The 72,089-nt window shown below is 38.1% G+C and overlaps 1 protein-coding gene and 2 long non-coding RNA genes across 3 annotated transcripts; all 3 read left to right on the forward strand.

Annotated features, from left to right (window-relative positions):
• The first annotated feature begins 12,881 nt into the window (after nt 1-12,881).
• Nucleotides 12,882-51,985, forward strand: LOC129360801 (ankyrin repeat domain-containing protein 50-like). The gene is given in 6 exon segments (XM_055031219.1): nt 12,882-13,088; nt 14,706-15,780; nt 31,361-31,593; nt 45,722-47,042; nt 47,044-49,246; nt 50,464-51,985. Coding segments are annotated over 4 exon segments (4,260 nt in total). The 5' UTR covers nt 12,882-13,088; nt 14,706-15,274; the 3' UTR covers nt 49,244-49,246; nt 50,464-51,985.
• Nucleotides 15,789-18,525, forward strand: LOC129360803 (uncharacterized). Its single transcript, XR_008606094.1, has 4 exons — nt 15,789-17,313; nt 17,895-18,012; nt 18,126-18,382; nt 18,477-18,525. It is a non-coding gene; the product is annotated as an uncharacterized LOC129360803 (long non-coding RNA).
• Nucleotides 18,736-19,415, forward strand: LOC129360802 (uncharacterized). The gene is made up of 2 exons (XR_008606093.1): nt 18,736-18,952; nt 19,109-19,415. It is a non-coding gene; the product is annotated as an uncharacterized LOC129360802 (long non-coding RNA).
• Nucleotides 51,986-72,089: the final 20,104 nt, after the last annotated feature.

Raw genomic sequence — 72,089 nt, forward strand, 5'->3', positions numbered from 1 at the left:
CACAGCCGGGTAAAAGTCCACAACGGCATACAGGAGAAGAGTTAATCTCAATATACCCCCACTTTACAGCATTCCTGCTAAACACACAGTTTCCAGCACCTGGTGCAGCACCAGAGCCCACTTTAGGCAATAATTGCATATTGGTTGTGGAGGGGGTGGAAGTGGCACGCTGTGAAACTGCACCTTTAAAGAGGTTGACGGAGCAATCTTATTTGAAATGCATCTGAGGAGCGCTGAGGCACGCTCACAGAGAAAAAGGAGGTGGAGAGAGGATGAGATGGAAGTAAGAGACAGGAACAGCTTGCAAATGTTGAAGGTGATTTGTATATTTCATCTTTATAATTTGCTTCCAGGTTGCAGTTTAAAACTATTTCAAATGATTTTTATTTACTGGAACCATGATACACGCTGCTTTCATTTGAACTACATCTTAACCACTCACTCAGAAAAATTGAAAAACCGTGATTTCAATTGATTAAAGTTAGAAATTCTGGTGCCTTCTGCAATGAAATTAATGTATAATAAATAGTAAGAATGGCAGAGTTGGTGAATGAATCATCCGTCAACTACAATCATGCAATGTCTTTCCTCTGAAAGAAGCAGTAGTGTTGATATAAAAAAGGTAGATTAGGCATCAGGCTTTGATGTGGATAAAAAAAATCAGGTTTTTTATAGTTGGATTGACAATTGAAGTGAAGATTGCCTTTAGGCACACAGGATTTCTGTGGTAAATTGTTGATTATAAAAGGCTGAGTAACTTTTTTCATCCTAAATCCCATAAAAATATCCAGGATGGACCTTTTAGATAAGTCCTAGTAAAAATTCCCACAGATCTCCTCAATTCTCAACCTCAAAGTGTTATATTCAAAGAGTCTGTTAATGTGTTTAAGTTCTACTTTAGGAATCTTATTGTGTTGATTTAAAAACTCAGAAAGTTTTTCAAATAATTTCTATTGGTTACTTTTAAACATTGATTACCGTTAAATCTACAACAAACAGGAGGAGCAAGTTTCATCTGCTCATTTGGTTCGCACACTGTTAAACTTTTTCTTCAAACTCCTAAGAGACAAAACTGATCTGATATTACTATTCTGATATGCAAATATCATATTCTGATGTTCAAAATATTCCTTATTAGCTTTTGATGTACACTGTAGAGTCAGAGTTATCTTCTTTGTTTTATCTTTTTGTTACATTTAATTAATTTATGAGGAAATAGATCTTTAGTTTGATAGTGAAGTGGAAATATCTTACTGCTAAATGAGTCATAAACCTGAGAATTTCTGATGACATTTGACTCATCCTTTAGATAATTTTCAATGTTTTGATAGCTTGTAAGATTAATTATGATATTACATATTTACATTTATGTAATTTGACATGTTGCATTGGACATGCAGTGACTGATTTAAATTTTTTTTAAGGACTCAAAATGTAATTCTCCAAAATCTTGAGAAGGAGTAATAATACTGGTGACCCAGCACAATTCTGTATATCTTCAATTTTCCCAGGGCCAAGTGTAAATACCCATTAAGTGTTCAGACTGGATTTATTTTTTCTGCATACATTTTTGGTGCAGCAATGATGATTGTCCTGCTATGTCAATACTCCCAGATTATTTTACATTTATACACAGAGAAATTTTTTTCAAAAGTTGAACACAGCAGTATGGGGGTTTCAGATGTGCTTTTTAATGAGACATTTAGTTCATAATTAATTTTTTTTCCTCTAACCTACTGGCAACTATTCAAAAACTCCAACAGCTCTTTTTGCTCACTGGTTCGTTGCATCACTGATTAAAAACATAAAATTGTTCATAGTTTAAGCTCTAACTTCTGCTCTGCGAGGAACTGGAAGAAAATTTATCTTATTTTATCACTTTTATGTCTTCTTTATGATGCATTCTCAACTTACTGCATTTTTTCTAATATAAATTTCTTCCTTTGCTTTGTTTTATGTTCGCATTTAACATTTGGAGGACTTTCCGAAATAACTCCATTACTGACATTATCATGAATAATCAGTGATTTAAAAAATGCAGCTATAAAAGTTAGAAAAATAATGCACAAGATAAAAAAAAAACACTTCAGGGCAAACTAAAAATGATCAAAGAGCTGTGAAAAAGAGAGCTGAAGGGAGACACTTCAGACTTGGGATGTGCTTTAAACAGAAACGATTTTTTACTGTGTGATAACTTAAGGCGAAATAAGATTCTGTCTTTTTTGTGCAAAATGAAACCCATAAAGATGTTATTGTTTTATTCAACTTAACTGCAAGTTTATGATGCATTTCATTACTTAAAAGTTTTCCTTCTTATGACCTCTGCTGCCCCTTCTATAATTTTTAGCAGGTTCCCTCCCTCTGCAAGCCACTGATCATTAAGTCACTAAATCAGTCAGTGTGTGACATGAAAAGTCAGGAGCATCTGCTCAGAGTGCAGCGACCTCTGAACTCCTTGGTCAGTGCACAGCAGAGTGAGTGTGACTGAGTGTGACAGCGTGGGGTTAACAAGAGAATGCATGAAGTCTGCTGGTAGCCCGGATAATTAAGCCATTTGTCGCAAGGTCACCGCAGAACAACCCCCTTCACCCCTCCAGATTAGACGTCCCAGACCAAAGCAGCACTCGGGTTGTAGGCTGTGAGAAATTGTTTTCTGTAGGTATTTTCCAACTAAAGTTAGACTGTAAAACAACACAAATCTGATCAAAAACAAGGAAGGTATGGCATTATACTTTTTGGCATTTTAATAAACTACTGCCTGTATTAATACATAAAACAAACAGAAGAAAAAAAAAACATAGATCAAACAAAATCATTTAATCCTTAAACCTTTAATCCTATTTCTTTTTCCTTGTTTTAAAGTAGGAATACATAATCTATGGACTATCTTTGCTATCAGTTCAAAAAAACATTAATTTCCTTAACTTTGTAGACATGATGTTGTAAATTAACTTAATAATATGTTAAAATAATTTATTGCTAAGAAAATGACCATACCAAACTCTGTTTGATAGAATGTGCAGGGTGTGAACACCAAAGCAGGGTAACACCTTGCGGTAAATGTATTTATGACCTTGTTAAGCACAAAAAGCCATTTCAGCCATTGTGAGTGTGTACCCTTTAAACAACAAGCATCATGGTCGTAAAACTCATGCAGCGCAGCACCTCTCTAAACATGGGGAGTGGAGATAAACAAATCACTTTTATTTGTTTAATCATACAGAAAAGCCCATATGCACATCCTACACACTGCCTGGGTTAACAACAAAGCAGTCAGCTTTTACGCTTATTACGAGGTTAATTTTTGCTCACCAAGTATTGGGTGAAATATGGACCAATCAAGCCATGAATAAAATTAATACAACAGTATTGGCGTACTCCAGTATATGTTTACTTTTGTGAACTAACATGTAAGATGTTTTGCTTTGTGACTTGGAAATAGGAAAACTCTGGGCATTCCTGACAGGGACAGAGAAGGAAACAGCCCGGAGGAACATAGAGAAACTCCTTTACTTTAATGTAGAGGGCACGGTAGCTCAGTTGCTGTGTTGTGCTACTTCTCCACTGAGACTGACATACACATTCTCTCTGGGGACATAAATATTTCAGAGCATTGTTGTTAGTTTCAGTCTGTTGAGCTGGACAAGGCCGCAGGATAAGAGCAAGCACAGTTTCAAGAATAAAGGGACACAAGTTCATGATCCAGAATCAGTAGATAAAATAGAGTCAATATGAGAAATTTGGTTTAACATTTTTAATGCTTAATAAGCCTTGGTGGAAGACATAGGGAACTCTTGAGAAAACATTTTTCTCATTGTCTCCAGTCTCTTCAGTCTGGCCACTGTTAAGTAGATAGCCTATTACCTTAAAAAAGATCTTTCAAAGTTTGAAAATTAGATAAAGTTGAGTAACTTCTTGCACAACCATCCCACAATTTAAACTGACATACATCAGCACATAATTGATGGATGGAAGAAAGGCTTTTTTGCATTGTAATTTGTCAGTCATGAAGTATTAAAAAGCTTATTACGAGACTCAAAATGACATTTTAATTTTAATTCTTTGCAGACACGTCGTAATTTCCTCCACAATGTGCTTCCCAGCCACTGTCACATTTATCACCACCTCTTTCAGATGTGAAGGAAGCTGTGCTCTGAATCCTAAAAATTTTTTTCTGCTTTCAAAAATGTGCAGCTCTGTAACCTTGAAACTACAAGACATGCTCTCTCCCATCAGGAATGGACACTTGTTTGAATCAGACTTTGACTGTCAGCTATTCATCCAAGAGCCTGAGGACTCTGAGCTGAGTACACTTGTCCTAAGTGCTGAAAACAGACAATCTCCATTTGCCCTGAACAACTTAGGCTGCAGTTGTAGGAATGCAACATGCACTACTCACAAAAAGTTAGGGATATTTGGCTTTCAGGTGAAATATATGGAAAATATCAAACGTTTACACTGTGACATTGTTGTCAAGCTGTATTTGATGCTCAAGATCACATGATAGATTGAGATATCTGTATTTTTTTAGTTAAATTTTGCTTCAATACTTTGACTTGACAAAATGTCCCCTGAATATTTCTACTTAAATGCCTAATTTTCAGGATGTAACATCACTGTGGCATGGCGTCCACAAGTCAACTTATTGCATGCTGAAGAATGGAATCCCGCACTTCTTGCAGATCGGTCCTCCTTACGTTACATGAAGACTCCGAGAATTGCTTTTCAACAATTCTTGTAGATACTTCTGGGTTTTCTTAGATGGTTTATTCTCTGGTGACTAGATTCTGTTCTCCATTGTTAAGTGTCACTCTAGACAGAGACACTGGTTGGGTTTTCAGCAAACCCAACCAGTGCAGTCAGTGGACAGTGTGTTTCTTACTTTATGGGATGAATATTGGCAGGAATGTGGGCAGGCCATAAGCATGCAGGAGCTGTGGTCAATATTCTTAAGGTGATGTCATTTTGAGCCTTTGCCCAGGGGCAGCCAGTTTCTCTAAAATCTCCTGATGTATTTGTTTGATGCAGATTTCTCCATCCAGTTGATGTTGCATGTGCTCTTTGACCACAATTGAGAAAAATGTTTGATCATTGAGTTTTCGGTGTGCAGCTTGCCATATCACCAACTACTATGGTTTTGTCATGGATTGATTAAAATTTTGTTCGAGGAGGAATCCACAGGTCAATTGAATCAGTGAACAAAATGCAACCCAATCCAATCAAATCGCTTGTGTGCATTGCCGAGTCGGGTCCGGTTTGGACCACACTTCAAGTGGTTCCAAGAACAGGGAGGAACTGCAAATGAAGATGCATCTCTGATCTGATTAATTGGGGATGAAGTGCTTAAAACCACTCCCATGAAGAACGGTAGGGGTTGTTCTTTCACCTCATATTTCTACTACAGGTTATAAAAAAATTAAAGAAGTCAAGAATTAAAATGCAGTCATTCTAAATGAATGCACACAAATTTTCAGTACCAAATTATATTTTTCCAGTAAAATATGTATTTACTTTAAGCCTTTTTTAAACCTGGCCAGTATTTGTGGTTAGTGGTGTAATTCATTGTATATTTAAATGATTTCGTCTATATAGCTTTCTGTGTGGTCACTGTGCTTCTGCTTGTAAATAAATTATCTTTTAACAAAAAAGTCTGTCAGCCTGTCAGCATCTGCAGCTCAATCATGCAGAGTGATGTGGTCTGACATAATGGTGCTCGTCTTTTATTATGATTTATTGAGTCTATTATGGTTAAAATCCTGGGAATCCAGCTGCACAACATTGGAGTGACAAATTAAGTTGCTGTACAGCTGCATGTTTTAGGGGAATGCTAAATTTTATTTGATTGAAAAGTGAAAATAAAGTATGAAAAACTTTAAGGTCTGCTTGGAGGATGTGCACCATGATCTATCTAGATAATTATTATTTCTGCTCTTTTTTAAACTCAATATTTTTCTGCGATGAATTTTAAAGGTTTGTGTTAAAGTGAGTCTGAGCTTTGGGTTTTGAATGCTCTGTGTGCCGCCATAATTCTTTTTAATAAAATGACATCTGATAAATAAGCGGACACAGTAATTGGACGTGCTTGCTACCAAGATACATGGAGGGCTTAATCTGCTTTTGCATAGCTTATTATCACTCACAAAATTATTTCTATTCTTTGTGACTCATGAACTAATATATGAGGAACCACTGAAACCTCTCAGAGTGCCAGCACTACCCCGTCCTGTGATTGCAAATTAGAGCTTTCGGGCCTGTGGTTTTAGGATCCATGATTGCCAATTATGTTTTACTCAACCTTTATTCAGAAAGACTCCAAGGTGTTATTGCACAAGTCACTGCTGTCCTCACTGTCCATTATTCACACATTATCATTCTTTGTGGTGAAATATAAATTTTTGCACGTAGCTGTGGAGGGATCATACCCCTTATAGCAGGTATTTGCTCTAAGAGTGCGTGTGTGGACATCTCGAGCAGTGATACCTGAATTTATAAAGATGATCCCCTCCCTCCAAGCAATGATGCCTGCTCTTCTCCTTGTGTCTTCAGCTATGTCACAGAGATATATGGATTTTTTAGAAAATGCATTGTCATAAAATAGTCATTTCTTTTTCAGTTTTTGCTTTTTTGTCAGAATGAAATGTTTCTGATCACCACAATTTTGCATGTTAGAGTTGTTTTGCTTTTATGTGACAAAACACTTCCAACAACAGCTACAGTTTTGGTCATGTCTGTTGAAATTTTTTGTTGAATTATTCTGAGGCATCTCCTGCAGAGTTGACTGATTCTGGTGTTTTTTTCTAAGGACAATAATACATGTAAAAGTAAACTGTGCTATATTTTCTGTGAACTGTTGGTTTGGAATACAACACTCGACTGTTGAATTTTTAATTCTGCTTCTGCCACATGGTGGATATTGTAGTTGGTGGAAAACCTCTAAATGGAGCCGTATAAGAGGTTCACACACCTAAACCACTTCAACTGACACCTATTGATGAGGACAAGAGCATCTATTTTTCCAGCTCCTGGGTTTATCTATGAAGCACAATCCAGCCATCCTTCATATAAAACTAACTTTAATCCCTTGTGTTTATGATCTTGTTCTTTTGCTTAGGGAAAGGAGATGAACTTAAAAATCAAGAGCTTTGGTTTCTGTTCTTTTTCCAGTTTTTCACTGATTGCAGCAGCATCACTCTATATGTGTGCAGTTTAAGAAAAATGAAATATATGTTTAGACAAATTAAATTACACATTAACTTGGTTTGTTTGAAAACTCAGCAGTTTTCAGAACAATGTATAACATTTTACCAGAAATAATTTTTTGATACACTTTTTGCTTTAGGGGTAAAACATCGCCAACTCAGAAAGAACATTTCCAAACATAAAGATGAAGGCCATACTATATCACTTACAGTTTTTTTCATATTAACACTAAACTGACACCACAGCATCTGGACTTAAAGGGTTTCATTATTGAGTGGTTTCACTTACAGAACAAAAAATGAGCAAAGAACTTAGGAGACAGTGTGACTTTCTGAGTTTTCAAGCCAAACCCCAATCACCGAATGTGCGTCATCATGTCCATAATAACAAGGTGTAGTGTGTTTCAGCATATTCACAAAACGGGGAACAAACATGGCAGCTCAAGCTGATCCAGTCTCCCGAGGACAAAGACTTGGACGTGCTTGGTGTTTCATCGACACAAAGGCAGAAAAATTGTTGTAATTGTGTGAATTTGGCAGATTGCTGGGAGTGGATCTGCACATCAAACTCAGTGTGAGAAGAATGAATAGCTGCAGAAACATGCGTCTTTGCAGTTTTCCTGCGGGGAGGAGCGAACTTGTAAGCTGGCTCCTGCTGATCCTGGAATGGCAGGCAGATTGGAGAGCATTTCACTGAGGACTCTCAGAGAGTTAGCACAAGAAGTCTGTGTGCATAATGTGGCCTAAAAATATGCTGTTAGCGCTGTAAGGCACTGTGCTGGGAGCCAAATCTCAAACTTGTCTCAAAGACCACTATTTCTGGTCCAACCAAAATAATCACATTTGTTTGAAGATTTCAATAACCTGCTGTGGTTGTTGACCTTTGCTGAACGAGGTCATTCATTAGTTAATGGAAGGTGAGAATAATTTTTTGAGCAGTGTTATATAAAATTACACATCCTGTGGTGTCAAATAAACAGCTCCATTTTTCTTCCTCTTGTTTATTCGCTGATGGGCATCCAACCATGTATAGTAAATCAGTACTTATGTTTTTTTCTGGAAAGCAGGTCAATATATGGATTAGTTTAAGTCTTCCCCAAATCCACCAGGGACACTTTGACATTTCCTGCTCACCAGCAGGTTACACATCTAAACTGGTACAGCTGGTAAACATAAGACGAGCTTGCTTGCTGTTGGGTTACATTCTTCTCCATTACAGCTGTTTTGTAAATGTGTTTTTCATTGTCAGAAGCATGTTTTTGTAGGTTGAGAAACTTCTTACAACGCCTAAACACAAAACAGCTCCAACACCAAAAATAAACCAGTAAAGCAAGTTGGCAATTCTTCTTATTCTCATGGCTGCTCCTCTCAGGAGTCTTGGTTCGTCTGCCTCCATCTTCCCCTTTCCGTAGCCTCCTCCTCTGTATGTATAACCTTCTGTATATCCACATGCCTCCTCTGCATCAGCTTCATTTTTAATATCTTTTTTCCACTTTATATCCATCATGTTTCCTTTGTACAAACTATTTTAGCGTTAGTTATTTACTGCCGATAACCTATTAGCATAACTCCGCTTCAAAACATCTCATCTATTCCTTTGCAGCCAAGACCTGACAGACGCATCTTCCATCTGTTGTAGGCCTGTGCCAAAGTTACAGAAATGACCTTGCTGAATGAAAACACCTATTTGTAGTTTTTAAAATCGTATCTTTGAAATTTTCCTTGATTGCAATCAATAAAAAAATTATGTTTTTGAACAGGCTGAACACTTAAAGCCTTTAAGAAATTCTGGAGATACAGTATTGTTAAAAAGTATTCACCTCCTTTCATCGACCTTGAGCTACAAGCTAGAGCTCCTTTGGGAAGTGACCTTCCTGCTGCTTTGCTTTTATGCTCATGTTACTTTGTTGCTATAGTGATTACCTTTATTCCAACTTAGTTTCTGGAGGTCCTTTTCTGAACTAAACATTCAATTCAAACAAATACAAACCAGATTTTGATGTTTTGCATTTGTCCTTTTTTCTAAAGTAACTTCTTGCTGTTAGATGTTTTTAGTTTGATTAATCTTTTCCTTGTAGCATCTTAGCACATTTGGAATGCTGGAAACAGGCTTGTAGAAAGACGTCTTGTGGAATATCTTCCTCTGCCAACAAAGCTGCACAAGCTAATTGTAAGATGAGTCATTACCACAAAGAACTATCAGTCAAACTCCCCTCTTACTTATAGTTTTTTTCACAATTGAACTCATGTCTGGGTTTAGTGGGAGGCCTTTTTTTCTTATCAAGCATCAACTGTTACAAATGGCTAAGAACAGAAGTGGAAATATATGTACTTGTAATTTTGACATGGTTGCATTGCTAGCTGCTACAGGAAGCTAGAATAGTTAAATCACCATTTCAAACATTCATGAATTACTGCTTTGAAAGTCATGGGGTTGTTTATGATATGCTTATTGTTCTTTTGCTGTGAGGCAAGCAATCCTGGAGACAATTACTGAAGTGGTTTTGTTCTTTGATTTTAATATTGTTGCTATATTGTTGTTGCTCCAGTGATGAGTCATGTATGCTGCTATTTAAAAATGGAAACTATGTGCAAATTAAAGCCACAGCAGCTTGCAATCATCATTGTTCCTTGAAAGTATTCACATTCTGTGAACCTTTTTATACTTTAATTTCTTACAGACATCAGTGAGATATGTTAGAATTTTATATGATAAACCAACAAGCAGTAGTGTTTTATTGTGGAAAAGAAGGACAATACTTTACATTATTTTAAAAAAAAAAATCTAAAGATTAGTATTAGAATCAATATAAATACATGAAGGACTCAGAAGTTTGTTTGAAAAACAAAAAGTGAACAATCAGCTTAACAAAAACCAAGTAACACAGCAGACAAGTTGATAAAACAGGGTTGGTTTGGTTATAAAACAGTTGATAGAGCTCTGTTTAGTCCACCATCTGAACATGGAAAGATGATAGACCAACTAAGATATTCTCCTCAAAGTTTATAAAACAGCCAACTAGAAATGGTCTGGTAAAATTAATTTGGGGGAGCTAAGACTGCTAAATGTTTTCAAAGTTTGTAAAAGCATTGAACAAAAAATTAGCTAAGCTATTACCAGATTGTGCAAACACATAAAATCCGTCCAAAACACACTGAGGTTTATCTTTGTAATCACATTAAAGTTTCTTTTGCTGTCAGCACTAAGTTCATGGGTGTAGTTTATCTGGGGAAGTTTAAGCCTTTATGATAGAGTTTAAAAACATTTCCCCTTCGCACTTTGTTTGGTCAAGAGATTACCAAACAACTATGAACTGAATTCTGACTTTGTTTGCAGATGTTTTTTTTGTTTTAGATGTGTCTCTGGATACTTTTCTATCTAAATTACATCACAGCAGCTGCTTGTGTGTATGTTTATTGTACCACTAAAAATTAATGTACCAAATTTTAAAAGGAGATAAAAACCATCCCAGGTGGTCCTCTTAAAGTTTAAGCCACAAATTGTGATGTGCATCACACCTCACAGATGACACACCAGATGTTGTCATTGATGGTGAGATGCCTGGTGTGTGTGTTTTGGAAATTTACTTTTAAATTAATTTTCAAGGATTTCTTCTTCTTTCTTTTTGCTGTCAATGTCAAATAATCCCCAAAGACAGAACAACATAAAAAACGACATAGATGTTGCCATAGGAGACTCTGGATTCTCATTATGTCCAATTTATTAGTTTTTATGACGTACAATCTTGGTTACATCCTCTTATGTAATGAATATGTTTGCTGCCTTTCTTAAACACAAGAGAGATTTGGTAATGCTTCAAAACAGTGGTTTACTGCTTCAGCTGAATTAACTTTGCAACATGAGTCCCATTCCAAATAAAAACTGTAAAAAACTTAGAGCAGGAATGTGTCTGTCAAAGTTTATACCTTTTCGACTGAACCTGAGGCTTTTCAGGCTGATGTTTTTTGATCTAATCCGAAGCTGCTGATCTTACATCTTGTTGAGCACTTTTTGAAGAAGTTTCTCAGGGGATGTAACTTTAAGGCGCTACAGCCGTAGGTTGTAATAACCGGCGGTATGTTTCCGGCTGATGCTGACTGTGCTCACAGAGATAATTCAATCTGGTACTGAAGACAGGTTCCACTTCAGATCTGATTTCCTGTAGGAGCCCAATTTCATGGTTCAGCATTACACATCGAATTGCTTTGGGAAAAAGGCTGAGGTTGTGCTGAGAGAGAACAATGGGGTAAGCAAAAAGGTCAAGTTAAGGTGGGAGAAACATGACACCAGTGAAGAATAAAGAGACTGAAGTGGGTTTCATGTCATGCATGTTCAGACGTATTTAGGAATACCACGGAGTGACATGAAGATCTGCAGTTATCAGAGTGGATCTCCTTTGAACTTTATCCAAATACAACAGCTCAATTTTCTAACTTTTCACCTGACAGTCATTTGGATGTTGCTGCTATGATTCATGTAAGTTTCTGGGTCCCATCAAGTTGTTTTATGCTTCACATTTAAACCAGATTTGTTTCCAATGAGGCCTGAGTGTTCCATCAGTTTCCCATAAGTTTCCATGCCATCATAAGGCTCAAAACATCCAAACAAACTTTAAAAATAGCAATTCAGAGACAGGGATGATTTTAAATTCACAAAAACATTTGATAAGGTCGACATGGAGGCACCTTATCGACCCATTTTCAGTTTTTTGGCTTAAGGAAGAAGTTCTCATCTCAGACTTTACTATCGTGTTGGCTCTGTGAGCTAAAATACTTAATTGTTTCATGACTCTAGAGATGAAAACTGATTTGATCATCAAAAAGATAGCAAATAAGAAAAGAAAAAACTATTTTATAGAGTAATGTTTATCTTGAAATAGGATCACATAAAGTTTTATCTAATAAAAAAATTGTACTGTTCCTATTACTGTAATTAATATTATAATTAATTACTGTTAATATAACATTTCAGATTTCAGATTGTGCAACTAAATTTTTTAGATGTATATTTTGAATGAAAGAATAATAGATATAGATAGATAGATGGATGGATGGATGGATGGATGGATGGATGGATGGATGGATGGATGGATGGATGGATGGATGGATGGATGGATAGATAGATAGATAGATAGATAGATAGATAGATAGATAGATAGATAGATAGATAGATAGATAGATAGATAGATAGATAGATAGATAGATAGATAGATAGATAGATAGATAGATAGATAGATAGATAGATAGATAGATAGATAGATAGATAGATAGATAGATAGATAGATAGATAGATAGATAGATAGATAGATAGATAGATAGATAGATAGATAGATAGATAGATAGATAGATAGATAGATAGATAGATAGATAGATAGATAGATAGATAGATAGATAGATAGATAGATAGATAGATAGATAGATAGATAGATAGATAGATAGATAGATAGATAGATAGATAGATAGATAGATAGATAGATAGATAGATAGATAGTGTACCCCATTTTGCTAATGCTTTTCCAGTTATCCAGTTATTTTTCCTATTTTTAGCCCTGAATAAAATCCACTTCTGGTGAAGGAAGATAAGACTTCAAATCCCATGGGTCTTTGCGGGAGAGTGTTGGCGTGTGCGCGCACTGAATTTATGTGGAGTGGTCGGAGGCGGAGAATCAGTCAGCTCGCTGTGGAGCTGTGTTGGACAGCAGGAGGAGCCGACCACCGACAGAAAAGACCGATTCAAAGAAAGAACCCGAGTGATACCCTGATGCTGAACACCAGCGACGGGAAGAAAAGGGTAATTGTTTATTTCAACGTTTGGTTTGAACGCGGATTTACAGGAAATCTACGCAGGAAGCTCCGCAGCCCGAAAATAGAGAGAGGATATTGAGAGAGGTGAGAGGAAACCCGTTTGTGGTTCGGTACAGACGGTAAACTGAGACGAAAAATAGCTAAACGCTCCACAATTGGTTCAGTTGGAGTTGAAGGAACAGTCGCTGTTGAATGCATCGACAAGCTAAGCTACATTTAACATTCAGATGTCGCCCTAAATGCATTCAGTTGTTAGCAAATCTATTCTTGGGATTTTAAAAGCCCCATAGGTAAAAGTCTCTCTTTCCAAAACAGGGTGAGGTTTCTCTGGCCATACAAAAGACTTCTGCAGCCTCCTCAGTTAGTGCTCTGAATTCGTGCCGCTTTGCTAAAATAAATGTTCAAAGCTTGTTTCCCGTTAAAAAAGCTGACCCGTGAAATTCTCAGCCTTTATTGAGGGATGTATTGTTTGTTGGAGGCTTTCAGCGCCCCACAGAAGCAGAAAGGTGGAAATGTATCAGAGTCTAGTTATCTGGCAACCTTACAAAGTAACCTGGAAGGCTGTGCGTGTTCATGTTCCTGCAGCGTGCAGCTAAACTGATACGAGACTGAAATATATCAATTTCTGATCCGCTTTCGCTGAGTATTGCCTTAAAAACATTTTAATGCTGAAGAACCCTTCATTTCCACTGTCTACGTGCAGGGAAATGGGGACTTTTCCCCCCTCTCATGTCAAGACGGATGTGGACTGTTTGGGATTTAAAGCCACATAGAAAGGAAGACAGGATCAGTGGAGAGACTGGAGAAACTGGACAAAAAAAGAAAAACCCTACCAAGAATTTAGTTGCAAGGCAGGCAGGCAGTGATGTGGGTTGTGTAGGATGAAAGCATAGAAAAACCAGCTTGCCTACCTTATGTGGGTGTAAGAGGAGTCCACGTTTATGTACAGGCTGGAAATAATCTGCTGTAGTTTTCATGTGTTTGTAAAGGGATAATTATCCTATTTGTGTTTTTCTATGACATGTCTGAGTTATGAAATGAAGTATAAGAACCTTGAAAAGAACAGCTTCATGATTTTATCAACAAAAATAATTGATTAGGATTATAATTATATTTTCTGCTGTGCAGACCAAAATTGTTTTGTTTCTTAGTGCCTATTGACAAGAGTTTAATTCTATTTTACTGCTGTGCTTCGAGTAGAGTGTAATAAACAAATCTGAGCAGGTTAGTTAAGCTACACGTGCCATGTCTGTTTCGGTTCATCAGATGTAAAGCATTAACTTTAATAGAAATCATGGACAGTGCCATTATCTTGTTTTTTTTTACACCCTGTAAAAAAAAAGACCAATACACTTGTCCAGTCTATGGAAGGAAAAGAGATACGTAAGATAAACAAACAATAATGCAAAAGAAAATTGTTGTTATTGTGTTCATTTATTTTGCAGTTTATTGCTTACAGTGGCAGACTTATTCATCATTCTATGCTCCACACAGCTACAAGAACTAATTCCTTTGGCATCTTGTTATAAATTATTTTAAAGCATAGAAACTTTATAACATTTTTAGCTATTTTAGAACTGTACTGTAAAAGGCATTTGTATGTCTTGATACTTGCAACCAGCTCATGTCTACTTGTGAGTTTTAGATGCAGCAAAGTTGCACTTTGGATTTAATCTGGATACTCTTTCCCCTTTTTTCCAGGGATTCAACATGTTATTGGAGAGAGTGACTTTGCACTGGCAGCCTCATCCATGTTAATGTAATGGAAACGTGCTCCTGGTCAGCAGCGTCTGAAATGCATCAGTGGAAATATATGAGGAACCCCCATGGCTAATCATATGAAGTGGTGCTGGCTTGGCTTTGCCTCTCAAGAGTCGGGTGCCCTGCCCTTCCCGGCCCAGCGCCATGCTAAGACAACACATGGACAATAACAAGGAGCGCTCAGTTCAACCGGTGGGAAAGCTGTGGAAAAAGTTGGTGGAAAATCTACAGTTTGAGTCCCAATGTCAGTCTTGTTTTTTTTATTATTATTATTATTTTGACCTAGATTCCCTGTAACACACAGTAGCCATCTGAAGAAAAGCTCCTTTATTCTCTTCCACTTCTACTCTAAGTTGCACCAACATTGAGATTGTAGGGGAACATTTACAGCTGAGAAAATGGATGTTCAGATTTACAGCCGCCTTCTGTTTAAATTAAAAATGCATGGGGGAAAATAAAGGGACCCATATGAGCAGGAGGAAGAGGCGGAACGGCAGCATCAGTTCAAAATGGCCCAAACCAGTTTGCTGCAGGGAAAACGCTTTTACTGCCGAGAGTGGGTCTTCCACAAGATCCAGCACTGCCTGCAGGAGAAAACCAACAACCTGAGCGGAGTGAGCAGCACTCCCAGCAAGCAGCCCCTGCCTGTTCCCGGTGGGGGCGTGCCCGTCCCCGGCAGTATCACGACCGGATCGGCCAAGTCCGGTAGCTCCTGGGGGGTGTTACTGGTGGGAGGACCTGGGAGTGGGAAAACTGCGCTGTGCACGGAGCTGCTGTGGCCCACATCAGCCCAGGGAACGTACCGCAGTCTGCACAAGCAGAGCCTGGCTTTCCACTTCTGCCGGGCCGATGACTCGGACACGCTGTGTGTCGGTGGATTCATCCGGGGTCTGGTGGCCCAGATATGCCGAGGCGGGCTGGTGCCGGGTTACGAGGAAAAGGTCTGCGACCCGGCTGTGCAGAGCACCCTGCAGCCTGGGGAGTGTGAGAGGAACCCAGCAGAAGCTTTTAAGAAGTAAGAATATGAATATTCACATGAAAGCATCACTTTTCTGATGGAGCTTTTAGGGCTGCAACTAAAAATGATTTAGTTATCGATTAATCAGATTAAAAAAAGGCACATTCTGCAGACTTTTGCAGTTATAAATAACATTTTCACCTAAAATGTAATAACAGCTTTTCTTTAATGAACACTTGATCATTTTTAGCAAAGGACATATCTGCAGTGAAAAAGTACTTCTGGCATCAACATGTGAAAAGCTCAAACCTTTCTGCTTCAGTATAAGACTTACCTCGCCATCAATTTATAATTGAATACAAAAGGTGATTAAAAAGTCTTTTTTTTTTTAACAGAATTTGTATCATGAAATGCAAATTTTATTCCTCAATGCAAAATGTATATATTTTGGGATACTTGTGACTTAATTACTGATTTAAGATGTTCTTTCAGCATTTGACTTTTTTGAGTCTTCTCCAGTTAATGATAAATTAGTTACTAAATTGGATGACGATTACTTCAATAATTGATTCAACACAATTAATCCTTCTAGCCCTAATAACTTTTCATCTCATAAATGCCATTGTTTTATATCATAGAAATTATGAATGCCTAATAGTTTTATTTATATTTGGTGTTAAAAGTAGTAAGTGAATAACTCACTCAAATAATATCTTCTGTATACATTTATGTAAGAAACTCATTTGTGTCCTTTGAGGTAAAAATAGTGTTTGTTTGCTTGGGATTTAAAAAAAATAAAATTAAAACTCAGCACCTCCCCCTCTGCTTCCTATGATCCACCTTCTGACCCTGATACCCCCTCCTCATTTTTTTTTTATTTTTTTTTGCTCACACACAACCAGAGGCTCCGCCTCACAAGCCTCCCCTCTTATTTGCTGTCATGGTTTTGTTGGTTTTCCCCCCCGGTGTGGCATGCTGGGTGGGACTGTCCCCGCTCGGCTTTCTGATTCAACAAAGGTTAGATGTTTTTAAGTCGTGACCAAGCTCAGGTGGCCAGAACTTTGAACTGTGACTGATTCCCAGACCTGAGGAGTGACTCCTGTAAAAGGATGAAGTGCAGATGTTAAGTTGAAGTACAGTAGGTTTTGTGGGCTTGCAGCACCCTGCCTGGGCATGTAACGCGATCAAGATGGACTGTTATTGCAAACGGAGGCTTTAAAGGCGAGCTGCACGTGAGAGTGAGTGTATGCAGTGGACTTGGATGACTTGTCTGCACAGCATGGGTCAGGCTGTCTGAGTAACGCAGGATGGAATGCACCACAGAACACACACACTTATGCTTTTGTGGCCACACAGTAAAAATAGGAGAGTAATTTTTTCGGAGTTAACATTATTTTCATCAAAAAGAGTCAAATTTATACATTAGAGAGTGAAATCATTTCAGTTGGTCAATAGAATCGGAGTAAAAAATAGAGGAAATTATATCGGAGTAAAACAAGACCACGCCCACTGAAGTTCCTTAAGTTTCGTTTCTTCCGCCATCTTGTCATCCCGCAGTGGAAACGGAGGCGACGGTTAGCTATGTGCCAGGTAAGTCCCCAAACGGGTTTTTTATATATATATATATATATATATATATATATATATATATATATATATATATATATATATATATATATTATTAAGACTAAAGGTGTGATAAGGTGCTGCTGTATGGTTGTGGGGGAAGGAGGGATGCAGCGAGGAATTAACATGGTTGGCTAACTAGTTAGCATGTGTACTTCAGCTATCTTAATTTAGCAGTTTACAGCAATGTAAGCAGAAAAACATCAGTGCTGTACAATGCTTCGTCCATTATTATATTTTCACAAGTCGAGGCTGTCGCTATTTTTAAGCTGAGAGACTGAGCTGTACTGTCGGAGCTAGCTCTGCTAGCATGTGGAGTCAGTATTCCGCCCAGAAAAAAGCGCGAGAAGGCTATGCTAGTAACTGCTCTTGAAATTACTAGCATAGTATTATTTTAGTGAATCCTAGGGTTGCAGCTCGTAGAGCAACGATAAAATAAAAAAAAAACAGAATTCAAGTTGTGCTTTATATGCAAATTGTGTAAGTTGTCACGGTTGTCTTTGTTTTGACAACTTTAAAAACATTTGTCATTCACCTACTTTTAGGAGCATTATTACAATGCAGAAGATGGAAGTGGGTATTTGGCTTGGAGACTGAAGTTTGTACAGAGGGAAGCTTCTAATGGACAAAAAAATGTCCCCAGACTGTCACAAACCCAAACAGGTATATGGATTTATATTTGTACACATTTCATCCTGCAACCAAACTGCACAATAAGTTCCCAAGCGTTATTTATGAATCCTAACATGGAGTCTCACATATATATGTTTTTTTAGGGGGACCAACAACTGATAAGAGAGACTGTTTGAGAGAAGAAGACTATCTTCTGACAGATCGCTTGTGTTCATAACAGTCTCTTCATCAGCTGTGTGCTTCATCAGTGCAATCACTGATGAAGCACACAGCTGATGAAGAGACTGTTATGAGGAACATGAAACAGACTTTCAACTCTCGTCAGAAGATGATTCATGACCCAGCAAAGTCATCTAGTATCTTTTTGGACTTCCCAAGATTCCTGGACATAGGAGGATTGGTATGTTTATTTTCACTTCAGTTTAACCAACAAAGTTTAAATAAGAAAACTTAACAAAATGATTTTTAAAACCTTCACTTCATCTATTCTCCAGGTTGAGCAAGATTTTATGTTGATGTTTGGGGAAGCCATCTCTGCAAAGTCCCTGAGAAGTGGCCCACTGTCTACAAGCATAAAGTCCTCAAACAAAGCCGGAGTCTCACACAGTCTGATGACCTTCAGAACCTTCTTTACAATGCTGAAGGCACAACAGAAGTGGAAATGGTAAGTTGCAATTACTTATAAAGAAAGTGTTTTATGTAACAGAATTTTATTTGAATTGGTTCAATATAAGTGCACCTCCTCCTGCTGTTAGTTAGATTTGGTAAGCTTTCTCTAGAAGTATTAACATGGTTGCAAATAAGAAGTTTTGGTAACATGTTTCTTTAACTTTTTCTTCTAGGATGGGACAGTGACATGTCATCCATTTTGATCCTGGTGTGCCTCCTGCCACAGTCACCTCCTGGATACAAGAGACCAGGAAAACTCTCAGCCAGACAAGCCAGTGAACATCTTGTGAAGTTTGTCAAGGTAAGGTTAGAGTAAAGGAAACATTTATGAAATTGGTCTTCAATTTCATTTCAAGTGACATTTAAGATATCCTGAAAAGTAATTTGCCTTATCTATTAGAACCCTGTCTTCTTTGAAACCTAAGACTAATAATGTTTTATTCTGTTTTTGCCACAGACAAGAACCAGCATCAAGGAGCACCTTGAAGGCATCGCAGAGAGCTGTCAACCATACCTGCTTGCAGTAAGGACTCAGAGGAGCGTGATTTGATGAGCTTTTTAAAGCTCACTTTATGTTTGGCACTTCATTTGATCATGATCTGGTCAATGTGTACAAGAGACGGACCTCATGTTATTTATGTAGAAGAGCTTTACTGTTCCAGAGCTTTTCATTTCGAGGTGTCATACAGTCATGAAGACGCAAATGTTTAAATTGTTCCATGCTGTTTTCTGTGAACAATAAAAAATGGCTGTCCAAATTCTGATTTCTGGTCTATGCATTGTACTCTTACAAACAGCTGTGTGTTATAGCTGTAAAACAATTGCTTCGTCAGTGAAATTACATTTACATTTGGTACTACTTTAGAATTTAATTAAATGTTTAACTGCACAATATGGAATAAAATGAAATTAGGACTAAAATTTTATACTATATGGAATAAAATGTTATTCTATTTTATGTAAAATTCATTTTTAATTAGATTAAAATTTATCTCTACTTAGAATAGAATGCAATGCTTTTTGGAGTAAATTATATTCTACTTGGAGTTAAAATACGGTAGAGTATTTTTTCTTTTAAACAACTTGGAGTAAATTCTCTTGGCATTGATTAAAATTTTTGCACTAAATTGTGTTGATTTTAATCTGTAATTTCAACTCTTCCATGAGAGTAAATTTTACTCTATTTAGACTGGGACCAAATGTTGTCTTTTTTAGAGTAAAATTTTTTTCAAATTGTGTAAAATTTACTCTGGAAATTTTACAGTGCATCTGGTGACACTTACAGCACCATCTCAACATCACACACACAAAGCAGGGGAGTGAGGTGAGGTAAATCATTTTTTAATGATTTACCTCACTTTTCATATCAACTTGGTCTTTCCTAAGGAAGCCAGCGCTCTTGTCATCTGCTCGTAATCATACGGCTGGTGCTGATGACTCTGACTTGAGGTTGACCTTTCTTCAAATAAAAGGCAGGTTTTATTATGAAACAAACCAGGACTCTGCTCTCTGCTTTGCTGGAAGTTGGGACAGGCACGCTTGGTCAGCCTCTCCTCGTGAAACAAATATTCTCCCTGCAGTCGACACCTCAGGCCCAGAATCTTATTATCACTCCTCCTTTTGTTTGTCAGCCGGCCAAAGGGACTCTTGGTTGAGCGCCTTATCTTCATTTAAAGCGTAAAAGATTCCCCAGCACTGCTGAACACAAATAATCTGAATGGCCTCCTTTCTGCTCCAGATGCTATCTGCTTTCAAGAAGCCAAGAATGATGTCTGGCACAGAAACATAAGGAAATAAAAGCAGGGCGGAACATGGAAAAGCATAAAACTTTAGTGTTAGTTCAGGATTATGACTGTTAATTTACTTCAGGAATAAAAATTCAGAGGGGTACATACCTTGTTTCCATTTAACTGATGCGGGTTTCACATTTTTAAGTAAAAGTCAGAAGTTTTATTTAGTAGAAGCATTTGGAGGGCTTTTTTTTTTAAATCTTTCATTTTTGCTGCGAGAACTTTTGGCCTGCCCTCTCTAAACCCTTTTCCAGCTGTGATTTTTAAACATTGCCTAGTGAGTGAGTGCAAGAGGCCCTGCCAAATTCTTTAGCCTAGTCAAAGGTAAACAAGTCACATTGTTGGTAGTAATCCTCACTCTTATGTTAATACAATAAAACCACTTTGACATGAGTTAATGTCCACCTGTGCGATTTGATTCTAGCCTTCTTTTGCAACAAAAGCTTTCTAGATTTTGGGATTTAAACACAATTCCAAAGTCCTTGAGTGTTACAATTTATAGAGTTTCTTTTTTTGTTGTTGTTTTCCTAATATGCTTTAACATTATTTTGCCTGTTTCTTAATGTTTAGACTAGAGTCCCTTATATGTTTTCTTCTATGTTTTGTTTTTGCTCTTGCATGTAAATGAGGACAACAGTGGTGCAGTTGAATAAAATTTATTTTCGTTTTGACTAAAATTTTACCAAACAAACCAAGATAAACAAATGTTTTGTAAAAACCCAGCAATTAATTTGCTAATTTTATCGTACTAAACTACAAAATAACAAAATCTTACCAAGTATTCCGACTAGTTTCTAGTGCAAATAGTACACTTGAAATGAAACAAAACAATGTTTATAAGTAATGTTTCAGCAAGATATAAGAGCTTGTTTTAGGTTAATGATATTGATGATAAAGTCCTAAGTCCATAGCCAAATTATTTCATTTATGACATGAGAAAAATGTAAATGCTGCAAATGAAATAATCTGTCAATGAAAATATTATTTTTTTCATCAATATTAAGGAGTCATATCATGGACTTGAAACATGTACTGAAAAGTGATTTTAACTAAATATTACTATACATGCTTCTCTATATTGTCACCAGTCACCTCCAAGCCATGTTCCACTGCCTCCACCAAAACAATTGTTCAGTTGAAATGAGTTTTCTTGAATGTCATTCAAACTTGCACTGCTTCCTCCTTCTCATTAAGTTTTTTTTTTTTTTTTTTTTTTTTTATATAAATTTTTGATTTGTGTAATCTTGCGTTCATAGAATTAGAAATGGAAATAACCTTTATTGTGCCTCAAGGGGGAAATTTAGGTCATACTGGTTCCATCTCTTGGAAACAATTATTATTGTTAGTTTTTATTATTATTTAAGAAAAGGCTTCTCTTTCTAGATGTTTCCACAGTAAACTGCTCGCTAGTATTTATGCAATTCCCACTTTGTCACATCTTATTACAAAATAGATGTTTTAAAAGAATCCTGATTTTAATTTGCAAATTTGATGTCAACATTTTCAGAAAAGAATTAAGCTTGAAAACACAATAATTATCATATTTAGTTTTATCTTAGAAACTAAATATCCCTTGTAACTGAAATATTAACACCAACAACCTTTTTTTTTTTTTTCTTTCAAGGTCCTTTTTGAATTCACACATCTTTAGAAGTAATGTGATGCATTAACAGGTCAAATGCCTGCTGGCAGCTGCCACAGAGATAAAAGGCAGTTTCACCTTTCAGTGTGCTTTTCTTCTGATCTGAATCAGCCAGTGCTGGCTGTCTTGTTCAGACAATAAACTTGATATTTCTGTTTCATTTACATTTCAGATTGGTCATCAGTGATACCTAAAACCATTGTCTGTCTGGCTGCAGACATCAAGGGTTTATCTGCCACATTTGTCTGTCTTGCTCACATCCGCATCACTCTCTACTAAGTCTACTTATGTTTTATCAAACATTTGTCAGTTTGCAAGTGTCTGAGTTTGAAAGAACTGATTTGATAGGCAGGTCAGACGGCATACAATTTTTTTTTTCCCTTCGATGTTGAGAATAAGGGGAATTAATTATTTCAAGTTAGATTATTTTTTAATTTTTTGTTCATGGAGCAAACTGCTATCAAATGTTTGTGTGTCTTTATGTAGATCTGTTGTATCAGAATGTAAAGTAATGTGATTTGCAGCTGTGCAGGTTTTATTTTCCTGTAAAGGGCATAGGCCTCCGAAGTGATGAATGATCTTGGCTTAAATCTGTGAAAGGGTTGGAACATTCTCAACTAGTATTTTATTCTGAGGACATATGTGGAAGGAATTAATTTTGCACTTGTTGGAGTTATTTTTTTACACAGCTTTTCTTCAAATCTTAGTTTGTTCAAAGCAGTTTTTGATACACCAAATAGGTTAACATTTCTGCTCATGTCTGTTTTAGCATTTTGAGTCTATGCCATTTTATTGGGGTTAAAATGAACGCGACTCCTTTGCTTTCATGTGGTCCACTGCTGTGGAAAATGTGCAGGAGATTAGGGCTGTGTTTCAGAAACAAAAGGGGTAAAAAAAACCTCCCAGTGTGAAGCATCAGCTCTGTTTGGGCAGATGAGGAGAAACGACAGTGCTGGTGTGGCTGCAGCGATGACTCAGCAATCGTCTCTCCACACCACAAGCAGCGTGTGTGGAGCATTTCTGCCTACGTGTTCGGGTGGGCACTCATAACTCATTCATGTAATGGTTGTCCAACTTTTAAGCTATTAAGACCACAGCAAGAGGAGCTGTGAGTTTATTCATGAAAGCAAAGAATGGCTGTGGTCGAAATCAATCGTGAAAACTGACCATCATTTGCTGAATCAAGAGCCACTGTTGTGATCTTTTCAATGGTATGTAACCTCAAATTACTCGTGTTTACTTTGAAAGTAAACAAAAAAAAAAACTTTTTTTGAAGAAGTAGACATGTTTGTTTAAGGATTTGTTATTGTGGGAGCCTTAAAATTTAAATCTGATCCTCCTGGCTCCTCAGTGACGTGGGTGTCCTTATTTTAAAATCCTCTATGATTGATGGAGGACTGGCAACATAAGCCAATCACATCCCACAACAGTCATCACTTTTTGGAAGCAAGTACTGCTAGACCCATGTTGGTGACTTGGTGTTGGTGTTCACTGACTTGAAAAAGTGTTCATATGTTGCTGTGACAAACATCAATGTGTTTCACTGGGATTTTATATGACAGACCAACACATTTTTTAAAAATTATAAGAGAAGTGATGGATTAATTTGTAAGTTGCTTAAATTCAATGCAACCAGCTTCCTTTACCCAGCTGGTGGTTGCTCAGTAGAGTCCACCTGTCAAAATAAATATTGCTTTTCCTGGAAGTGTTCAGAAGTTTGTTGGAGAACATCAGTAAACAAACAGAAGACCAAGGAACAACTGACAGGAAACATGAAGCTGGTGTTCCTGGAGGAAATGTAGAGACCACTGCCTCGGGTCGGGGATCTGTTAACAGGAGGACTAGGAGTTGGAAGTTTTCCTTAAAAAGCCTAACCTAACTCCTCTGATTGTAGCTGATACAGATGTTTTATTTTTTGTCTAAAAGGTCGTAAAAGCAATAGTGGGGTGACATGGCATACATGTAGTGTCGCTTGTGGTGAAAAACTCACATGTGTTTCACCATAAGCATACCATACTTGCTGTGATGCACTACAGTTGAAGCACTATACACCCACGATGTCTGGTCAAAGTTGATGGGAAGATTGGTGAAACTAAAGATCAGTCAGTCCTGAAAAAAAAAAAAACTGACACTGCAAAAGGTTTAAAACTGGGGCAGAGGTTAGCCTGGCCTATGCACACATGCAAAAACAAAGGAGAAAAATTTTTTATTGAAGTGACAAGGAGAAATGTATATTACTCAGGGGGAAAATTATGTTTCCAGCAGATTTAATTGAATAATTTTTTACATTCTAAACTTGTCTTTGTGCCAGAAAACACTTTTTTGCTGCCCTGTTACTGAAAAGCTAGCAACTAGAGAGAGAGAGTGGTTTTCAGATCTAATCCAACTCTGTACTGAACAGCTTGTTGGTCATCTCTACTTGCATCCAGATTAATGCACGTTTATGTTTGAGCAGAACAGGAGGCAAGTGTTGGAAAGGACAGGATGAAATTTCAGATTCCTTTAACAGTATTGGATAGCTATCCAGGAATGCTCACCTCGTCTGGCTCTGGAAAAGCTTGGGGGTGGTGATGGAAATATTTGGTTGCGAGGAGGAATGTGTGCTTCTCTTAGAGTGTTTACACCCTGATAAATTATTAATAGGAAATATTATAAAGAGGACAAGTATTTAGTATAATATCACATTTGAATAATTTTACATAAATTTTTCCATTAGACTAGTTCTGTCAGTCTTTTGAATCTCATATAACTTGAAGATTATCTGATTTACTGCAATATGACTCTGCATGCATTTGCAGAGTTGGATGTTGAGTTTTCTTTTAAATCTTTCTTGCACCAAGTCATCTGCTTGACATAATTTATTTTCAGTTGACTCGAGGCTTTGGTTTGCTTAGGGATGGCGCTCAATGACAGTGGACATTGATTCAGGCCAAATTGATTTGTTGCATTGTCTCAGCCATTTAAAGAAGAACAGATACAAGCATTTTTTTTAAAAAGTGCTTTTTGGACCATTCGGCTGTAATTAGGGGTGTTTGCTGATGTTTTATCTCATCATGACAAGTCATTTATGGGTAATTCTTGATTGCTGTGGCACATAATTATTTTTTTTTCTTTTATCTTTCAAGCTACTTAATACTGATATTACATTTATCTTGAGAAAGCTATGTCAAATTTATGTTAGTGTGGAGTAATACTTTAAGACGGCTTTAACAATAGTAGAGCAGAAAATCAATCAAATGAGGAGCCACTTTGTTTTTCAAAGGGTGGCAATTAAAAGCAATGATAAGGCACTTAAGAGTCTCAAGAGGAAATGCCTCCCTCTCATTCTTGGAAGATGCCACATTGTATTTTATGTAAAATGCTTCATTTGCCACCTGAGTCTGACTGTGTGCATACTTCAGCTTCGCTGACTATGTGCGCATTTTTTGCAACAGATGGAGAAAAAAAAAGTTGCAAAATCAGACGTAACCTTGTGAGTTTTCTTGTCTTCAAGCCCAACATGGTTTCTGATGACTTGGTACCACAGCTACTGGTGAGAGATTGCATGACTCCTACATGTCTTGCCAATGTAAAAATTGGTCACTCTCGATGTTAGGAGGAATGCATTTGGACACACCTATGACACACCTGAACTGCTGATGTGGGGATTTTAGTTTTTTGAATTGCAGATTTCATCAGAAGCTGTTATTGACATTTGTGGTTAGTTAGAGGCTGACAGAGTTTGGGTCATACCTCTTTTAAATCCTCCCGTAGTCTTCCAGTTTGTTAGGTCTCCATGTTGCCGCTTCCAGACTGCTATAACTTGTAAAAAGTTTTTCCAAATTTTTACCTCTTTTCCATACCTTTATTCTCTCCGACGGAAGAGCTCACGTTCCCACTGCAGAGTGAACTGCAGTGTGATCAGATCTGAATCAAAAACAGTAGAGCATACGATCAGGTACCTAAAGCCTATGAACGCAACTACAATGATCCTGAAGCCTGGGTAAAGTTATAATCATAAAGTTTTAGAAATCATACATGCCCTTAGAGAAAGAAAATGGTCAAAATATAAGGATGGGTCAGAGGCAGGTTTCCCACATGTGAAGACACCACCACTCTGTGTCAGCACAGGCGGATTACATTGATGAGTCAATACAATCTGTCTTAAATAGAAAACAAAGTCTTTCCTTGGACTTGTAGGTTTAATCCATGTCTAGGAATCTGTTATTATCCTTTGGATTTCCTCAATTGGGGTTTAAAAGCTTAGAGTTTGGAGGTTATAAAAACTAATCTGTTTTTCAAGAAGATTACATTTTCACAGCTTTAGCTGCAAGATCACTTGAGCGACAACTCCTGTCAGATTTTGAGGGGTTAACATAATATATTTTGACTCATAGAATCCCAAACATTAAACAAAACTGATGTTTTTACTTTGTGCAGTTAAAGAAAAATGCTGCTTTTCTTTATGGTGATGTACAAATTGCTATAGTTATACCACCGCTTAGTCAAGAAATGAGTAGGTTTAGTAATTAAAATAAAAATTGACCTTATTTCCACTGTTTTTTCATAGCTCCATCTTTAAGGGTCATTTGTGGATGTAAATGCTGTGTAAGTTGATAGAGACTCCAATGCTTCACTTCAGGATGTTGATTTCCTGGTAAATTCAGAGGAATTTCAGTGTTTATTTTTAATATGTTAAACTTAATGAAAACATTTCAAATGTTTCTTCACCCAGTTTTGTTGATCAAATCTCTGTAATTGCAGTTTTAGGGTGTGTTCATACCGGCCATTTAGACCACTTCATTTGAATTCCACTCCAGTTCATTTGCCAAAAAGTTTGGTTCATTTGGGAAGTGTGAATGTATAATCGGATCATAAATGGGAACTCTGGTTCGATTATAAACAAGATACGGGAAGTTGTCACAAAAACAGCGGTCTTGGAGGCTCCTCACGAACCTCTGAACACCTTCAGTCTTGAAGAAAAGGAACAGGCCGAGCGGATCTTCTGAGTTTCTTCAGTTTCTGTTCCTGTCGAGGACCTTTGATTTCCTTTTTCTTTTGTTATTATTATTATTATTAAAGTGAAATGCATTCATATAGGACTGGAGATGGCTCCAAAAGCAAGAAGCAAACTATAGCATGGACCTTTCTGAGTAAATATGATAAAAACAAATGCAACAGGCTAGCTCCAACAGGAGAAATGACTTGTAATCTCTTGCCAAAGACAAAAGAGAAATCCTAAAACTGCTAAAATCTGATGCTTCTTCATTTTATTTACATTTTGTGAAGAACAAAGTTGTGCTCAGTGTCTTCAGAGGTTTTTGGATAATTTTCTTTAGTGGTTCTTAGTGTAGCGCCACCACAGGGGAGGCATGAATACACCTTAAGTGAATCTGAAGTATTAAATTACTTCTGGTAGGTTGAAATTTTCAGTTAAGATTGTTTATGATGCACAAGCTGTTGGTAATGTCAATCCCTAAGATTTCTCAAACGTCGTTCTCAAAATAAATGGTTTTAGAGAATTTCAGAACTTTGCAGAACTTCATTAAACCTAATAAAACTTTGACACAGATAAAAGCAGACTGACAAGAGTGCTAGTGTGCAAGTAGGCAAAGTATCTACACCTGGATGTTCAGAACATTTGTTCTCAGAATTTAACATGCGTCTCTCATTGCCCTCCTTTTCAGAGGAATGATTGCAATACTGACCAGCATAATGTCAGATCTGGAGAAGAAGAACGATCTTCCTGATGGTAGTTTGGTTGGGTTTGAGTGAGTCAGGACATGACTCAGGTTTGGTTCCGTTCTGTGGCACTGAGCATTCCCCTGACTGTGGAAAGGCATTCAGCAGAACTTCTCTAAATTGGCTCCATGTTGAATGAATTGGTGATTATTTTAATGAAAGAAGAGGAACGCTTCGTCTGTTTGATTCCGTTGCCTGGAGCTTCACATATCTTGACCATTTTTCCACGGTTAAAGTTATATTGAGAGCATATTTTGACTCCAGTGCCGCTTTCTGTGAGCATGTGGGCCTTGGGGTGTGCTTTGTGACTTTGCCAGTCTTATAAAACGAAGAGCGTGAATGTGCGAGGCTCTGAATCGCTGCCCAGTGCAGCTCTGTCAGCCAAGAAGTCTTCACTAAACATCACACTGAAAGCTTCACTTTGTACATTATGATTGCAGCGACGGCGGCTGCAGCCCTCAACACAACATGACAGATGGGGATCGTGTTTGATTCATGTAAGACCTCCCTTCCCCCAATTTTCTCCATGTTAAATTGCTTTTGGAATCAATTTGAGCTTTTGTTTAGTACCAGAATAATTAGTGCATAGGTCCAGGGCAATGGCTTTTAGTTTTCCAGGTGTGCAGCGTATTTCTTTGACAAATGAAATCGGCTTATTTTTTCCCTGCAGCTCCCACACCCTGTTGAGTTTTTCTTTGTCTGAAATCTCTCCTTTTTGACTCTGACAGCCTGAAAGTAGCTGGATTGTGAGGGAAGAATGCTGCTTTGTTTTGCCCACTTGCTGTCACTGTGGATTTGATTGTCTCGGTAGCAACGTGGCCTCATACACAACCATTCACACACTCTCTCACAACTCACCCCTGCGGATGGACATTCCCTTTGGCAGGACTCCCAGATGGCGCTGCAGGTTCTGTGTGGGCTGTGACAATGAGACTGAGTGATTGACTGCACAGCTAAAAAGGCTGAGCAGCACTGAGGTGCAGCGTGACGGTGAAAAGGCATTAACAGTGCTTTTCATTCCAGCTGATGGTTTACATTGCTTAGAGAAAATTTGCAGCTCAAGGTTTACATTTTAAAACTGATCATTTTATCTAATTTCTTACTGCTAAAATGTGGAATGACTTTGAAAGCCAGTACTTTATTGAGCTAAAATATTTGATGCATATGTTTATAGAAGTCAGAGGTTAGTATGATGGATTGGTTCAGGATGCTGAACTGATACGATGACTGTTGTCAGACTCAATAAATTGCAACAACTTATTAGAAATGGGCTTATAGGGCTGGGATTACATTTTTGAAAAAAATATAAATATATTTTTTTATTTTTTACTAAAGCTTGAAGCCACCTGAGATCCTAATTGTCTCGATGTCGTAATTTCCAAGAATTATTAGTCTTTTTGCGGACATCAACAGACCTGAATGCAATGCTAGAATGTCCTTGTAAAATAAACTAATTATTTACCACTACATCCTATTTGTAAATTTGATCACATACAAAAAACATAGTATGCAATCATACATTGGATAGTTTTATAAACATTTTCTATAAGTCCGTTGTGAAGAGTGCAATCTGTTCTTCCATCATTTGTAGGGATGGCAGCACCAGTCGGTGACTTAAAATTCCTAAAGAAGCCAATGAAAACAACTGTTTCTGTTCAAATTTCTTCATTGAATAAACATCTGCTTTCTGAAACCATATACATCAATAGTGTCTTCAGTCAGAGGGTTCATCGCATACACTGTAATACAGGCTACTACTGGAGATTCTGGCATCGACAAGAACTGTTTAAGGAACTTTGTAGGCCTGACAACATTACATTTCTCTGTGGGATTGAAGTGCTTTTGCATTGAATTGAATCACTGAGCAGGAGAAGTAAATTGTTGCACTGCGCTCTGAAGGCTTTTTATTTTTTTTAAAGGATCTTACTTTGGAGCCAAACATTTAGTGACGGTCTGTTGGGCCGACAAGATACGTCTTGATATATCACCGTTTGAGCATTTAATGTCAAACCTCACAAGCAGCATATGTTCCATTAGAAGAGAGTGGTGGTTAAAGAGAGTGTCCCATCATCGGCAAGGTGACAGATTTTTATCTCTCTGACACCCACTTGTGAAGAGCCTCAAACGCCCCACAGCTGCGTCTAATCCCGAGTCAAGTTCTTGAATTCATTTGTTCATCCTCTTAAACGTCTGATTAACCAAGGGGCGCATTCAAATGTCACTTAAAGGAAATCCTGTGATCCTTCATCACAGCCAGGCGAGCTGGAAGTAATTTTCTGATTGTTGGAAAACGACACCTTCCCAAACGAGATCTTGTGGTGTCGCAGTGGATCAGAGGTCTATGCCAACACAAACATGGCTGCGCAGAAAAAAATCAAATGAAGCTGAATTTGTTGGTTGCTTCACTGAGCATTTATGTGTGAACTTGCCTGTTGGCTCTGAAAACTGCAATTACATGTCTGGTTTGCATTTATCAGCTGATAACGGCATAATTCAGCGCTTAGCTGTGCTCAGATTTGTATTGATGTGGAGATGATACAGAAAGCTTTACATCATGTTTGCTTTATCGCTGGATTTCACATGGCGGCTGCAGATATTTTGGAGTCTGTATTAATGTTGTTGGAAACATTGTTAAACTTTGATGCATAAAACTGTTTTCATGTTGTGTAGTTTTCAATCAAAGCCCATCAAATCCCAAAGATTGTGTATTTTTTTTTTTTTCTTTTGAGCTCAGATTATTGGCAGTTTGGGTTGGACAGAGATGCATTTACTTTTATGTTTTTTCCCTTTTCATCCATATGGACTATGATGTGGTTTGCTTTGGGGAAATCAGTTGTCTGTTGTGACTGTCATTTTACTGCTTTGCAGCTGTAAGAATACTCACACCCCCAAAGCTTTTTCCACAAAAATCTGAATATATTTACTGAGATTTTAAATTATTAGCCTCCACAAAGTAGTGTTTCAAGTGTTCTAACACTGAAACATAGGGTATATTAAACATTTTGATCTAAATGCAAAATATTGTATGTGGTGGAAACTTAACAACCCAGGACCATGTGATGAAAAAAACTAACATTGTACATGAGGTGAAAAATGGTGGTGGGAGGATCATGCTGTAGAGATGCAGTTCTTAAGCAGCAGTGGTCAAGGTCAAAGTTGATAGGGAGGTAAATTGATAGAAATTCTTGAAAAATATTCACTGTCCAACAGGGAACCGCAAACATACAGCCAGATGTAGAATGAAATGGTCAATATCAAAGTTTTTATGTTTTAGAATTGCATAGTCAAAGTCCCTAATTCAGTAATTGTAGAAAGATATTTGAAAACTATGTCAGTTTCCTTCTTCGTCACAATTATATGGACATTTATTCTGGTCTATCACATAAAATGCTAAAAAACATTAGTTTGTTGTTTCAATGCAGCAAAATGTGAACATATTGCTGGTGGATAAAAACTTCTGCAAAGCATGATGCAATTGCAGATTAACGTGTAGAACAAACAAAAGCCAAAACGTGAAATGTAGTAACATTTGTTCATCTCACCGCTCCTCCATCAGGTGTGTCCTTCTGCCTCTGCTGAGCGTAAAGCCACCTCCGCAGTCCTTCTTCCTGCTTGTCGACTCTATTGATGAAGGCTCCCAGCTGGGTGAGGTGGAGCAGAGGTCGTCGCCAGGGTCTCCCAGGACAATTGCCGAACTCCTCGCCAGTCACCATGAGTTTCTGCCTCCTTGGCTGCTGCTCATCTGCTCTGCACGCAGGCAGAACAAAGCCATCACCAAACTCTTCACAGGTACAATACCCAGTTCTGTCTATTGATTACCATAAACAGGAAGTTTAAATGACGGTTTGATTTTATTTGCCCTCGTTAGTACTGCTGTGTCTGCAGCATGATTTGTTTACTGTTTATTTTAAATTGTGCAGAGCTTTCCGCCAACTCTCCAAGCATCAAGATCACAACTGTGGATATTTTAGTGTTCTTTAGTGTGCTCTAACGCGTCTGTGCCATACCAGCTGCTATTATCTCCTTGTAGGTCCAGCAGCATTTTACTCTGTGGAGATGAGTGGGCATAACATTACTCTGGAAGCTCTTTGCGTGGGAGGATGTTTTCCTCGCATTGCTGCGGGTTCCTCCTTTACTTTCCCAAAACTGCTAAATGGAATCTCACCTCTTATCTTCAATGCTACATATTTCACTGGAAAGCAGGTTAAATAAGATCAGTTTGTAACATGAATTGTGCTGCTTGCAACTATGTTTATAGTAGCAGAGCTAACATTTTAGTAATCAATTATTCTATTGATTATTACAATTAATTAGATAAAAAAACTCTAATTCTGCATATTTTTTTATTTAACCACCTATCCCCTTTTATGCAATATTAAGAATACATTAAATCAAATAAACACATAATTTAGTTCCTTTTTTAAATAAAATGCACATTTCATGCCTAAATTGCAATAGCATAGCATTCTTTAAGTGACAATTTGATCATTTGTAGCAAAGAATACTGGAGTGAAAATAATACATCAAAATATGAAAAGCTCAGCCCTTTCTGCTTCAAAGTTCATTCACCTGGTCAAATACAAGATTGGATTGCAGAGGGTGAGAGGGTGTTAAAATATTAAATGTTAAAATATCATAGCATTGTGAATATTATTATTTATTTTTTGGGCAGCTCCAGTAGCAGCAGGTCCACTCCTTCCCCTCTAATCAAAGTTTTTAAATGTGGCATTGCTTTTGGTTTATTTTCAGGATCTGTATTAAAGCAATTTTCTAAAACTTTGAGTTTCACTGCAACGCAGTTGGGGGATAAAATTGACTTTGTTTTTGCATTAAAACACTTTCACTCCATGTTTATGCTTGCTTGTTGGGCTTCAGATAGATTTTTATCTAAAATTGGATTTTCATTGGGAATAAATCAGACGGAGGAGCTGGCAAGAGTATATATAGTCCAGAATGGTTTTAAGAAATGTTTATCTCTGCCTCAGAACTTCGGTGCGCCTTCTGTGTCTGGCAGCTTGATTTTTGATCATCTCATGTTTACCTGATGAGCTTCGGTTGTTTTTTATCTTGACATGGCTAAAAGGATCTTCATCTCAAAACTATCTGATGAACTATCGTTATCTCAAATTTCCTCATAGATAGGTTTAAACTTTGTTTTCCTTCCTTTCTGATTGCACAGCTTTTGTCAGGCTTTTATTGTAATTCCGCAGCAAATGCTTTTAAAAGTAATGGTCTCTTCAGAAAAGTGGGAAAGAGCCAAATCTACATGCCAATTGTCACGGCCACAATTTAGAAAGTGTTTGGTTTTTAAAACCATTTTCAGCTATTTTTTCCAGATTCAGTCTTCAGATATCAGATATTGCCCTCTACCATACAGAGACTTTACTTAAGTCTTCATTTTGTTTCTTGTTTGTTTACTAGCAGCCTAGACAAAGACTACTTTGTCCAGGCTACTATATCAACTTAAGGGCATGTGTCCACTAAAAATACCCTCCCAAATGTTTACAGTTAGGAGATGATGGTGACCTGCCAAAAAAAATAAAAAATGCTCATGCTCTTTGCATAGCCTACTTTTCTTTTTTTTTTTTTTTTTTTGTTGCACAAATGACCTATTTTGTCTCTGGCCAAGCATTCTGTGGGTTTCCCAAAATTCCAAGCTTATTTTGTTGAAACGTTCTAGATCAGAAGGCAAATCCTGAACACTTCATTCTTTCTTTGGATTGGTGCATAAAGGGGTGAACAGAAGAGATGACTTCCTCCTCCAAGAGCAACTCTGTGAATTCCTCAGCTCTTGCTGAACTGTTATTCCTTGTGTCTGTCCACGAGTGGAATGTGCTTTGGGAAGTTTTCAACACCTCTGAGACCAAGCAGGAAGACGGAGTCATACCGGCTTTCTGTAGCAGAATGCCTCGCTCGCATCCGCTCGGCTAATGCCTCGGAAACAAAGAGCGGTTTGTCCGTGAGGAGCAGAGCAAGAATTTAGCACGCTGTCTGACTAATATTATATGAATACGCCAGCTTAATTAGGCCTAACGCTTCCTCTGCTGTCATTTAATGGAAAAGAGCGATATTCCAGGGATGCAAGTCATCCTAAAACTCAGGATGAGTCTCGGTCCGCTGTCGCGGCACACATCTGGCGAAAGCTTGATTTTCTTGTGCTGTCCCCGCTCTGCAAGCCGGGCTACTGTAAGGGCATGATAGGGGTAGCAGAGTGGAAACACTTAGGCAGCGATTTTGTTTTGGAGCTGGGGAGAATCTGTGCCAATTTAACAAGGCCTCTGGCAGGGAGACGGCTAGGGAAAGGAGGAGGTTGGTGGGGGGTTGAGTGTTTAAATAGAAAAAGCTTCTCAAACCTTATTTTTTAACTGTCTGTCAGAATAATTTCCTTTTGGGAAAAATGGTGACGCTTCCTAAAAACCGAGCACAATCGTCTCTATTTTATGATCCGACAAACATTTTTCTGCAGACTCTTTTTGCTTTATCTTTCAGAATAATTGTGTCACTTATGGTCTCATCTGAATAATTACCACCTAATTTTAATCACAGGCTCCTCACAGTGTTTGATCCACCCCAGTGTGTGTGATCTTTTTATCGCGTAGAGACATCACTGAACTGTAATAGCTACCATCTGCCCAATTCATGCCTGTCAAAGTCTGTGTTTCTCAAGTAGAATCTGCATGAGTACTGCATGGAGAATAAGAGAGGAAGTGATCAAACCAATGTGATTGGGATGGCACACTGCAACCTTTACCTCGGTAAAGTAAAGGTTGATATCTTGGTTTACTTTGGTAAAGGTTTTTTCTCATTGAAAGCAAGTTCAACTCTAGAATATTGTAACAAGAACTCCTCTGTATTCAAGGCGTACTCTCTGCAGCACATTGTAGATCACATATAGATGTCATCCAGTCACTAAAAATAAAACCTCTGGTGTTCATTTGACCTGCCAGCTACTTGTAAATCAAATTACACATTTGAGTACAGTATTTCTTCAAGTGCAGGGATGCGCTTTATAATACACAGGGTCTCTGTTGTGTTTGGTGAACTGACTGTAAGAGGATCTGGTAATTGCTTAATAACACTTTACTCAACTCATGCACTGGGGTTCATGTCTAGATGTGCCAACTTTTTGAAAATTAAATAATTTACACAGAACTTTTTGGTCTGGATTTACACTAAATTGGCAATTAAACTGCCTTTTTTTCCCTAAGTAGTGCACATCCTGTTTGTCAATGGCATTAAACCCTTCTCAAACAATGTGGAAACAGCATGGAATGGAAAGTGAAACACTTGCCTTTGTGATGATGTTCCTTAACAGAATAATGAAAATCACTCCAACCATGATGCACATTTTTCATGACCCATGCTTAGACATGAAAACATAGAACCTAGGGGTTTTGTTTGTGGTTTTGTTTTGCAAGCATTTATGTCTAGTGGGCCACACATCAAAATAAAAATAAACCAAGAAATTAAATGTGTTTTGTTCTTGCTTTTGTGCATGCATCTGCTTTTGTACAGACCTCAAATTGCCTTTTCAGCTCTATTCTGCTTGTAACTGAAAACAGCATTTAACTTACAGTTAATTCTTAGGCTCCTTTTGAGGAAGTAGGGTGATTTCTGCCATCTTTGCCATAGCATTTGCAGTGACTTACCCAACTTAAATTATTTGTTGTCCCTGACTTGTCTGTTGAAGAAATTACATGGTAGTATTTTCTATCCATGGTTGTATTACTACTCAATAACAGATCAGGTGATAGTTGTTGTAGTTTGAGGCACAGTAGAGTTGGGAATCTGTAACTTAATGATTGGTTTAAGTTGCTGTGCTCCCACAAAAAACAACCTCCTTTTTGGTACACATACATCTCTTGTTTTGAAATATTTTTTCTTAATTGAGCACCATTAATATCATCCTGCTCTTGCTCAAATCATTTATACTTTGATGCTGAGAGTACTTGCTGTGATCTTTGTGTTAACATGAGATGTCCTTGTGCTGAACATATAAGCTCACAAGTTTTGTTTTTGCATCCCTCATAATTAGGTCGTAAATGACAATTAAGATAATTAAGCTTTGGCTTTTGTTAATCGAGTCCTCTTCTTAAAACATCACAGAATAAATCTCATATAGCTGGTAACGTAATGTAGCTTTTCTGCTTTCCAGTTGTACTTGATAGTCAGATGCTCTGGTAGAAGATTATGTAACATTAATGTTATGTTTCATCCAAAAGAGATTAGGTACACTTAACATTAGATTTCCCAAGTTTCAGCTAAAAGATGCTGATACTAATATCAATAATTTAAAAAGTGCAACTCAGTAGTTAATCATTCAAAAATTTGCAATTGTAGGAATTTATAATTGTAGGACAATTTTGTGTACCTGGTGTAATTAAATGGATGTATTTTAACTAAATGCTGCTACATTTAGCACTAATGTTTTTTTTGGTTTTTTTTTTGTGGCTATCAGATCAATAATACAAATAAAACAGAATACTTGTGTCCTAAATCTATGAGCAAAAGCATGTGTTTTATCAAACACATGCTCCTCTCTCGATCTAAAAAAACAAAACAAAGATTGGTTATAATCAGATGGAGCTGGTGCATCAATAACCAGTGTGATTTATCCCCTCATGCAGACAGAGATGGATAACAATGATCAGTGTCGTTCAAAGGAAAATGAAACAAAACATTGCGCAAGCTGAGGCTTAAGACTTTGAGATGAAAACCTGCAAGAAAATGAGATGTTCGTGCATTGATCAGATGCTGTTTCAGTGCTTAAATATATTCTGCTGAAGCTGTGAAATTTAATATCTCCAACTTCACAAACTGCCTCTTCAGAGTTTCAGGAACTTCAAATCGATATGCATCATCATTAGAAACGTCAGCATTTTAACTATCAGATTTTTCTTCCAGTTGTTGAAAAGGAGCTCTTGGCCTCCATTAAGAAGAGGTTAACCACCTAAAAACCATGAAGATAAAGTCTCCCATTGGAGATGAATCATAGCTTTAAGATGGTGTTATTCCAGTTTTAGTCTGAGGAAAATGGGCACACTACAGATCTGCTTTGATGAGATTTACGCTTCAAGAACTTTTGATATCTTGGTTTTACTCACTTCCTTGAAAAATGACATTTCTTCTGATTTAGAGCTTTTATTATTAGAAATATTTTAGGTTGGGGAAAATGTTTAAAAGTAAAGGAGGAAGTAAAGGTAGAAATCACATTCCTCCAATATGAAAAAGACACTTTCAGGATATTGTGAGTGTGTTTGTTTGTCTGCTTGGGGATTAGTTTGCCCACCCTATCAAGGACTTGAAACACGTCTAACACCTTAGCTCTGCCCACCATGAATTGAGCTTTATGAATTCAGCTTGCCACAGAGACAGGAGGGATTTACCACCGACTGTCATAAATTAAAAGAGCAGCCCTGTTTTTAAGAGTGCAGCCTCCTCCGTCTCTCTGCAGTCCTGCGGATGAATCTGACACGAGTGTAAGCGGTCCCTCCGCAAGAAGGTCAACAGAACTCTTGACTTGATGTGTTTTGTTTTCTTCACTTTTTCAATGCTTTCTTTTTGGTCAAATGTAAGCACTCATAGGAGGGAGCATGAGATCTTCTGGCTGCCTGACAACACAAACACTGCCATGAAGCAGTGAGGACAGTTTATTTCTTCTGGGCTTAGAAATTCTCCCCATAGAAAGACAAAAAGTGCTTGGCTTGATGACTCCTCAGTAAATGATGTTCTATGGCATCATTTTGGACAGTTGTATGTGAAGTGGTTTTGAAAGTAGCAGACTATTTTAAACTTTTTTACAAGAGGTTAGACGCCGACAATTTTCTTTCTGAGGTGGGACAAAAAGCCCAAAAGACTGGCTCCAAATCTTTTGGCCGTTCTTGAAGCTTCAGCAGAGACACTCCAGTTCAGAACTAAGCCATGGAGCACATTTGATGAACCCCTCCTACCACAAAGCCCTTATTGTCCTCTTTAGTCACAATTTCAGAGTAACAGGGCCAAGGACGCCACCTTTAATTCACTTTCCCGCCCTTTATTTAAACCAGCTAACAAGCTGAATTGTGTCCATATTCTTGTTTGAGTTGTCGTCTGTGAGGCTGCATGCTGAGCATCACTTTGGATGACTTGAAGACCATAATCCCTGCTGAATACAGTAATTTACCACCATGCAGTCTGACAGCCGGGCTAATTACAGGTGTACCGTGTCTGCATGTGTAACACCTCAGATCACTCCCTGCAGCAACTCAACATGGTGCATGGTGAACAAAGTGGCTGGCCTCCTCCTCCTTTTCTGAGGTGATGCCCTTCGGTATGTGGCAAGCCTGTGCCACTTCTATGAACTTATGATTTTTCATTTCAAGACTATGGTGCAGACTTGCTAGATTTTTTTCTTCTTTTTTATACAGATGAAGTCTGTTATTAAGTTTTAATTTGACCTTCGCAGGAATAAGAATTCCTGGGCCGTTTTTTGGCTGGTTTGGCTGCGGGGCGCAAACATCCTAAAGATTTCTCATACCACACAGCCTGCGTGCCAAGAATGACTCTGCAACTACTTGATTCCACAGCAAACATTTCCAGCTTTTCCGAATGCTTGATCGGCTGCATGGACATGTGAAATCTTTCCAAAATGCTTGCAGACCTTCCTGTCAGGGCTGTTAGATGGTTGATAATAACTTGATGGCAAACAAAAGGCTCTGGATGAGCTAGAGGGAAACATTTTCTGTGCAGGTGGATGGAAACCTAAATGGGGTCACTTGCAGGTCAGCCAGTGTACTGATGAACAAAAAACAAGAGAGCAGATTGAGGAAATCAGATCCTTTGTGGGGCAGGGAACTCTAGAAGGTATTATAGAGAAAAAAAAAAACAAAATAAACATTGTAAACCTCTTAGTTTTAAAGAAGGAATTTAAATTGAAGAAAATAACATTTAACACTGAAGTTTCTTTTCTCTGCACATGGTCTGATAAATGCTAAGATTCAGCGAAGATCATGATGGTTATGTGTTTTATAGTTCTGTTTCAGGTCTACTCCGCATATAGCCAGATTTATGGGAAAAATATTTTTATGCGCGTTGGCCTTTTATCCACACTAAAGGTTATTTTTAAGATCATTTAAAAGTTGAGATTTGAGAAAACTCCACATTTGTGTTTGCATGCACATGGGAAAACGAAGATTTAGACTCATGCACATTGCAACCTGAGACAAATAAAGTGCCAATATATCCACACGCTTGGACAGGATTCCCAATCAACATCGGTTTGTGTCTTAATAACTTTATATTTTAATATGTTTAAAAGTAGTTCAGCCTATATAAACAACAAGCATCCTGGTGCAATGTCTCGTTCATAACAGAAAGTCATAGTTCCTTTGAAGGAATCTGATTTGACTAACAGGTCTTAGTTTTGTGCCACACTGCCCCCTATGGGTTTGGCATATCTGGCATATTTGTGCAGGTTCATGAGGATAAAAACGTTTCTGAAATCAGTCCTGTGAATATGATATATTTTATGAAACAATGTGGCATATATATTAGTGTACAAGGCCTCACTCCCTGGAGATTTTTTCTGCCATCTGCAGCCTGAAGCTGTGATGTATAGTGACGACTCTGTCTGTATTCATCAAGAAACAAGAGGAACGAAGGCACCCACATGTAACCAGGTGCACTGCCTTTGACTCAGCCTCTTGTCATCAAGTTAATGGGATTCTATCAATCAAAATTAGAAGAAATACCGATTTGACTGATCATATGACTATTGCAGATTTTTTTTTATATATATACAGGTATTTTCTCTCATTTTTATTTTGTTTTTATTACAATCTAGCCATGTAAGATTGTGATGCCCAGAGAGATGTAATCCTGTTAACCTACCCCCATCACCATTTCAGCTTTGTTCAGTTGCCCTACAACAGGTTTGACTGGAAACTCATTCAGTTCCCACAAAAGCAGGGCAAAAGGCGTGTTTGGGCAGGAATGCTTTCATATGCTTTCTCTTCACTTCACGCTAATTAATTGCCAAAGTGTAATCATTTGCTTCTGGTTGGTTATTACAAAAAATAATTAAATGAAGATGATTTGTTGCAGCTTCTTAGTTCAAATTAATATATTTATGGAGGTCCTTTTCATGCTGTTTGTGTGATCAGACTCTCAAAGCCGACATAGCAGCACACTTTCTGCTGTTTGCAGACTTTTGGAACCGACTCTCATCCACATACTTGTGTTTAGGAGGTTGGCGCTCTGGTGTTTTTTGGAGCGGGGGGAATCTGCAGCTGTCGAACAGACATTTGTTGAGCACAGGTTTACTGGAGAGCCTAAGGAGAATGCAGCAAGGCTTAGGTTTCTGTTTTCTTTGTGTATCCAGTGACTAAAGAGGGTGTCTTGGAAAGGTACATGTCCTATCAGAGAAGCAGTCACTGTAAAATCCTGGTGATGAGCACGTACCTCTAGTTCTCTGGTGCACATGCATACCGTCTCGTTTGTCATCTGAAAACATTAATCTAGAAAGCAAACAGGCTATCTGTTGTGTGGGGTTGTCTCCTGTGGCTGATATCCAGTCTCATAATGAGCAGCAGCTGGCTCGGAGGCCTGCACTGCGGAGCTGCATCCCTTACCCTGATCAAAGTGCCTTTTGTTTACCAGTCAGTTTTGTTCACAGAATTATTCTATCATATAAAACACATAAGATGATCAGAACATGTTGAGAACTCTCAACTTTTGGGTTGCCTGATGTAATGGTGCCAAATGTAAGTGAAAAAGGCCAATAATGGCATCTGGAAGGCTCCTGAATGTTTGCAGCTGAAGAGACTTGTTGCATTCTTGAGGCTCGCGCAACTAAGCAAGTGACAAGTTTCACAACTTTCCCTCTTGGTTGTTTGCAGCTTTATTGAGCTATAGCACTTCACAAGTCTATTCAAGAGAAAAGCAAATATGAACCGATCCTTTGTTGAAAGAAAAATAAAAGTCTCATTAACTGAACCAAAATAAGATATAGTGGACCACGATTATATCACTTGTGGAAAATTTTTCCATTTGCAGATATTTTTTTTCATTCAACATATCTGAAATAAATAAATGCAGCTAATTAAGCTGAAATACCTAGCCGCAATGATGGGGTGCGACTTACCATTACATTCCAATCTCAGGACATTAGAAAGTTAAATATTTGGCTAAATATGAAGGTTTTCATATTTTTACATGATATAAAAACAGCACAGGCCTTCTGTTCTGCAGAACTCATGTCAAACGTGCAGAAATTTGAATATCATCAAGAACTAATTATTTTGACTTTTTAGTGTTTTAATGTTGATCATGACTTACAGTTGAGGAAATTTTGAAAACCAGATAACTCAAGTCAAAAAACTATTTAATAGGGAAATTTAAATATTGAAAAATATGTTTACTTATTGCACAGTGGCGCAGTTGGTAGCATTGTTGCCTTGCAGCAAGAAGGTCCCGCCTCACTGTCTTTCTGCGCGGAGTTTGCAGGTTCTCCCTGTGCATGCGTGGATTCTCTCCGGGTACTCCAGCTTCCTCCCACAGTCTACAAACATAACTGCTTGGTTAATTGGTCTCTCTAAATTCTCCCTTGGTGTGAGTGTGTGTGTGCATGGTTGTTTGTCCTGTTTGTCTCTGTGTTGCCCTGTGACAGACTGGCAACCTGTCCAGCGTGTACCCCGCCTCTCGCCCGGAAAGTAGCTGGAGAGGCATCAGCACCTCCAGACCCCATCAGGGACAAGGGTGAACAGAAAATGGATGGATGGATGGTGTTTACTTATTGTGCAGTTCATGTTCTCAGTACTTGGTTGGGGCTCTTTTTGCATTATTTGCTGCCTCAACAGCACTTGGCTTGGATGGGATCAACCTGTGGATTTTGAAAAGTATTTGAAAAGCTCAGATTGCTTTGACTATGCCCTTCAGCTTGTCTCCATTTTGGGCTGCCAAAGCTCCAACTCCACCCAAGTGGGGAGTCTACACTCCAAGTTTACACTTTTCGTTAATGCCTTAATTTTAATGTGTAGTAGGAGTGCCATTTATTCTGTCATCAGATTTTCATCTTTGCAAGTTGATTTCACTTTGTTCCAGTTTTTTTCATTTGTTAGTTCTTTTTTTTTTTTTTGCTAAGCTGCTTCACAAAATTTAGATTTTTCTTTTCTCTAAACTTGAGAAAAGGAATTTGAAACTCAATTCCTACAATGGATGTCCAGCAAAGCAGAAATTATTGAGTACCTTTCAACACATAGAAAAACTAGAAGAAAATGTCTCTTTTGACTTCTCTACCAGAAATTTTCTTTGTTGCTAAATAAAAAGGATCCTTTATGTTCCAATCCAACAGTGCAGTTTTATCTCTTGACTTCTCACTGAATCTCATAACTGTTGACAATTACTATAGGTGGTGAAACTGTGGATCACAAATTAAATACCTGAACAGTTTTTTCTTTTTTTTTTTTTTTTTTTTTGCTGTTTCCTAGAGAATATAATGAAGGTAGTACAGCATTTCTGTGTTTTAGGTCTCTTGATTTTCTGGAGGCTCTTTTTGTCAGTTTTCCCTTCTAATGGCCTCTTTGCTATTCTGAGCGACTTTCCTGTCCCAGCTAGAGCAAAACCAGAAAGAGTTGGTCAGGAAGAAGTATGAGGCTCTCATACCTATGCATGACAAGAAACTAAGTTCTAAATTCACTTCTACACTTGTGTTCCTGGGTTAACTGAGGTACTTGGTATTCTGCATTAGCCTGAATAGTGAAGTGAAGGAAAAATGTGCATTAGCTGGCTTCACCTTAAAAGTTGAATAGAGGACAAATAAGAGAAAGCATGGAAAATCTTCTGACACCCTCATGGGTTTAGATTTGATCTTTTATGTATGAAAATTGAACCATTGACTATAAGAATCTACATCAGCACCATATGATTCTTTCGATCACCAACTATCTTTCTAAATAAATCTTAAATTAATACATGAGTCGGTTCTCCTTTTTGTTTCTTGAAAAATTGCCAAACTGAGAAGCAAATCAAGTTTTTAAAGCAGAGGTTTGAAAAATAAACAGTTTTCAGTCAGACAAAGAAAGAATTGCTTCAGGGTGTTTTGGTACACTGAGATACTTTACATGCTTCCCATGAATCCAACTCCAGGACTGCAGTGGGAGCCGGAGCAGGAGGTCATAAAGTCAGAGAAGAAGAACGTGGTCTCCATGAAAACACAAGACTGAAAGTAGGTTTGGGTCCTGAAGCACTTCTAGTGTCCGATCAGTCATAAAGTATATTTTTGCGAAGAGACAATTTTTGGTACAAGAATTCAAAACATTGGCAATGTGCCCTTTTTTGTGTTGGGACAAAGTAAAAGCCTCAAAGTTTTTTTTTTTTTTTTTTTTTTTTTTTTAATTCTCAGTTCCTGTCATGTTTGCAGCTTCAGAAACATAAAGCTCGTCTGCTTGTGTTATTGTTCCTTAGCACGGATGAGTGAACATAAATGCAGCAATTGTTTGCCTCGTATTTACTGACAACATAGTGAAGTAACTTTATTGCTCATTTGTTTGGGGCTCCAGCTCTGTAAATCTCTCTGAGCTGGTCTTTGTCAGTAGAGAAGGTTGGTAGAAAATCTCCTGATAACTGATTTATACACAACAGAAGACAGTCAAATGATGGTGGGGTGTTGGAGAGAGAGTCTGCCTTTGATAAAATCAAAAATCTCAGTGAGTTCTTTTCACTATTATGGATTCAGTAACTCAGTAAAATATTTTTTGATTTAATCATTGATGCTTTGGAGTTGGAGACATTAAAACAAAAAGCTATCAAGCACCACTCAGGCAGAAGTCAGTTTATTGCCTACAACATTTACAAAGTGGTTTTAAAAACAATAATTGCATTATGTAACATTTATTGGTCAAACATTATGGGCAGGAAAGCCCAAAGCATCCAACTTTAACATTTATAGTTGCAAAAAGAATAAGTCAGCCCTAGGGACTAATATCTGTTTAATGTTGAGTTTATGAGTGGGTGTTTTTGCTTTTTACTTATTTAGGCTGGAATGTCTTTTAACATGCCTGTTTGAAAGTTGTGAAATATTGTCATTAATCACCCTGTCACATGTAATCTATTGAAGAGTATTTTTAAAAGAATAATTCCTTAAATGAAGAATTATTAAAGTTGTCATACTTGCTCATGTTTCTTGTAAGAAGGCTAGGAATTCCAGATCTATATTCTAGAAAACATCTTGTGTTTACTAAAGTTTATTTTTTGTTTGTTTGATTTTTTTTTTTTTTTTTTTTTTTACGTAAAACATGCAGATACATACATACAGTATAATTTCTAAACACACATCAACTAAGAAAGTCTTAGTTGATGTGTGTTTAGAGTTTATGGACCATAACATAAGAGACCACTCTGAAAATGCTATTAATTTTAACAGTTAAAACACTAAATATACTATAACATGTATTGAAGCCTCAAAATTCAAAGTTTGGCACTTGAAAATCAAAAATCGGCTGCTTTAACGTTGGACTCGACTTGAGACTGACTTGTGACTTCCAGAACAAAGACGCCCATTTTTGCCCATTTTCATATTAATAAAGTAGTAGAAACATGAGTTTTTGCAAAAGTTTCAAGGACAAAGTGAAACTGTTATTGTGAGTCGCTGCTGGGGGGAGTGTGCTTATCTTGAACAAACCCAGGAGCAGGTGATAAAGACAACCTTGTCCTCCGTCTGTTTACCAGGATCTGTTTACTAAACTGCCAGTTAGTGTTTGGGAGCTGCTGTTAAACACACCAGAGTTATCAGGCTTGCAGCTGTGTAGTCACCATTCAGCACAGTGGGGTAAACTGACTTTTTTTTCTGCCTGGAAAAATAACTCTGTAAGATGAACACAGAACTTCAACAACCTTTCTGATCTAAATTATGTTATAGAATGGGTTTTATAATGGGAGCAAATGTCTTAGTTCTGCTTTGCTTACAATATTTTTAAACTTAGCATTTTCTCTCCAAAATAATAAAATATAAATATTTGAACCACAAGAAATTTAATGTAAATATTTCAATGTAAATTGAGTCAAATGTTGGAGCATATAGAGCCTTTATGGGAACTGTGTCTTCTGTAAGTATTTACTACATTAGCTATGCCAAGGGACCATCGGGTAGCATGTTTTTCCTTTCTCAGTAGACCTCAAAGACCATGGGAACTGTAAATAAAAGAATACTGGAGTGCTGCAGGCTGGACAGACTATAGATGGTTTCAACATGAACGAAAGTCCACTTTATGTCCATTAGCCAAGTCTATTATGAGGCAATTTTCCCATGTCTTACAGAGGAATCCTATTAAAATCATTCATTGGGACTCATTGTGATAATTAACTTTTACAGTAGGATTTTAAAGATCCATGTGGGAGTGAGGCTTGTGTGAAACATTTACTGGCTGTTGATGTTAGGATTTGTGCTTCCATGTTCATTTTTTTTTCTCCAGGTGTTTAGGCAATGATCATAAAGGAATATATTTGAATATAATATTTAGGCCACATTCATTGTAAAGTTTGGCATTAACTGATCAGAGCTCAAATTTTCTCTACAACAGAAACTAAACGTTTCAGCACTTGTCGAGGCTTAGTTTTCATCTATATCTTTTGAGCTGATTGCAAACACCTGCTGATTTTTCTGTTTCAAGTAGCCAGAGGGGTTATAAAAGGCTCGTCTTTAACAACATAGCTGCTCTGGAAATTAAAGGTTTGCTTCAGTTAATCACCTAAAGGTTTATGACCAACAGGTTGAAACTGGATATGAATTCAAGATTAGTTATAACCAGTGTGGGAAAAGTGACTCTTTAACTATGTATTTTTCAAAAATAAGTTATTTGTATCTTCATTCCCATTTTTTTTTTCTTTTTAGATTTTTCTATTTATCACCCCACTCATCTAATGCACTCTGTTTTTTTTTCAGGATTCCGCAAAATCAGTCTCGATGATCTGCGGAAGGCCTACATCGTCAAGGATGTGCAGCAGTACATCCTTCACCGGCTGGACCAGGAGGAGGCTTTGAGACAGCACCTAACCAAGGAGACCGCTGAAATGCTCAACCAGCTTCACATCAAAAGCAGCGGCTGTTTCCTCTACCTGGAACGTGTTCTGGATGGCGTAGTGGAGAACTTCATCATGCTTCGGGAGATCCGTGACATCCCAGGCACTCTCAATGGTCTCTACCTGTGGCTTTGTCAAAGGCTGTTCGTCAGAAAACAATTTGCCAAGGTTCAGCCCATTCTTAATGTAATCTTGGCAACTTGCAGGCCACTTACAGTCAAAGAACTGTACCACGCAGTCTGGACCAAAAACATGACACTGACTATGGAGGAGTTTCAGAAAAAGATGGACATTCTCTCCAAGTTGTTGGTCGATGGCCTTGGGAGTACTAAAATCCTTTTCCACTACAGTTTTGCAGAATGGTTGCTGGATGTGAAGCACTGCACCCAGAAGTATCTGTGCAATGCAGCAGAGGGTCATCGGATGTTGGCCATGAGCTACACCTGTAGAGCAAAGCAGCTGAAGCCTCTGGAAGTTCAGGAATTTGCTCTGCACCTTGTCAACTCTAACTTGCAGATTGAGCCCTGTAATCTTGCTCTTTGGATGGTCTGGAATGGAACTCCCACTAAAGACTCTCTGAGCACCTCCATACCAAGAGAGCAGGAAGTTCTGCAGCTTCTGGTCAAAGCTGGTGCTCATGTGAACAATGAAGATGATCATGCTTCATGCATTGTACAGCAAGCTCTAGAGCGAGAGGACTCAATAAGAACATTACTTGACAACGGGGCTTCTGTAAACCAGTGTGACTCTAATGGCAGAACTCTACTGGCCAATGCTGCATACAGTGGAAATCTTGATGTGGTTAATTTGCTAATATCTAGAGGGTCGAACATGGAGTTGGAAGACAACCATGGACAAACGGCGCTTACTCTGGCTGCAAGGCAGGGTCATACCAAAGTGGTCAACTGCCTTATTGGTTGTGAAGCAGACATAAACCACACGGATCATGATGGGTGGACCGCGCTCCGCTCTGCAGCTTGGGGCGGACACTCTGAGGTTGTGTCTGCTCTTCTTTATGCTGGAGCCAAAGTGGACTGTGCTGATGCAGATGGTAGAACTGCACTGAGGGCGGCAGCTTGGGGAGGCCATGAAGATATTGTGTTAAATCTTCTTCAGCACGGAGCCGAAGTCAACAAAGCAGACAATGAAGGAAGAAAGCTGCGGCATATGGGGCACAGAGAAATGGGAGCTGGACCACGGAGCTGAAGTTAATCATGAAGATGTTGATGGGAGGACTGCCCTGTCTGTGGCTGCTCTCTGTATTCCTGCTAGTAAAGGTCATGCATCTGTTGTGAGCCTTCTGATTGACAGGGGAGCAGAGGTTGATCACTGTGACAAAGACTGCATGACTCCTCTGCTTGTGGCTGGCTATGAAGGACATGTGGATGTGGTTGATTTGCTCTTGGAAGGCGGCGCTGATGTGGATCACACAGACAAGAACGGGCGCACCCCTCTCCTGGCAGCTGCATCAATGGGTCATGCGTCTGTGGTCAACACGCTACTTTTCTGGGGAGCCGCTGTGGATAGCATTGACAGCGAGGGAAGGACGGTGCTGAGCATCGCCTCGGCTCAGGGAAATGTGGAGGTAGTCCGAACTCTGCTGGACAGAGGGCTGGATGAGAACCACAGGGATGACGCAGGCTGGACCCCGCTACATATGGCTTCGTTTGAGGGCCACCGGCAAGTGTGTGATGCTCTTATTGAACAAGGTGCTCGCTGCTCAGAGGTGGATAATGATGGTAGAATACCACTGATATTGGCTGCACAAGAAGGACATTATGACTGTGTGCAAATTCTCCTTGAGAACAAGTCGAACATTGACCAGAGGGGGTACGATGGAAGGAATGCACTCAGGGTATCTGCACTTGAAGGCCACAGAGACATTGTTGAACTGCTGCTGAGCCATGGTGCTGATATAGATTGTAAAGACGCAGATGGTCGCCCGACACTCTACATAATGGCACTTGAAAATCAGCTGGCCATGACGGAGTATTTTCTTGAAAACGGTGCGAACGTTGAAGCTTGCGACACGGAGGGCAGGACAGCCCTCCATGTATCCTGCTGGCAGGGACATATTGAGATGGTGAGGCTGCTCATCAACTACCACACTGACGTGAACGCCTGCGATAATGAGAAGCGATCCGCTCTCCAGTCTGCAGCATGGCAGGGCCACCCCAAAGTGGTTCAGTTTTTGATAGAGAACGGAGCGCATGTGGATCATACATGCAACCAGGGAGCAACTGCACTGGGTATAGCTGCCCAAGAGGGACACATCGATGTCGTGCAGATACTGCTGGAAAACGGTGCGGACCCCAACCACGCTGATCAATTTGGCCGTACGGCAATGAGAGTGGCAGCCAAAGGCGGCCACTCAATGATCATTAAAATACTAGAAAAATATGGAGCCACAACATTAAATGGCTGCAACCCTTCCCCTGTGCATACCATGGAAGAGAAAACACCTTTGGCAGTGACTGGCAAAATGCATTCTCTCACCATTAAATCGAGCAGTTCTGGCAGCACAGGGGTGGGAGACGTTCAGTCATCTGGACGCGGTCTCCCCGACGGACCTGTCCACGCTTTCAGCTCGCCATCAGAATCTCCCGACTCCACTGTGGACAGACAGAAGTCATCCCTATCAAACAATTCCCTCAAGAGTTCAAAAAACTCCTCTTTAAGAACCACGTCATCCACAGCTACAGCTCAAACTGTACCTATTGACAGTTTCCATGGAATGACATTCACAGAGCAGATTCAGCAGCACTCACTGCCTCGGAGCCGAAGCAGACAGTCGATTGTGTCCCCTTGCTCAACAACAAAGTCCGTCAGTCAGCAGCCATCATCTCCATCCAACGAATTTGAATGGTCTCAACTGAAGTCAGGTCTGAAGTCGGCCAAAGGAACTAAGACAGGAAGCGGAACTCAAAATAGCAAAGCAGCTCTGGGAGACAAAAAGAAAACAAAAAACAGTGGATCCAGCCAAGGCCAGGTTTTGGAGTACGAGATGACCCAGTTTGACAAGAGAATGGCTTTCAACCAGTCAGTTGCCAATATTGCAGTGAAGGATCCTCACTGTAAGATCATGATTGGTGGTTCCATGCAACAGGACAGAGGCCAGTGCCAAGACCCGTTCTTCATCCAGCCACAGAGCTGCTCAGAGAAGAAAAGGAATGGGATTATGACAAACCCCAAATATCACCTACAGGGCAACCAGGTTTTCTTGGGTCGAGTGTCAGTTCCACGGACTGTCCAGAACAGGGCCCACCAGGATGTTTTAGAGAACTACCCCATTGGGGAAACAGAGCTGAGCCTTAAACAAGCCCTGAAGCTGCAGATTGAAGGATCCGACCCAGGGTTTAACTACAAAAAGGAGACTCCGTTATAGCTGGTAAGAGATCTTACAGTATGTTTTGCACTGAATGGAAGACGTGGTGTGAATAGATTTATCACCACTGTGAAGGAAGGTCATTATTTATGACAGGATCATAATCAGAAAATGAAAATTTTAGAAAAATCCAAGCTTTGATTTAAGTCCCTTTATCAATTTCAAAATCACTTGGATCTAAATTATTAATACCCTTGTTAAAACTTTGTACAAATGCCTTTTGCCAAAAGTAGAACATGTTTTTTTCAAGGTTGGAGCAAACTGAGAGGAATCATTAACTATTATTCGGTATAAACTTTCTTTAAGGAGGACCACTGATGACTGTGGAAGAAGGTTGATTAGTGTCTGTATGATATTTATTTAAAACCTCTTGGTTTGTCAAAGAGTTGGTAAATCCATGGACTTTAGCAAGGTTCCTGTGGCCTTTTTATAATTTTTCTTAGTTGTTTCAGTGCATTTCTAACACCGCAATTAACATTTGCGCAACAGCTACTATATTCTTCAAAACAGTACAAACTACAAGACAATGGTGATGACCTGTGTGATAAGTGTCACTTGTTAAAAATGGATAGTTCATTCATTAAAAGCAAGTTTCCATGTCATTGAAAGTGCCATCAAAATGAAAAGTCCTGAGACCATGTTTATGAACCAGATGGCTTGCCATGTTTTCATCATAATAGGTCACTCTGTGTTTTCAAATGCAAATACATATGATCTTTGTGGCCTTGCCTGAAAATGCTCAATAGAGCCCTATATACTGTTTTTCCAGACATTTGAAATCTACAGTTGCAGGTAATTGAGTGCAAGACATTGGATACTGATGTTTTATATTTTTACTGCATGTGTTCTTTGCTTTTACACAATGCTGTGAACAAAATCAAAGCTGGAAAATGCAAAACAATTTGCGATAAACATAAGAAACACCTTTTGGTGAAAGTTGTGCTTGACTATAAATAATTGCGTCTGTTAAATTTATTGTGAAGGTATTTGTAGGTGTAGCAATGAATTCTCAATCAGTGGTTTTGTCAATAATAATTGTTCTCAGTTTTGAGGATGGATTTTTCTCCATTTTTACAATAAGAGATTGTGTTGCTGCTATGAAAGATGGTGTTATTTCAAGGATTTTCACACCTCTTTCTTCAGTAGCGCAAAGAATTTTTCCCCCTTCAAAACAAAACCAAAAAAACTAACCCTATTATTTTCTTTTTTTGCTGTTTTAGATGTTCTGACCACCATCCATCATGCTGACATTGGGGAAAATGTGCCAAAGCAACAGTTTCCGTCTGCATCACAAAACTACATTGAATCCCCCCATCCTCCCTCCGTGGGACGCCATAAAACAACTCTCTGCCTGTAGTGTATGTGAACTGATATGTGCCTACATCTGTTACAGCCTTCTGTTTTCATTCAAAATATCATTTTAATTTAATGTTATACTATTTAATAAGCAGTGTATGCACTTTTAAAATAGTAAACTGACAGACATACATGTTTTTCCCCTTCACTTTGTATCCCCTTCATGTTTTATGAGCTGTTTGAGAAAAAACATGCCAATTCTTCCATTATTATTTTGTAGTATGGTGTATTTGTCTCACTGACAGCAGTGTACCAGTGGGTGCATTGTCCCAAACAGACAGTAACTGATGTCATGGTTGTCATTCATTGCCTTTCTAGAGACCCCAAATAATCTGTGTTACCTTTGATCAGAGTGCTAAAACCTTTTGTTGCGTGTAACATTTTAAAAGCAGTTTACTGGGATATAAAGTGTATTTATTTTTTAGGAAAACAAGCCACTTTTGTTGCATTTTTATTTGTGTTGCATTCTATCATGGTGCTGTGTTCAGAAGATGCCTGCAGACATTTTGGGACTTTTTTTTTGCCTTTTAAATATCTGAGCAGGAGGGAGGTTCATTTATAATGTAAAACAAATTTGATTTCGTCCCTATGGGATTTTTCTGTTTTTGTATTGTATGTGTGTGTGGTGTTTTTATGTGCAAGAGTATTTAAGTAACCGTTGTGTATCGTCAGCAAGGTTTTGGTGCTAAATGCAGCAGTTTTTTTTTTGTTTTCATTTAGCATTTCTCAGCAGCTCTGCAAACAGAACCCTGGCTTTGTTTCTGTATCATTTTCATTATATTCTGCTGGACTTTTCAGGGGCGTGACACAAAAAGGTTCAGCCAATAAGACAGCCCCTAGTTGTTAGTGATATTGTTTGAAATGCAGACTTTCAAGAGCCAAAGTTGAAACAGCATACACTGTCCCACCTCCTCTTGGAGGAGGAGTTTGGTCAGCAATGACTTGGAGAGAACTGAAACATCTGTTTCTCATGAACTGAGCGGAGCTGCTTTAGCATTTACAGGCTATGTCACATCTTTGCAGGCTTCTCAAAATGTTCACAGTGAGCTATATTTTTGCCAAGAGCTGGTATTTTGGGGGAAGAAGAAATCTTATCGCATGCACAAACACTTATAAACCCCCAGTGAAACCTCTCTGTGTGCCACGAAGGGCGAATGGAAGGATTTTAGGCAGGAAATCATGATGTATAGTGTTATTAAACAGTTCTCTTGTTGGTCTCGAACCTGTTCTGTCTGTCCACTTTGATTTGACTCAGTGATTGGATTGTAAATAGCTTATTGTGTACATTTAACTTTCATTAAAATAATTTCTGTATTATACAAAGCTGAATTTTCTGATGTATATTAAAAGTGCTTAATAAACATATTTGCTTTACTGCTGAAAAATTAGTCCTGCCCATTTCTCAATTACACCAAGATATGAAAAACCAAAATGTGTCTGGAATGCAATGTAGTGTGATTAGGCTACTTTAAAATCAGTGCATTTTGAGTTTTTTTTATTTTTGAAATCAATACTGTTCTTATGCAGAGCTTTGTTCAGTAGCATTTGATTCATACTGTAATACAGGGGTCCCCAAAGTCGGTCCTCGAGGGCCAGCATCCTGCATGTTTTCTCTCCTTCCTGGTAGTGGCGACCAGGAAGGAGATCATTTGATCCAGGTGCGTTAAATCAGGGAGAGAACTAAAACATGCAGGGTGCCGGCCCTTGAGGACTGACTTTGGGGACCAAGTTCATAACTTGAAAATTATACTGACCATCATTTGCACTGACCATTTAAGAAAATCTGAGAAAATATCACTTGTATAATAATTTGGAACACTGTATTTCTGTAAAATATGTATCAACCCATTGCAGAAAAAGACAAACTAGGTGTTACTGGTTAGCACTAAAAATCGAGCAAACGCAGTTTGAAGTGACCCAGAGAAAACAGTTAAAGTAGTGAAATGTAAAATCTACAGCAATAAAGTTTATCCTTGAGATTTGTGAGGTTTACTAATTCCAGGAAGAAACCTGACTTCTCTGCCACACAAAAGCTTTTGTTTCAACGTCAGCAGAATTTTTACATCAGAAATCTGTTAATAACTCAGTTTTTCGCTGAGTATATAACAGAATATAGATTTTTTTCTCTCTTCACTGTGGAGATTCTTCCGTCGTGTTGAGGCTGTGAAACCACTGCACTGTTAATACTTAACTTCAGTGTTGGTCATTTGATATGCAGAGGCCAAACCAGGACATCGCAGGCATCCAAACACATGGATCAAACTGAAACGGAACAACAGGCGAGCATGCCAAAGTGCTATCGCTGCCCCCCATTTTATCCCAGAGTTCATTCAGTTCGTAGCAGCCGAACACAAACTGAGAAAGAGCTTCAGCAAAAACAAAGCTTTGTTTAGCTCAGGTGACGCATTACCCAAATAAAACCTTCAGAATCATTTAACCTCACGAGCACCCATTTACCCCTTGACCTGGAATTAAAATTCAGTGGACTGAATTTCCACCAATATTTCATCAAATAAGCAGAGGGGTTTAAGTGGCATTTCGTCTTGTCAGCCATCAGCGCAGCATTTCCCTGCATGCTTCCAGGGTGAATGTTAATGAGTAAACCATCTGGCGCTGACGTCATGCAGTTCTCACTGTCCGAGTTCTTTGCAGACCAACTGCCAATGTCCACATCTGGTTCTTCTCCACCCATGCCCTTGTTTTGGATACAGAGCTAACAAGCTCCCACGCAAAATGCATAACTTGGCGACAGTTTTGAGGTCAACTTGTTCCAGAGACATTTTTTGTTTAGACCCTCTGGCTTTGCCCTGCATGCCGGGTTTCATCCTCTAGTGCTTTTGCTTCATTTGCATTAATGCAGCTGCAGATTTTCAGCCCTTGGAGCTCAGGGTAATTTTGAAATCAAAAATATTGTCATGTCCTTGAGGAGGAAGATTTTCTCAGCCTCAAGTGACGCAAGCACTGAAACATTATTTCCATTCTTGAAGCCATATCTTTCTAACTGCTTGGAGCAAAAGCTGATCAGAAAAAAAAAAAAAAGTTACTTCATGGGAGAGTTGCATTATTTTGACCTTTCAACAAGCTTTTTGTCTGTCTGAAAATTGTTTCATTCTCTCTCTCCCAAAAACAAAATAGTTTGGAGGTAAATTTTATTTTACTTATGTTAGTTTACAAAAATATGCTAGACTGACTTGGACTTGCAAAATTGTATCTGAATGAACCTCACATCTTAAGGAACAATGTCCTTCAACAGATAACGCCAAAGCATAGATTGTTGGCAGCATTGCACAGCAGCATGTTTGCATAAAAGCAGAACATATCATCACAGCAAGGTGGTGGAAAGAAGATGATTAGGGTTTATTCTGTAGCTGCAGGACCTGGGCATTCTGCAGTCATCAAATGGCCTTTCTGTCAGTCTCAACCTGCTGATTCTGCTTCATGAAACTGTGGGATTTTAGTTACAGCTAACTTTTAGATGATGCCACCAGCGTGCATGGAAGTGTTAAAACTCCACTGGCAACGATGAAGCCATTTGCATTGATCTGAGACATTATCTTTCCCCCCCAGTTGTGCTGTTGGTTGTGATAAATCTTGATTACATCTGCTATAAAGTCTTTGGAGTCTTGGACTGCCAGTGAGCTTTGATAAAGTTAGCTTGACTGCTAAAGTTAACTTGGCCTCCCTTCAGGGAGTCGTCGTGCTCTGGATTTCTGTCGCCACTGTGGGACACGGCCGAGCATTTACGAGCCGTTTAGAGGCTGTGCGTATTAAACACAGTGAAAAACAACATAAAGCTCTCAGATTGGGGAAAACTGCATGAATTTTCACCGAAGCTTTTATCTGTTGCAGTGCAGCTCTAATACAGTTGAATTAAAATTCTGGAAAAGAGCCTGTGGCTTTGAACGCAGCCTCCACTCGACAACAATGCAGCACCTCACTGCCAACAAAGCTAGAAAATGAGAGATTACTGACATACTTTACTCCTCTTTGTAGCCTGTTTACATAATCCCTGTGGTCCCTCATCAAGAAGCGTGGATGAAAAGCTTTCATCAGTTCACATTTAAAAAGCCTCTCTTCTTTATAAAAACTCAACTCAGCAGCCCAGCATGCATGCAGGTGGGCGATTTTTACTAAACACTGAGCGGGATTCATAACACGGCAGAAAACAAAGACTTTAAAAAGAGTTTAAAAAATAGCTTTCAGGCTGCTCTGTGTAAAGGGTCATACTATCCATCATTAATCACTGCTCTTGAAGCCAAAGACAATAAATGGACTCATGCTCAACACAATAAAAGGATTGTTGCTCCACAAGCTACAAAACTCTGGTATGAAATGTGTGCAGCTGCCTGTAAACCAGAAGACTCCACACTCTGCTTTTATCTCTGCTCCTGAGTTATGAGGAAGCGAGAAACCATCATTTTTTTAGAGCATGAAGGAAATCCAGATTCAGAAGCATTAAGTGCTGTTTTTAAGCATCAGAAGATGAAAGATTTATTTCTAACCACTAGGCATGTCATTCACTTCACCACTTTTAAATTAAATGTTATGCATCTGATACATGAGAAGCAAACTTCTCATGTATCAGAAGATCCTTATTAAGGTAAAAACCACTCTGCTTTCAGGTTTTAATCAAGTAATTTTTTTTATTTTAGAAAAAGAGGCAACTGCAACTGAACCAAGAGTTCAGAACTAGAGAGGCTTATGAACGTTGCACACACATGCAGAACATCATGTGCATAATAACCAAATAATTCAATAAGAGTTTCAAAGATATAACTAGTATTTTAGTGTCATTCCCTGTAAAAATTCAATGCATATATTACAAGAAAAAAAATTAAACTTGCATTTATTATTATATCTGTATTTAAAAACATTATTCAGTTCCTTATTATTTTTAACCAAAATTATAAAGAGCCATTGTGGAAGATCCAAAGAGTCACTTGCTACCGCAGGTTGCAGACCCCTACTCTACAGAATGGCCCACAGGTTGTGCAGTTTTTTGGGACATTTATATTAGAGTGAATAGAAGATAGGATCTGGGAGGGGAGCAAGTGATATATCAGACTAGAAATGGTCTGAAAAAGGCAGATTCAAACAAGGTGAAACAACTTCCATCATGAAAATCTCTGAGATTCAAATTTGATTGTGATCTGAGTTGAAGATTCTCAAATCTCATCCAAGCTTAATTATTTGTTGTTTACGCTGCCACTCTGCTATTCCTTTAGCATAGCAAAATGACATTCACATAAACCACAAATACTTTGGTTTCTTAAACGTTGCTGCTTACATCACACTATTAGAAACGGTGTCCTACCTGTAGTTTCAGTATAAATACCGCTGATGGGTATCTTCAGGCTCGGACTGCATGGCAGATATAAAAGCATGACAGGGATAAAAGTCACCTACACTTCTTTTTGTGTATGAAAACTGCTTTGATTGACTGACAAGTAATAGGCTAATTGTTTTTGTTGCAACAAAAGCTAACAATGAATACTAAGGAACAAATTTGCAAGTTAACGAGCAGTAGTATAAAAAATAAGTTGGCCTTGCTTGTCACATACATTTAGATAGATAGATTGATTGAATTTATTGTCATTGAACAGGATTCAACAACATTTCTATTGCAGCTCCCGTGCAAAAAGTCAAATATATACAATAAATAAAATAAACATGCAATAATAACAATATATACAACTAAAATTAATTAAAAGGCATTCCAACTACACTAAAGAAGAAGCAGCAGGTCCAATTATGGCAAAGTGCAGATGATGTGACAAGTGCAAAGTGCAGAACGATATGGCTGTGTGGGACAATACTGGCAGCATTAAGCTCCTCTAAGCTGAGAGACACAGTGACACAATGCTATCTTCTGCCAGAGTCTTTCTGCTGATGAACATCATATGTGCAGCACAAACAGAATGATGAGAAGCAGATTTGCCGATGTGAGAATTGATCGCTCACTACCTGGGTGTTTTATTAGCCACCAAATCACTTTATTATGCAGAACTATAATTGAGAGAGGAAAGGAAGTTTCACTGCTGCCAAAGGTCCTTGACCTCACTTCATGGCTCCAGATCTGTGGGTTCTTTTCCTCCATGTTCTTCTGCAATCATGCCTTTAATTCTTTCCCTTGGTTTGTCACTAAATTACTGACTTTTCTCTGTCATTCCTTTTCTTTATATTTTCTTCGTCTGCGTCTTCCTCTTTATGCTGGATGTTTGTCATTTTTTGTTTACCATGCCCATCTTTTCTGTGTCTTGCTCTTGTTTTCCACTGGTTTTTCTCGGGGATTTTGCTCCCGCTGTCTCATTTCTCCGCTCTGTGAGCTGCCAGTAGCTCTCTCGGCGGCTGCAGCAGAGTTCACCTCAGGACAAAACCCTGCTCTGCTCCTTCTGCTGCTGCTGCTGCTGTTGTTACACACACATCATTTGTCCAATGAGTCCAAAGCATGGGTGGAACGGGGCCCGGGGACAGATGGAGAACAAAGATATTCTATGAGTTTTCCTGCCACACACAGCATGGGGAGAAACATTAAAATTGCATGCCACATGGAAGCTGCAAACTGTTGCACACAATAAAGACCTCCAGGCTGGAGTTTGTCATATGCTTTCTTGATCTTTCCACCATCTGTATCTACATGTGTCTTGACACGAGTGCTTAACAAATTTGGCCTGATCCGAGTTTTGCAGGCAGATGTCAGTGAGCATTCTCAAGGTATTTCTGGTTTCTGTTCAAATTATTCACAGTAACACTTATTGAAATAAAATGTAAATATTTCAAAAAAAAAAATTAGGGCCAAAGATTTTATAATCCTTCATAATCCGCTGGAGAAATTTACAATGTTTCAAAGCAGAAAAATGACTGTGAAATTATTATTTCAGACACAAGGAGCACCATCATAAATATGTGCAAACATATATAAAGTGTGGTGACTGTAAAAACTCAGAACGAGATTGGTTGGTTGATAAAAGAAGGCTTTAGCAATATGACGAATCAGAAGAAATGTAGAGAGCACAGGAAACATGGGAAAGATTAGAGAGAGAAAAGGTCAGAGTTCTCCTCGTTCATCAAAAATACAGTCGAATACAGTTGTCACAGGATTACGAAACATTTGCTATTGCATAAGACTTGGATACAAAGGAGGGAACAAATCAAAGCTGATAGACAATAACACACCAGAGTAGGGGTGTAACGATACATAAAGCTCACAATATTGAGCCACGAGAATGAGAGAGAAATAGATTTTAATATTACTTTAAGAAGACTTCAAAGATCAAATTTATGCTGCAAAAAGGAATTTATTCTGCTTTTTTTTTGATTTTGCTACAAACCAAAGAAACTGATGTATTTTTTGCTCGCCAAACTGCAGCCACCTCAATAAGACATATTAAATATCTGCTACTCCTTTACAACTGAGTTAATGACTTGAGAATCAACAGCAAGAACACTGACTCAACCAAAAATGACATTTTTAACAGGTAACGTTTTATTTTGCTATGATTTTTGGCTTTAATGTGTAACATGACAGTAAGAGTTTTCTGATGCTATGGTTAAATTAACCACCTCTCTCCAGACTCTATGTCTGCACAGATTTAGTGACAATAATTAGGTGCAGAAGCAAGTGAGTTATTTCTACAAATAATCACTGCTGTTTTATATCAATATTCTTCCAAAATACCATTTGTGAAACATTAGCTTTGCATGATCTTTCGTGACAAAACAACACGTCTTACTGGAGATGGAGTCAAACTGACTCCAATAGTATAATTTCATACTTTTTTACATTTGCCACAAATTGTGATGTATTTTAATGAAATGTTATGCTATACATCAAGACAACATCGTTATAGGAGAAAAGAAATTTAAAAGCCTTTCTAAGTCCAAATAGAATCCAGGCAAGAAACTGTACACAAGTGCTGTCTGTTATTTTGTTCATTCATGATTTGATCTTTTCTGCTTAAAATGATAACTTTGCTTTAGCAAAATCAAATTCAACTCTTTTTTCCTGCTTTCTTTGACCATAGGGCTTATTATGGTGCTAGTTAGCTTGATATCTCAATAGCAAAATTTTTATGACCCTTTAATTTGTGTTTCCCAAATTAGAGGGTCGTGTGATGACGCCAGAAAAACAGAATATAAATTGAGAAATTTCCAGATGAAAGGTTGGCAGTGTTCCCAAGTGTCTCCATTTTGGGATTTCTTAAATGGGATGGTTATCCAAATGCTCAACATCTGCTGTATGATTTTGGTTCATGAAACAAAAACATGTTTGTTGCTCTGGAGATGAATTTGTATGACACTAAGCCGCTGCACAGCTGCTACAGCAATAGTATGGGTGTCTGCAGGGCTCTTGCTCTGGGACTTAAACCTAATGCCATTCACAGCAGAGGCCATGCTTTTGTGTGTGACACAAGACCTTGAAAGTAACTTCCATTCAGCACAATCAGTGCATGACATTTGAAATAGGGACTGCTCTAAATGTGAAAGGCACAAAGAGGAACCGCCCTACACACACGGTTTTTACACAGCTTCTTCACCCCCGCTGGCTCTGCCATACAGACTCTGAAGGTTTGTTTGCTGTTCCTCTGTCTGTCCGTTACACCCAGGATTCACGTACTTCTGATTCAACCCGCCGAGCACCAAAGAGTCTGACCTCATTTGGGAACATGGCAGGTCCTCAAGGGCATCAAACTAAAACAAATGACTGCCATTAACTACCATGAATTGTTTGTGTTAGTCTATGATATAATACATCAAGGTTGTGCTTCAACAAACACACTATAATCTGGACAAAGCAGACAACACTGTCAGCGTTATATTGTTTGATTTCTCCAGTGCATTTAACGCAATTCAGCCTGATTTTCTTTGCCAGAAACTCCACAAGACACAGATGGAGACTTGGACCCATGACTACTTGACAAAAATACCATAGTTTGAGAGACAGATAGTTTGTGTATCTAACAAGGTGGTCAGCAGCACAGGAGCACCACAGGGGCTTGTACTCTCACCATTTCCTTTTCACTCGGTACACCTCAGACTTGAAGTACAAAACAGACTTGTGTCATCTGCAGAAATACTCAGAAGCCTCTAGTCAGCAGCTGGAGCAGAGATGGACAAATATCAGTGTATTTTGAGCTTGTGGACAACTTTGTGGTATGATGTGGAAACAATCATCTTATTTTAAATGTGAACTAAACAAAGGAGATGATAGTGAAATTCAAGAGAACTCTATAATGGGAGAAGAAGTGGAGGTGGTGGAGGAATATAAATACCTCTGTGGTGTTCATCTTTAAAACAGACTGAACTGGAGTCTAAACTGTGAAGCCGTCTACAAGAAAGCCCAGAGCATGATGTACTTCTTGAGGAAGTTTAAGTCCTTCCATGTTTGCAGGAAGATGCTTCAGAGTTTCTACAAGTCTATTTTGGAGAATGTAATCTCTTCTGCTATCATCTGTTGGGACAACAGCATCAGACCCAGGAACTAAAAAAGTTCACCAACCCGATTAAAAGTTCTGTTCTGTTCTGGGGACGACTGCAGGAGATGATAATGCAAAGAAAAAATTTTACATACACATAAAATCTAGAAAATTACAGTCATGAAACCTTCATACAACAAGTGTGTCTTCAGTCATAAGCTTCTTCTGAAACAATGTAATACATACAAGAACCAGAGATCCTTCCTCCCCACAGCCATCAGCTTCTATTGCAAGTCTTGGAATGACATTGTATATGTAACATTTAATATATTAATAAAATATTTTTGAATTGAAATGGTGGTAAGTAAGGTGGAGAACTTTGAAAAACTTCAAGATGCATCATGGTGAGTCAAGCCTTTTATCAGAATGAACAGACAACAGTTGCTGTCAAACAAAAGCTTTTTTTTCTTTGTGCAACATTGTAAAAACAAAGACTCCAGCTTCCATCCATCACTCAGCTCTCCCTATTACTTTTAACAGCTGTGACGGTGCATCATTCATGTTTGAAAAATCTAGTTTTTTTTTTTTCTCCTTCAAACGTTTGCCATCATAAGTTTGCAAATAGTCAAGGAACAAAAAGAGAGTCGGTCATACAAAGTCAAATTCCTACTTTGTCTTCTGGATTTATGATGAAAGGTAACCTCATTTTGCCTTTCTGCTCTACATTCGACCGACATTTCACTAGACTTTGAACTAAATGGAACAGTTATGGATTCAAGAGTCCCAACGTAGTGCCAAACCGCGCAAATGATAGATTGCTTTGACACCACGAGGATGTATAGGTTTTTCAAGCGCTGTCAGGAAATGTCGAGTAGAATACATCACCAAACCTTATGCTGGAATCATTCAAATCCAAGCCAAGGTCCACAGACAGATTAACATATAAATGGAACTACAGAAAGAGCCTGCCCTTCATTTCCAACATGTTTGTGTCGTTGATCTGCACCAAAAGAGGTCTGGAGTGGGAGGAGAGGGAAAGTTTCAGAAATGGATGAAAATCTCAGATTTTTCTAAAAATTAAAAATACTACAAATTAAAAGCTTACAAATAATTAAACTTGTATTGGCAGTTAATAGGAACAATAATTAATTTTTTCTCATAAACAGACAAAATAATTAGCTTTAGGAAGGAAACTTAAGCTAAAATTATTGCTACCATTTCCTGTTTTAACACACATTTTAACATTTAAAACAGGAAAAACATGCTTCAAAAAACTTCCTTATAAAAAGATAATTTAATCATATAATACTTAAAACCTATATTTTCTTTCAAGTTAACCATTTTTCATTCTAAATCTAAATGAAGATAAATAACCTCAAAAGCATATTAATATGACCCAGAATTAGGAGAAATTTGTAGATTTCTGCTGTGATAAACAAGACTTTGTTCATCTCAAAAACAACTTTTAAAACTAAAAACAAACATTTATATAAAGACAACTTCTCTGTGCAACCTCACCAAACCCCATGGAGTGCAGTAAGCAACCAGCTTCTCCAACCAGTTTGCTTTGTAATTGCACGTTAGCCTGAAATGAGCTGTTGCTATTTGTGGAAGTAAACAGTGTTTAGCACATTCATACAGAACAACAGGGATGTGTTACGTATTAAGTAAAACACAGGCTCTCTGACAGGTGATTCACAATCATTGCCACTTTAATTGACAAATATGCTGTAGTCCAGAGAAAATGTATTTGCCTTCTTACTCATTTCTTCTCTTTCTCTTGTAACTGTTTCAGATAAAATATGTTTTATCGCAATACAATAGATCTACTAAACCCAAAATAACTCCAAATTTTATTTCTCGATGGAAAAACGTCATCCAACTCAACCTGGTTCTAAGTGAAAAGTAATTACCCCCTGAATGTAATAACTGCTTGTGGCAACAGTGAGTTTTTTACATTGCTGCAGAGAAATTAAGACCCACTTGTCTTTGCAGAATTATTTAAATCAGATAGACTGGTTTTCAGAAGGAATAGATTGCTTAAGGTCATGTGGCAACATGTTTTTCAGATTTACAGATTTTCATGAAAACCTTCATTCTGTTTTCTTTCTTATTTCATTTAGAACTGAAGTTGCTGATGTGCTTTGGACAATTATCCTGCTCCATAGCCTATATGAATATGAGATTAAGGTAATGAGTTCATACCAGAACATTCTCCTTCGGGATTTTCTGCTAAAGAAAATAATTTATGGTTCCAGCGATTATTGATGCATCGTTTCTGTCCTAACCAAGCAAAGCATTACACTCCCAAAACCATGTTTGACTCATTTTTCTGATATGCTGTAAGTTTTACATCAGTTTTAATGAGACATAACCCTTCAAAAAGGTTCATCTTTTCAGTCAACTGCATATTTTTCCAAAGTCCTGTCAGTCATCAAGATATTTTAATTATTTTTTTTTTTTTTATAATCTTAGAACTCTATTTTTGTCCAGTCTCATTTGAATCATGGTCACTGATTAACTGAGCATTTGAGTTCTGCAGTGCTTTAGATTTCCATCTGTCTTACATCAGCTTGGATTTTCGTCCAACCACAAAGGTTTTCCTCAGTCTGGCCATAACCACTGAGCTTCTCAAGCTCTGTTGCCTCTTCCACCAGCGAGGTTTAGTGAATGATGCCATTTCCTTGCTTGTATGAGCCCATATTTCCCTGAAAAATTATCTTACCTGAACGTTTTTCAACCACATTACTGTTGATTTAGATGTAGGTTTTAGTGCTTGACTTTATTTTAACACAAAAGGCCTAAGCAGATCTAAAAATATTGTTAATAAACAAAATATAAATATCTAAAAATAATTAAGTCCATGGATTTTATTGTGATTTCTATGTAAAAAAGTGCAAAAGCAATACAAAAAAACAGTTTTAAAAATTGAGAAACACCTAAAGAGTCTGACACAAAACAATTGGAAGCTACAAAATCAAGATTACAACATTTCTACACTTGTTTTCTTGTGTTTTCCTTCAACTCAAAAAAGATTTAAGAACAAAATTTTAGAATTGTATTTAAATGTTCACATCAAAATGTTTATTTATCTTAACTGAGAAGCTTGTATTATGAACTTTGAAACATAATTTCTGTCTTTATTTAAGAATCACCTCCCAGCAGCTATGAGAACATTGAGAAAATAATATTGGTTCATATTTGATGCAAAAGGAAAATAAAAGCCCAATTTTTGCCTTTTTCTCCAGCATTGTTCACTTCCGGGCCTAAAATCCACCAAAGAGCAGAAGAAAGACTGCGTTGAGCTGAGTGAGTCATTACAGGAAGGTAAGCGGCTGCAGAAGGCTCTCAGAGTGCAGACCACCCACTCATGTCCCCCATTAAGACACGCCGACTCTTCAACGCCCCTACGGCAATTTAGTGCTCAGCCTCCGCGCAGGGAGGAAGAATGGTGAAAGACGGTGAATTCTTAATGAGACATGGGTCAATGAAATGTCAAATCTGGACAATGGATAGAGGAAAATATGCCCTAGAATGCAACAGAAATTTCAGGAAAACTGTTTCTACATTTGGTGATTCATAGTTCCATAACTAACTGAATATCAGCCACCATCTTTTTTTCTACCTTCACAAAACCCACCGGACCTTAACCACTCACTTGTTGTTTTGTTCACCTCTGTGACCTTTCCAGCAGCATCATGCCTTTCAAACAATGCGTTCCTACATTATTCAATGCACCTTCACTGTTGTGCATCTTCCTGGCATGAAAGGGGAGATGTAGGTCAGAGATGAGTAGGTTGCCCAGTATCCTTTGAGACAATGACGTTCAGATGGCGTCGCTGTGGCACATCAAGTCATTACAGAACACAATGGGCCCGTCTGTGTGTTTCTGTACTGATGGCCTCAAGCATTTGTGTCCATTTCCTGTTATGTGACAGTACGTTTAAAAGAGCAGTGGCATGCTAATCAACCAGTTTTGCGTTGTTTTCAACAAACAATGACAGAAGAAGAATATAATCCTGAGACAGCCTGAGCTAATTTTAAAACCGTGTCCCATGGAAACAAGACTAACCACTCTGTTGTCCAAGCAGGCTGTTCCGAACAGGGCGACTCCTTTACAAGTGTTAGCAACATGCAGCAGAGGTTCCTGTTTGTGCATCAGTCACCAGCAGAGAATATTAACAGACAGTCAATAAACCCCTAATCTTTGATGCCTGTGAGAGTTTGTAAGTAGGACATTAGAAATGATGATGCTCAATAAATGAATACATGGAAAACCTACCAAATAAAATCATCATCAATCATTTTGTAGCATTGAGGTGAAGTTGGCCTCTGTCCTTTAACAGAAAGACAGCCCCAAGGCATAATGCTTCCACCACCATGCGTGACTGTGTGGATAGCGGTCTTTGGGTAAGTCGAGTTGACACCTAGATCCTTGGTTTTGGTTCTTTTCCTGACTTCAAAGCATTTGGCTTCTCTGAACAATTTAAAAGATCACTCTCATAATTAGCAGGCCTGTATTTGTGAATTTGTTTGGATTGTGGGCAATTAAGGATTTGTCTCGTGACTGTATCAGGACCATCCATCCATCCATCCATGGACAGTGCATGCAGTCTCACAGAAAGTCCACAGTACGACCGAGTATGATGTAGCCTTAATACTGACAACATAAAACCATGCTTTACTTATTATTGCAATGGTGTTTTTTGAACTATTACTTCTAGTGTTTCTTTACAGCATTGGTAGATATTAGCATGTTTAACCTCTACTTATTCATCACTTTTGGTCTCTTTTCTGTCTCTGGAAGTCTGTTAGCATTCCTGCATGGTTCAGCAGCGACAGAGAGAAAGGAAAGGGACACCATCGTTTTAAGCAGTCTGTTAAATTCTATTTATCTGGAGCTCATACATATTTTGCCACCTAATTATTTTCAGCGGCAACTTCTTCATGTGGATAAATCTGAACTTATCTCTAATAGCTTCACCCCATTTGTCATCAAAAAGCGCGCAATTTGTATGCAGCGATCAGTCTTTTAATAAGTTTTATTTCACGGATGAGAAGCTGAAATGAGAGGACTGGATGCACATGGTGATGGCCTCTAATCTCCGGAATACTAATAAACAAAAAGAGTGAGAAAAACTGAGCCTGTAATCAGTTTGCAATCAGACAGCACCGTGAAGTGCACCACAACATCTGAAAAACTCACTCAGAAAATCAGTGGATTAGTTTGCTGAACACACAACCAAGTGCTGCAATGTCAGAGAGCAAATGGTTCTGTGAGAGAGGAGACTTGGATCTGGGACTGAAACTGATTGTTGCTGTTATCAAGGGCTCTACAGATAACTCCAAAATGTTCTCACAATAATATCAACTCTGCCACTCAACATTATGAAGAGCAAGAGGTTTCATGTTGACAGGTTCTTGGAAAAACTTGTTTCAATTGTCCTCTTAGGTTACTCTTGATGCCATCAATCAGCTTTTATTTATAATAAAATTGCTTCAATTGATGATTATCATTGAATTTGATTTGTAAGTTGTTTATCCATCATGTTCATTTTTCTGCTGTTTAACCAAAGCCTCCAAAGGGAAGAGTCTATGTGTATCCTAATTTGGTAAGAGAGGATCAACTCAGGTGTCCCCATGGATGACAGAAGTTCATGCAAGCTGCTTATCCATTACTCGTTGTGGTCCATGACAATCTGGGATGTGGACTTATCAGTAATTTAAAAGCTCTGCTTTTTGACCAAGCACACTTTTTTCAAGCAGCACCGATTCTGTTTGTGAAAAAGACCCAAGCCTGCCATAAACTTTCTGCTCCATCCTGTCTCAGCTCATCACTGACACACCAAGATACATGAGCTCCTCTGCTTCAGGCAGAAGCTCAACCAGACAAAGACAAAGAAATCCAGTTAAGAACAATTTCCCCAGGGTTAAAGGAGCCAACATGTCATCTCAAAATCATCAAAATGGAGAGGACAGAAGGTTATTATCAACATTTGGCAGATAGGTGAACCCACTCTCTGTGACACTGCTTTGAGGTCACTCATGAATCCAAACAAATACAATCTCTAACACTGGGAAGCCTTGGAAGAATTAAGTCAACATCAAAAAATTAATTACAATTTGAGCAATTAAGAAAGTCTAGTGTTGAATTCTCTAATAACCATAAACCTGAATGAGATTTCGTGTTGCAGACCAAGACAAAATTTTGAAGACTATTTTGTTTGCATACAATGTCATTTTCACCCATCAATTGTTTTTTTTTCTTTTTTTCTTTTTTATTCAATCAAGTGCAGTTCTTTAAAAAAAAGTACTTGGCACCAGATTTTTCTACTTTTGCTTTTTTGTCAAACATAAATGTTTTAGATCATCAAACAAAAGTAACAGCAGTTTTAAAATGATGCTTTATTGAGAGGAAAAATCCAAACACATTTCATCTCATTGGAATTAATCCACATTTTCACACCCAGGTTGGTTGACTGACACACGTTATTAGGCTTAGCGACCAAAAACGTTCCTGTGACCAGGTTGAGTTGGGTAGATTTGTCCCTTAATACACACAAAATACTCATTTGAAAACAGCATCTGATATTTACTTGGATTATCTTACATCAGTCTGATATTAAAATGTGGTTCTTCATCTGAGGAATTTAGTTGTGGAAGTAAAACATAAAATTGAAAGATTGTGTGAGAGAAAGAAGATTGTATCTTGGAGGTGAAGGCACAGAAACAGAGTCTACGACTTATTTGACCCACTGTGATCAAAACCTTTGATTGAAAATCTTAAAAAAAAAAAAAAGGTCTCTGTTGAATACCTCCTTTCTTTTACAATAATGATTCAAAATAATCACTTTTCACTGTCAGTTTCAACACTGTAATAATTATGGATCTTATTTATGTTTAATATTCAGCCTGACAGCTTTTCCTGACTCTTGGGGGTTTAATAATTTCTAAACCGATCAATATCCAGCAGCTGTCTAAATATGTTGCACTCTCTACTGGCTGTACCATCCCCCGCTGTGTCTCCACATAACCAGCATTACATTTGAAGTATCTGCACTTCACAAATATGAAACAACTGAATAAGAATAGACAAGGATTTATTTTACTCCTAATTGCACTGCTGGTTTTCTGTTGAATACAAACCTCATCATGCATTTCACCATCTTTTGTTTCACATCCCACACAAAAGACCAGTTAAATAAAATTTCTTAAGCTGCAAATACAAAACATCTTTGAAAAAGTACACAGAAAACTCACAAAATGGTGCAGTATTGTTCTGTTTGACAACCCCACAGGCCCAACAAGTCACACCCCCTCTCTGGGACAATAACTGATCCTGCATAGAGCATTTGATGAGCCTGCAGGTTAACTCAAAGAGAAATCACCAAACCTTGCGCTCCACTGATCATTGATTTCTCCTTTGCAGACTCTCTCCTGAGGAGTCCTGGACCGCTCTATCTGTACTGGGAAATTGTCTCCATCACTTAGCTGAACCACAGTCAGAGATTCTTTAAGTTAACATTTAAATGCCAATACTGTATATCATTATGTTCAAACACATAAATGAATCATTTTAAGAGGCACATTGTACATTTGGGTTTATTGGTCTTTATGGCTTTCCTAGCCTTATCTATTATTTTTATGTGGCTGCAAATATTCCCTGTTTTTATGGATTAATCTCAGTTTAATTTAAAACCAGTCAAGGGTGAAAACTGTGAGGTAACCGTTTTATATGTATTCAAATTAAAATTATACTTGCGTCATCTACAGTTTGCTTAAAAGGTGCAGACAGAAGGGAGTGGCTGCAGAAAGAGTCCAACATTAATTTTTATTTTTAGCATCAGTGGCGTTTTCATGCAGTAATGTACTTAATGTTTACTAGCGCATTCAGGCTGCTGAAGTGGAGCCTAAATGTAGAAAATCAGCCCAACAGTATGCTAATGACAGAAGCATAACAGCTGACAGAAAATAATTACTGTGGCTGTCACTGAGCTCCTGGGTGTGTCTCCCCCCTTCATCTCCGTCCTCCTCGCTCTGTCTGATCGCTCGTTAAAGGTGGGGGCTGGGATGGTGAACGGGGTGGGGGTAGGGATCGCAGGTGCAGCCGAACTGGGATGGTTAATGCTAACCCTGATCAATTATGGCTCGCCTGAGTCATGGTGTCCATACATATTTCATGACTGTCAGAGGAAGCGAGTCAGGGTGCCTGAGCCTCTCACAATCCATCCACACACACATGCCAAAGTGTTTCCCCCCCAAATCCAAAAAGCTCACCGTATTCCCACCCCCACAGCCCAAGGCCTTAAGATGAAAGGGAGGTATGACTTGTTAGCAGCCTGCACTGTTAGCTTTGGTCAGAGCAGGTGGGTGTGGTGCCTCAGTAGTGAGGGACTCTTCTTTTGGTTTCTAGTTAGGAAAGTTTCTGGGGTTTATATAGATGTAAAAAGCTCAGTGGTATAGGAAAGGTTTAGATAATTTGAAAAATGAATACAAATGTGAATGAGTATAAGTTATTGGATTATATTAGTAATAAAATATGATTTAACAGGCTGTTTTTCTGATGAAGAAAAAAAAAACAAAAAACACACAAACTATTTTGCAGCTCTTTACTGCCCTAAGCTGCACAGGTGAATTGACCTTCACATTTGCATAAATGTGTAGTCTTATAATCCATCTTAATCCATAAGTATTTAATAAGATCTTGGCACTTATTTTTCAGCTGCAGCGTCTTCAACTCTGCAGAAGGTTTTCCACAAGCTTTAGATGTGTTTTATGGAACTTTTAACATTTTTCAAGGAGCACATTTGTGAGGCAGCCCTGATTTATCGCATATTAGTTGGACATTTTTATCTTGCATTGTGGCCTGAGATCTCATTATGATCTCATTGTGGTGTTGAATCTGTATTCAACACCACAGTAAAAGGATTGAAATGTTTGAGGTTTAAGGTGAAAATCCCTGAAGGGGCTCTAGATTGAAGATTAAATCATCCTCTCCACCTATCATTCTATGAATTGATCCATTTATCTGTTCTAGTCATTTTCTCAGTTATTTTATTTTCCTTTATCTTCCTTTATATTGTTTTAACTATGAACATAAATCAGTTCATGCAACCAAATACCATTAATGGTAAGCAAGAGCTTTGGTTAAACAGTGCAAATGTACAGTTATGGTAATAAGTGAGTGTCGGAAAGATGTTTCTTTTTTATAGTTTGCCTTATTTTCAGGAGCTAAAATTAGCAACAGATGTTGATACGGTGTTCATGCATTTCAGAATCAATTGGATTTGTTAGGGTTAGGGTCTAAGTTTTGTTTTTTAATTAAGCATCTGCACCCACTTGTTAATTACACTGGGTTCCATTTCACATCTGAATGTTTTTCTGATTTTGTTTCACAGCAAAGAAAAAGACAGGGAGGCACAGATGGCAGTCCAAGACACAAGGACAGAGAGAGGAGCCGTCATTGTAGGGAAGATAATTGGCAAGACTTGAAACCTGTATTTGAAACGCTTTATCTTGTTGCAGATTTCAAACTGAGGCATTAGCAATAAAGAATTTCTCAGCTTAAAAAGCTAAGCTCAGAATGTGTCCTGATCAAACAGATCAACGTCTCTCCTCAACCTGTAAGGAGACTTCTTAAACCCCCCCACAACCCTGTAAATCCTTTATCTGGTCCCGATAAGAAAGTTTGATGCAAGAATTTGTTAAGCTTGAAATGCCAGCCTTTCATGGTCAAGGTGAAGTGCTGACGAATGGGTCTGATTTTAAGTAAGTTAAAAAAAGAAGCTGAACTGAACTTTAACACTTTGACAGTTTTTAGTTCATTGGAGCTGATACTAATTATTTCATTTTTATGTTCATAAAAGTATAACTGCTCAGTGCAGAAAAAGCATCTGAAGGTCACTGCTTATGTAGAGAGAAACAGCAGTTGTGAATCTGAAGCAGTGCCAGATTTCTAACTGCAACCAAATATTTTTGTTTTCCTCTGAACAACTGAGTTGAAATGCAAAGTACTTATGTTTTTTGGGTTAGGAAACTTTAAAACGTTTTCTAGGAAGAAATTGGGCTGAAAAACCTCATTTTGCTCCATTTAATTTAGGATAGTGATCAGATTTCAAATTACATTTTGAACAGCTTGGATGCACAGATAGACTCATTAGAGTGTTTTACATTCAGTCATAAAAATCAGGCCTCTGTGTTACAGCAGCCACAGAGAACTGCAGCCATAATGAAGCTGTTTACAGCATCATCAATGGAGGCAACTACAAAGGAAAGGCCAACATGATGGAGGAATGACAAAGGAGACAAAAGACTGTTCTCCTCCCACATGGTGTCACATCTTTCCTGACCTTTGGTAACCTATCTACTGGTATGTTGTGGTCTCATTAATCTAGATTTGTTCTTCATGTAGCGTCAAAATGTTTGTTGCTGAAGTCGTGTTGCTATGAATCAGTCGTTGATTCGTTAAAAACAGTAAGCCACTGAGCCAATGTTAAATAATTATCAAAACTCCAGAAGTTCAAGAATATTTGGAAAATGGGAGAGATAATAACAGGCCTTTATACAAAATACCACGTTTTGTTCAGTTAATTTTTTGACTGTGGAGGTAAAATGGATCACTGGCATAAAACTCTTTCTAACCTGTAAAATATATCAAAATGTGACTCGATTGCAAAAGATGTGCAACATCAATGTTAGGGTTAGTTGGAATATCCATGCTTCTGTTTCACTTTAACTCTTGTTGGTATCGCTGAATTTCACCACTGTGGGAGAAAAAATATGTTTCTATTCTATCAAAGCAATATGTTTTCCTGTTATTTTGATCATAGACAACTGGGGAAATGTGTTTCCATTCACAATCAATGTAAAGATTAGCACGATACTTAAATCAAATTTGGCATCAAGCCTGCGTTGCCAGGTCTGCTATGGTAGAAATTTGTTTTAAAACAGAGAACAAAAATGCTGTTTTACAAAAGGTTCCTCATTGTGTGGAAGAGTAAACAATTCCTCAAAATTTTTCCATTGAAACTGAGAAAATACTTGATTTCTTTAGGTTTTTCTGCTGGATGTGAAATGAGAAATAATTTACAAAAACAGGAATTAACAACTATCATTTAATTGCCTTGACAAGATATTTAGTAAAAGGTTTTGCTCTTCTTTTGGTTTTGCATTGTCCCAATATATACCAAATGCCAGAAACATTTACAGACTATGATTAATTTGATTGGATGTGACTGAGTAACAAAAAGATTTAGTAGAGGAAAAACTCATTTTATACTGTTTTTGAAATAATTTATCCATTTAAATAAGTCTGTATTTGTCTTCTGATACCTTTACATTATTACCCACAAATAAAACTCTGCAACTACCCATGGTAGTGAAGTAGGCTCACCTGTGAGTGAGATTAAATTTTAGTGTAAATGCAATGGTTCTCTCAAGGTCTCAGAGGTTTGTTAAAGAATGTTAGAGAACAAATTTATGTTATAAAACAAGCTTTAAACATCTTACAGAGCTCTGTGTAATCCACCAACCTAGAAATGGAAAAAGTACGGTGATATTCTACCGACAAACAACCCCATACTTAAATGTGAGGTTGTTTGTTTGGTCACTTTCTGTTGTGTGATTTTGCTCCCTGACTTTTGTCTAGATCTCAGTCTCTGAATTGTGCACTTCACAATTATTACATAAGCTGCATTAAAATGTTTAAAAATTTACGATGAAGTATAAATATACCTGGAACAGCTTCCAGAGGTCAAAAGTTGGTTCTTTCCTTCTCTTACAAGAGATTCTTTTCATTATAAGATTTATTTATGACTATAAAAGTAATAAACTCAGCTATTACATTTCATAGAAGCCTGTGAGAATTACTGGTAAAGGTAATGAGGGGGCTTAGTCTGAATGCTGCTGAGGCTTAGAAAGAAAGATTCATAGGACACTTTTGTGTTTATCCTGACACAGACAAAGAATAAACACACAAGCAGCTGTTGAATCATACTGCATGGACTGACGAACACTAATGTAGTGTACATCAATGTGAGTGGGCGTGTGCATGTGTGTGTGTGTGCGTGTGTGTG

The sequence above is a fragment of the Poeciliopsis prolifica genome, unplaced genomic scaffold (assembly GCF_027474105.1).
Source record: "Poeciliopsis prolifica strain line A6 unplaced genomic scaffold, Auburn_PproV2 SCAFFOLD006, whole genome shotgun sequence".
NCBI lineage: Eukaryota > Metazoa > Chordata > Actinopteri > Cyprinodontiformes > Poeciliidae > Poeciliopsis > Poeciliopsis prolifica.